The following is a 58,167-nucleotide window of genomic DNA, read 5'->3' as shown; positions in this document are numbered from 1 at the left end:
ATGTATTATATTATTATTATTATTATTGATCGTTAGAGCGTTGGAGCGTTTATAGCTTGTAAGTATTTTTAAAACTTTTTCATGAAGTCAGTTAATGTCTAGACATATATTGGCAATATTATATTGGTAGAACAGGTGTAGAATTCATTTACAGTAAAACCCCGTTAATTCCGATACAGTTAATTCGAAATTCGCTGTAAATTGAATTATTCATAAAAATTATTAAAAACTAAAATATACATAATTTGAAAGGACCTCAGTGGGTCTATTCTATACATAAGGCGGCTATCGACGGCAGTTTATCATATTTATGTATTGAGTATTATAATTGTTACAATAAGTTAGCCGTCAAAACTGTCTAAAACTTAACACAGCCAAGAGACGAGCTGTTAAAACAGCACCTTTAATAGCACTTAATTTATTGTAACTATTAACCGCCTCAATACATAAATATGATAAACTACAGTGGATGGCTGTCTTGTGTATGGAATAGACCCACTGTTGTATACCATCAGAAAAATATAACGTCCGACGGGACATGAGCCTGTAATTACTGGATTCGCGACAAGTCAGACATCGTTTTTCTATTAGATATAATATGTAGATATCTGAGTGTTTTCATATTCATAAAGAGTGTTACATTCTCAAATCATGTGAATTATTCGTTGAATAAAAGAAATAGTTTATCATGAAATCTAATTATATAATGTTGGAGGCTTTCACGGTTTGTTTTTTACCGTAGTAGATTTTTGGGTTTCCATTGTGTGTCCTTCTTCCTTCTTTACTCGACGTTTCGGGTCCTCTGCAACGAGCCCGAAACGTCGAGTAAAGAAGGAAAAAATACACATGGTGGAAACCCAAAAATCTACTACGATAAATCTAATTATAACGATTTCCACCAATGAAAGAACTATAATAGTCACCACTCACATCAATCTGAAAAAAATTATATCAGAAACGGAAACGGATGTTTCAGAATTTCAACAAAAAAACATTTGTTCTCATTTTTTTTTGCCATGTGTTTTGTATTTCGTAATTCGATTTACGGTCCTGTCGATTTCGAATTAACAGGATTTTACTGTACTTTTAAAACCTATTTTATTTAATTACGATATGTTAATAGCACTCAATGTACAATATCTATTTTCTCGTTTTTCACAATTCTTCAGAAGAGATAAAAACACGATATTCTATAATAGTTAAGAAAAATGGTGTCTGGTACAACTGGACGAATAGACAACTGAAATTAATGTAATACAAGTACCAGTGAGTCTAATGTAAAGTATACTGGAAGGATGCTACAGTGGCATCATAGACGTTTGTGGGTGTATTGGTATTGTTACATACAATATCAATACTACTACTATTACCCATACCCTTTGTTGTACCCATGGTGTCACTGTAAAATGATTTTAGTATATCTGTCTATGATAAAGCAAGGTTTATGATCATTTCAAAGACTTGTCGTTATAGCGTGATTTCTCATTCCAATCATGCAATTGATCAAAATTGCCCAATATATTTCAACAAACTTTTGGCTGGTATGTACTATGTTGTACAAACCTTCAATATATTGACTAAAATTCTGCAACATTGGAGCTTGGGCAACATTTTTTTGTCAAATCCAAATATCGCGCAATCTTTTGAAATATATTGCGTAATATTATTTTGTACATCAATATGAGTTTGCGCAACAATGAATTTGTTTAATCTTGTTCAAATCGTAATGTACACGTATAATATCTTACCGCATTTTATAGAATCGTCCCATTCTCAAAAAATGAGCCATAATTTAGAAATGCCCGTAATAATTGTATTTTTGCGAGAAAAACATTGTTTAGTTTCTCCTAAGGCCAGTCGCACATTGAAAATTGTCTCGACTGGACATGCCGGGATAGTGACGTCACAAACCTTGCTGAAATTAATGAAAAAGCAGCTCCCGCACCATGTGTCAGTGCAGTGCGTAATTTTGGTATTATACCTGCACACCATGTCAGGTGAGAATTGTTGTTTGCGAAGGCAGTAATTTTTTCAAATTAAAATGTCGCATTCGAGCTGAGTGCGGATGTTGAGGTACGTTAAATTATATATTGTGTTTTGTGAATACCAATAAAATCACATCGACATATTTAATGTGTTGTAGTCGAGACGAGTGATGTGCGACCCGTCTCAGAAAGAATTTGATTATAAATTCATGTGAGGATGTTAGAAATGATTTGTTCATCTTCCTTTTTAAATTTTGGTTTAAGCACTACATACTTGTCATAATATATTATGAAATCTTCTCAATTGTCGTGACATGCTATTTTAATATAAATTAATGATATTGCATTGTGTTTAAAATATGTAATTGTATTTTCAACCATTATTCTGCTACATTTTTAATTCTTTGATAGATACATTTTTATTGGTATTTTTAAATATTCATGTCTCTATGATAAAGAGACACGGAAGGTGCAGTTTTGCCGACGCGGGCTTTGCTATTGCTTTAATTACACGGGCAGACTCGACGGCTTACGCTTTTCGTTGAGAGCAAAAAAGTCAAAAAGTCACTCCCACAGACACGACCTAATCCATACGGTTGAATTTTCACAAAAATAGAAAGATGATGAAACAGTAGCGAAGGGCAGTAGGCTGTTAAGATCCGCCAAAAATAGTGTACATTAAACTTTGTTAGTCATACATATTTGTTTTCATTGAACTAAGACTACAATTTACAGATGGTGTTGGTGAGTTTTTAAAAATCAATTAAACCCTGCCTAAACCAAACCATAATAGTTTTGGTATATTTTGGACGATCCGACAAAATTTTGCACACCTTTTCATTCATACTTATTTGCTTTCGTTCGATTAATAATACATATTACGCATATTGTTAGTTCATTTTTTAAATTCACTAAACCCTGCCTAACCAAACTATTATAGATGAAAAATATTATTCTATCTATAAAAGATCCAAAGTTATGTATGATTTAGTTGCATAATTTTATATATTTTATAGGTAGATATGTATTTTTTGACTATTATCTATAGCTTGGTTTTGCAAGGTTTAATTGAATTTTAAAAACTAACCAACACCATCTGTGAATTCTAATATTATTTCAATGAAAACAAATATGTTTGATTGACAAAGTTTATGGCGGATCTTAACAGCCTACCTCCACCCTTTGCCACTGGATTATGTATTGGTACTTAAGAGGGGGAGGAAACACAATTAATTATTTTCACAACAGACATATGAATAAATCAATATGTGTATTATTCTTTCAAAAAATAGATATGTTTATGTGACAATAAAGTATTTTTTTTGTAAATATATTTGTTTATTTATCCAATAAAAAGTTTGTGATAAAATATCGAAGAAATAAAAGCGGTAATCGTCTGATTTTCTATACCTATTATGTCATAATAATATTTATCTATTTACTTTGAAATTTGATCGCTGAAACACAAATTATTGCACATGGCAGGACTATTTTGGTTTCAAATATTACTCCACGAGCCATTTGTCCAATTGTTTGTCGCCTCACTAAATAACATGAATTTCGGCAATCGGTTTTTTGTGGTTTGAATGAAGGTACATACTAATAATAGGTATTTAATTTAATTGCTAGCCGAAACGACACTAAATTGATGGCGATTGTCCAGAATCACTAGGTTAACTACGGCATTAAATTGGCATAAGCCGTAGATTACCTCCAATGGGTTAAAACTTCTCATAAATAGCGTGCTTGTAACAATTCATCACGAGTAGGTAAATTTATCTGACACCGGGGGGAGTATCGTGTTAATTTCACAATCCGGCGAGACGTCATAAGTCATAGGTGGGAGTCGTTGAATCTGTTTGTGTAATTTGCGCATTGGCGAATTTTATCTGGGAAAGCCCCATGTATATCTATCTATTCTCTTTGGAAACGTTTCCTTTTTAGCAGTGTTTTATGTATTTCATGTTTTAGAATTATCATGTGCCTTACAATTATTAATTTATGTCACGTAATTTTAAAACAATTTTATCCTAATAATAACTACGAATGATCATTAGAAATGTAATCTTTTATAGGAAATTATTTTTATTGCTGTGAAGTGGATATTGATTGCGTGAAAGGTGTTGTGGATGTATAGTAATATTTTTAATCCAATTGTCATTTTATTTGTAAAACAGTTTTCAAGGACTTTTGTTAAATAAATCTATAATATAATTTTAAAACTGTGTTTCTTTTTTGGTCTTGTAATGATCTAACTTGATCTGAAATGCTGAGTCCAGAAAGTCGGCAGCTTTATTCAGTCTTCTCACTGGGAGTTGAATCTACCGCTCTAAGATTAGCGAGTAGTTCTCACCTTGGTTACTCAATGCAACAATAATCCGCTGCGCAGTCATACTGATCGCGCAGCAGGGTAAATTAGTTTTTATTTATTTATTATATGGAAAAATATAAATATATTTTTTTTTTGACCATATCTGATCCTAATAAGATAGTATGGGGCTCCACCAATGACATATTAAATGGACAACTCATTTCATATCGGCGAGCACGAGAAATAGTGCATGAAACTCATTCAAAGATGTATAGGTAGACGTCACGTGATCATATGACGTTGCATTTCCATTATACGATATCACGCTTTGAGAATTCTGAGTAATATAGCCTTTATTGTAATAGCGTATTAATGTCACCGCGTTAGAAATAGATTCTCGGGTTACTTACGTCTCTCGGAGATTCAGCGAAACGCTTCCAGGCGCAAACTGGGAATTTTGCCCTTAATTAATAACTTTAAATATTTTTGTAACTCGTTATTAATATTATTATTCTTTTTGTTGTGTGTATAATAAATACATGCCTTTTATCAATTAATAACACAGTTTCGAAGTATGAATACAAAAGTAAGTAGGTACCTATGATAATAATAAAGAGAACGGAGGTAGATAAATATAACAAAAAAAAAATAGTCAAACACAATTAAATTTTCATTGAACGCCATTTATTTGAGATAAAAACAAGTTATAAAAATATGTTATTATTATATGTTTGACGTATGTACCTTTATACATTTATTTTCAAACAGGCGATACCAGTTTCATCATTACGACATTTTCAACTGAAAGTTGATTCGTGGAAAATGTTATAACAACGATACCCGTATATTATCAAATCATGGTAATGATAACAATGGTATTGTTAATTTAATTATTATGACAAAAACAATGAAAACAAAAAATATCAAGAAACAAGTTATAAAAAATACACGATAAGCAGACCAAACGTTGCTTAGGAGCGCCACATTATGAGGGGCGGCATATTATGGAAGAAATACGAATATTACGTAGTTTTGAGAAAAGTTGTTTGTCCAAACAAAATATTCTTTGCTACGGCGCTAACAAACCATACAGTGTACAAATAAATATCAACGAATATGTAATTAGATTTTCACGTTTTGATCATATTGCTTTGCTTAAGATGTTTGAGATTAAACAATAACATATGATGGTTATTGAATTGCAATATAATAATTTGGTATAATTTGAAGCAGCGTTTAATAAGAATATTTTGAAACTGAAAATTGATCCGTTGAAAATGTTTTAATGAAAAAACCAGTATCAGTTTATTGGAGAAAATATTATTTCAGCATCTAAATCAGGGGGGGGGCAAACTGCGGGCCGCATGTGGCCCGCCGGGTATTTTTTTGCGGCCCGCCATCATTAATTGTACTTCTGATTACGAATAACTTTTTTATAATTTTTAAAAAAATATAATAATACTAATAAATATTATAAATATATAGATTAAAATTTGAAGAATTTGTTGTTTCGTAAATGTATTATCTCAGTATGTCTTCCTTGCGTCTCATCTCACACTATGTAACCACGTGACACATTTAAATACTTTTAACTCCGCGTTGTATGAAAAAAAAATATATGCCCATGATATGGTAAAAAGTTTGAATGGATTTCAATTAAAACTCAAGTTATTCCTTCGACAAATATCGAATAACAACGTGGACCACTTTCCAACTTTGAAGTTGCTGAATATACCAGAATATAAATTTGAAGAATATGGTAAAATTATTGAAGCTCTGAATGACGATTTTTCACAACGATTTGGTGACTTCCGAAAAATTGAGACAAGTTTAGAAATAGTACGCGATCCATGTTCAATAGATGTTGATAGTGTACCGACAGAGCTACAACTTGAGATTACTGATCTGCAGTATGACACTGATTTAAGAGAATTGCAAAGAAATCTCAAAATTTTACAATGCCCTTAATTGTGACAAATTCGCTCAACTTAAAGATTATGAAAGAAAAATGTTCGTTATTTTTGGATCTACTTATATATGTGAACAAACATTTTCGAACCTCAATAAAAATTCTTTACGATCAAATATCTCCGATGCCCATTTACAAGCAGTTTTGAGAATATCAACTACAAAATTAACTCCTGAATTTTGAAAAAAAAAGGTAAAAAATGTACAGCAGTTTCATTCTTCTCATTAATTTTTTTGTAATGTTTATTTTTCGTGATAACAAATAGTGTATATTATCTAAAAATGGTATTTTACTTGCGGCCCGCCGCTCATTTTTAATTCTTGAATTTGGCCCTCCATCCAAAAAGTTTGCCCCCCTCTGATCTAAATGATAACAATTCTATTACTATTTTTTTAAATATTATAGAATCACAACAAGAAATGACAATACAATCAAGAATCAAGTTATAAAAAATACACGATTAACGTTATATTATAGGTGCATGTTTTAATAATTCAGAGAGCAAGCAAACAGAGAAAACAACAGAAAGTAAATAGAAATATTCATAAAAAGTAAATGGAGCACATGCTATGAGATTAATAACGAAACCAGTATCGGTTTATTGGCAAACATAAAAAGTGGAAAATACTATTAAAGTATGACAATGATAACAATTCTATTACGATTCATTATGGCGCTCTAAGAAGAAATAACCGTAATAAACAACAATAATTAAGTTAACAGATAAAACAGAAGAAAGTAAATGGAAATATTCGGAGAGTAAAAAAAACAGGTGATATCTTTAATTTAAAATATAGTTCTGCATGCAATTAACTAAGTAGATATATTAAAAAAAAAAAAATGAAATGTTTTCTATCAAAATGATCAGAACATATTACACATTCATCCGATGGTGTCCAACATGGATCGCATCTTAATACTCTAAGTATATATGAGTCGTATAGTTCCTATATATGATAAATCCACTTTTGGTCAAAATTACGGAAATGATGACATTTTTTTCTACCGCCAGCGCTCCACAATTTGGTTCAGTTGATCGGTTCCTAAAGGCTATAAATTCATATGAAAAGAGAGTTTCAAAATCACGATGAATTCCTATTGGCGATAAATCCACAGTGCGGTTTGTTCCAAAGGCCGATAAGTCCATGCGACCTTGTAGAAAGCTAATTAGAGAATATTTGTATAAAAACAACACACCACCATAATATAAATTCAATCATATGTTCTCATAATAAAAAATAGTATTACTTCGTCCATATTAATGTCATTGACGGTATGTATGAAAAAATTGCTTGCAGAACTAAATTGGCATGGAGTGAATTTGGGCGTCTGAATAGTATTTTCAAAAGTGACCTCCCACTGCTAACCTTTTAATTACCAGATTTAAATAACATGTTAATTATATCTAATGGTCAAGTACTCCAAATGCACTAGTCGCGTTGTTAGCACTAAATGAGTTAAGTGAAAAGTGTTCAACCATGTGTGCTACCAACACTCATGTATTCATATTATGAAACATAGACTCAATGTAAGAGAAATCCAAAAATTACGAGTAGCGCAGTAGCATGGAAAGTGTATGTTGGGCATAATGCATAAAGATCACAAAAGGATCCATAATTCATTTGCATATTATGCTATGACAATTGTTGAATTATTTTGGTTACTGAAGGGGAGGGGAGGTTATAGCTCCACTAAAAGTGCTGTCATGGAGTCAGAAGAAGATTTCAAATGGAAAAGTATTGAAATTAATATTTGTAGACACTACATTGTTTTATCTAACTTTGTATTTGTCTATTTATAATTCTTGCGCAACTGAAATATTTTCATAAAAGTGAAAGAGGTTGTTTTTACACAGCATCCCTATTTTTGTGTTATGGCAAGATTAGATCATCAAAAATCTGCTCATTTCCGTACAGGTAACACCGCTGTGATTTGATTGCTTGACAGCAGAAAATTAAATAGCGGCCTGTCAGATAAGAAACAGAAAAACCAACATTTAAATTATTATCAGTGGGTGTGTTTTATCTTAGAATGCGAGGGAATACTCTGGATATAAACGAAATAGTAAACACCGTTGACAGTTTTGAAAATAATCTATGTTTCCAGTTAGGAAAGTAAAAAAAGTGAGTATTTTTTTTTAATGTTTTTCGCGAAACATCGATAATACAATCATGTTACATTGACAATGGGTTATTTTTGTTACTGTTTCTACCTATTATAAAATAGTAAATAATTTAAAAATAGAATTCCGGCATATTGGAGGCGTTCTAAAGCAAATAGTAATTATTTATGACATTGAAATCGATGTTATTTTATCAAGATTAATAATTATCTTTTATTGTAAATAATAATGAACGCCTTTTATATTTATTTTAGCGTAGTTACTATAGAATAAATAAGCACTTATTTTTTCAATGTTTTGATTTATGCTTTTATTGGTTGTGGAGATAATCATCTGGATTATAGATATACATTTTTCATGGCATTTCATCAGTGACGTCCCGTGGGGGTAGGCAGATTGAGCGTCGCTTGGGGGCGGCAGTTACTCGAAGGGCGGCAAATCGATAAAAATAGTTTGGTATATAATATAGAAATAGCAACCTAAACTTAGTAATAACAAAAATATCTTTCCATTAAAAAAATTCAGCTCACTGGTTGGAAACAAAATGTATTAATTGACATAAAAGGTTTAACAGGACTGTAATTTTTTGTCGATTTCGCGATGTCTAGTTTACTTCCGTTTCCTTGGTAACCGACATATATTCATATGAAACGACACATAAAAAATACTGTATACAAAAATGTGGCGGCATTTTGTCTAGGGACGTCACTGCATTTCATTATAGAATATTATTAAAAAAAAAATAAAGCTTTGGTACAAGTCGGTTATAGGGAAGCCAGCGGTAAACACATTGAAAATAGCTGTTATACTAGATTATATGTTAGGTTGGGTTAGTTTAGGTTAGGTTAGGTTTTCATTCTTGAATTCATGAATTTTGCCAAAATCGGCTATGACAATAGCGCGGTTCCCACCTGGCTTCCCCATAACCAACTTGTACCAAAGCTTTTAATGAAAAATTTACAGTCATTAAATCGGTAATATCCTAAATTTGTATGTCAATAATTATTATGACAGATACAGAGAAATGGTTTCCATAGATAATTACTTACAATTTTTTTTAAATTAGGGCTATTAGACCTATTAATAATTTTAGACAATGTTTGTCATTAGAGTTGGAAAAATACTGTACTTATGTCCATAGCATAATCGAATGGGCAACAATAATTACCTATATGATAATTGTTATCGGTTGAATGAGTACTGCCTAGAAACAGTAACCAAACAATTTATTATCTATCTACATGTTTTTTGTTAAGGCCGTACATCAGTTGAGGCACGGTCTAAAAAGATTGTTGCTAGGCGATGCGCGGATTGCGGGTCGCGGGTGCAAATGACGCCTGTCAAGCGAAACATTATTTGTCATATAAATTCAACATATGTCCATTTCATGTTCTGTTTATTGTTCTATTAATAACAATAATAATATATTCATTGACATGTTTTCTTTTTAAAGTAAATGGGTAACGTTTTTAGTCATCTTTACACGATTTAAAGATTAATTGGCCCGTTGCCATCACGAAGCAAAGTGACGTGCTTCTAGCTCGACATTCTCTCAGTGAATGCGAGCGAGTCCAAAATTTCGTTGCGACTACAGTTGAAAATTATTTGCCGTTTCACTGATGCGTCACCTTAATATCTGCTAAAGAAAAAAGAATTTTTAACATTATTATTAAATAATATTCCCTATTACTGTCGTCAGTTATCGCAGATTGTCAGTACCAGGAATTGAAAGGAAAACATAGTACTTAATTACTAATATTATAATAAGTATTATTTTTAGTGTGCATCATGATAATGTTACACCCACGGTGGCCACGCAGCTTATGCATTGGACTATCATGCCGTGGGTCTCAGGTTCGAATCCTGGGTCTGGCAAGTACACATATTGTTTTTCAATTTGTGTGTGAGTCAGGGTATATACCTAATAGGTTGAGCAAGTGGCTGACATCCATTTCTCGTAAAAAAAACAAAAATCTGTTAATACAAACCTCTACCCTGTGGAGGCCCATATGATCTTATTTGGATCGGACATGGTCGGAAAAAAAAATGATAATGTTATGGAATTGTCTACTATCTACATTGATAAATTATAATACCACTGGCGACAGCCTTGCAAAATATGGAAATGAAAAGACAATGATTGGGTCTAGAAGCACACCCCTTGAACCCCTCACCTAACCACTCCACCACTGCTATCTGGCGACATATTTACTTACTCATGATGAATCGCTAGTGTGATATTTTAGAGAAGTTATAACTTTCGTAATCTTGGAATCTCAAATATTTATCTTCATTACAATAAAGTCCAGATTGCTATCATCCACTTTTTGATGAAGAAATATGATCACTGTGACAATAGTCTAATGAGGGTTTTAAAGAGTTTTGATCTAAACAGGAAATTTTAGGTCTCCTTGTGAAACATTCTATATAAATTATATTTGAGAAAACTGCTTTGACGACATCTATTACATTGTGCCGCATATTCGATGCTTGCATTCTGACGGTGCTGCTTTACGGTAGCGATCATGACACCTTATGAAGGCTCAGAGCAACCGTATACTGACCTTCGAAAACAGATGTTTGCGATGGATACTGGGTATGACTTAAGGAGTAACGAGGATATAAGAGAACGCACCAAGCAGCCTCTAATCACGCCGAGAGTGAAGAGGCGACGTTGGACCTGGCTCGGCCACGTGCTGCGGATGCCAGAAGAGAACTTCAACCTGGCTTGCCTGTTCTTCAAGACAACTGGATTCCGGCGTCCTGAAAGGCTGCTAAAGGCCGATGCTAGTTTGATCTGGAACGATGCAAGAAGACTGGCGAGCGACAGGGATTCTTGGAGGCGCCTCGTGGTGTCCATATGCTCCAACTAAGAGGTGGATATGGCCGAAGAAGAAGATTACATTGTGAAATTTCAGGATGTGGTGGTCATGCCTTTGGGTACCGGTGACAGTATTTGTCCAGCGCTTATCCACTCGCCGAGCAACATGTCCGATGCCAGATGCTAGACCATAAATTTAGTAGCATTTCTTTTAAGAGCATTCTTTTGTAAAACACGAAAGGGGGTATAATATTTCACTGTGTAAAATATTTGATGTATGTTAAAATGAACAACGAATGTGTGATGGCTTATACATTTATGTTTCCAGTTTTTTAATTTCTATTTTTGTAAACTGGGCGGCGATTATTATACAGATTTCATGTTCTTCATGATCTACAATCAATAAATTTGTTGGTTAATTGGACATACATATGCAGAAAAGATCCAATCCACAACCTACTAGTTTTGAGATATTTGAGGAAATAAAAGATTGGATAAATAAAAAATCACACTAAACTACCAGCTTTCAAAAGTTATCGTAAATCATGGAATGAATATCTATCTTGCTAATGATGTACAGTTTATTCGAAATTTACATTTTTTCATTAATGAGTTATATAGTAATTTATGGGGTTGGATCATTATTGCTGAAACGTGTTTTTAGAATTTAAAATGTAAAAAGAATCCAATGAGGATCTTTTATGAATTTCTATTATGATTGGAAACATGCGTGAAAGATCCAATCCATAACCTACGTTTTGTTTTATGTAGTACCTAACAATGGAAATTCTCGATCATTTTTTTTTTATTATTATGTAAAAATTTTGTTTTGTTGTTATCTAACAATTTTTTTAAAAGGATATTTTTAAATAAAACAATTATTAAAATACAAAAAATCAGTGTGTGTACTTATGTACGCGCGTTAGAAGTTATATTTCTTTGGCGTAACCGAAAAAAACTCTTGATAACCTAGATTCTTCGACTAGCTCTTAATTATCTTGTTAAATTACACACTCAAGAAAAAGGGCCGCTTATTGGAACGCCGTTGGTTTATTTCTATACACTTTAACTTATATTACTAAATTTTATAATTATTTCTCTTTGTTTTTATTTTTCAAGTAACAACCGTAGCTCTGGCGTTTAATCGTTTGCTTACGTAAGGAATTGCAACTGGCCGACAATAATAAATTCGTTGCCTAGGAGCTATAAACGGAACAATTCTACTTGCTAACTTGCGTTTGTATACAGCTGACTGATTCGCAGCTAACTTCATGCTGTCGCGCACTTTCGTAACGGTGTGCGCGCGCAGCTCTCAATATCACTCTCTACCAAACGCCCCAAAAGAAGTATAAGGTTTATTTATATGAAACTTATTTGGTAAACAAACTATGAAAATGTTTTATTTACAATATATCAGAATGCTTCATCTTCTAGGACACAGTCTAATGGACCACCATAACCTACGATGTCATCATTATAGTTTCTTCGCAATTTAAATTATCATGAAATGATTTAGCATCTGCAGGTATCAGATACATTATTGACTTAATATCGTTAAGTTTGGCAGACAATATAAGTTTTCCCTGTGCCACAGTGGAATCAAATGCTCAAAATGGATTTTTACCGGCCTGCCCTTCACCATTTGCTTTAAGCAAACTTCTGCTTCGGAACCGTCCATTTTTATGAAAATATAAAAGGGTTGGTCCGTTTTATACAAATTTTCCTGGTTATTAGTGATCCAATGCCATATAGACAAAATGTTGCCATTGCGAAAGTTAGTTTCAAGAAAGATCCAAAGGCAATTGGATCTTTATACAAAAATGTATGTTATTGGAATCAAGACTAATTATCACTGGACTCTTTTCGCAAAATGTAAAATTGAAGATTTGCATTTTGGCATTATTTTAGAAATGGATTGACGCGAAAGGAATAACTTTATGGGCTGGATCTTTTTTTACATATATGAGATATCCTCAATCGGATTATTGAATAAATTTAAAAAAGATCCAATGAGCTTTGGATCTTTTCTGCATATATACGTCCAATTTATTGCCGTTACCTGTTATAAAAGATCTTTTATGAAAAACATACAGTCAAACTTGGTTATTACGAGGAAGACGGGACCGACTGAATTTGCTCGTTATAAGCATTACTCGTTATATCAGAGAATAGGTATTTTTAAATGAGCGGTCACATAACACAAAAAGTCGCAATTCAAACAAAAATACACGATTAGAATTTTCCCCGAAACAAGAATGGCATTCATTAAGTAGAACAGAAGTTCTTTATTGAACGCTGGTAGGTACCTACTGACTTCACAAACCTTGGATTTTTTACATGCATTTCAACCATATGCGTGGATACTTTTTCAATATTGTCGGCGAAAACACCAATTAGGTAGGTACTTAGACACTTAATTAGTGTCTTAAATGTAATCTGATCCCAGCGGCATCCTGTCTGGTCGGATTTTATTGCTTAGCGTCGAAATGTTTTTAAACAATCGACACATTAACCTATATTAAGCCTATATTAAGTATGTGATTTCACGCTCCACAGACAGTATTTTTATTTTGTTTAACTTCTGTGTTTCATAATAAAAATGGCAATAAAAAATGAGTTTTATGACTCTTTAGGCACCTATTTTACAACACCAGATTATTTTACAACACTAAAAAAACCGTAATAAATCAGTCATAATGTCAAAAATATCTGAACAAATAAATTCTATATAATCACTTACCATTTAGAACAGATCTGCCATTTTGCTTTTATGTATATGGAGCACTGCAAGGCGCACGCATTTCGATTTTAGTCACGGTCGTGTTTGATTTAAGTATAGAACACTTCACAAGTGGTAATAATTTAATCACACATAATGTTTTTTCCCTGAGTAGGGTAAATATAGCACAATTTTAAACTAAACAAACTTTTAATGGAGCATTTGGAGCAATAACTCATATCTGTCCCTAGACATCGTCTGACCGAAAATGGGTGCACTTACAAAACAATCCGTACTCCACTGTTCTTCTAGTGACAAATGTTTGTTTTGTGTCATGAGCATTGACACCGCAAAAAATGCATATAGTTCTGATACAGTTGTATCGATCCAATTATGAGAACGTGATTTTGGTCCAAGTTCTTGAGTGTCATACTGGTAGTGGAAGTTTGTTTGTGGAACTACCTACAGCATTATATCACGGTTTAAAAAATGTTCAAAAAAAGACACTCAGGCGATGTCTCGGTCAAATCGCTGTTTGCTATGCCGGATTGAAAATCATCAAACTCATACACGATCGGAACATGGGGTCCGGATGTCCATGTTCTCAAGTGTTCAATTGGCTCTTCTGATATACCTACATCACTGAGGTCAGATGGTTCCAATTCTTCTTCGGACATTTCGTAATCGGAGTCCAATTCCTCACTTAAACCAGCCATATTGAAGTTTGAAAAAAGTTCGAAACCAAACACTCACACGATAACAAAGGTAAAATAGTCCAAAAAAATATAGTTAAGACACTTTACAACAGTTTAATACACATGAACGGTATAGTTAAAAACACAAACAATAATACAAAATATTTGTAAATATTATAATAAAATTCACACAATGCAATAGATCGCGTAAAATACGTAATATTTTGTACGGAAAACAACAAGAGTGATTCTTTGCACAGTCCTCTCACAACAGTGATATTACGCATACTGCGCGAACGCAGTAAAGTGGCGCCATGTTTCAAACCAAAATTAAATGAGCGATTTTACTATTGTAACAAATTTTATTTAACAATATTATATATATGTCACTGTTGATAATAAAACAAGGCAAATTATGGTAGAGACTTCAAAATCATGCGTCTTGAATTTTCGACATTATCGACTGGCTAATTTTTGCGTACAACATTGGCGACAGAAGCGCTGTAGCCCCGTAGTTTTGCGAAATTTCGCGTACTACATTCGTGACAGAAGCGGGCGCCGGGTTAAGAAAATTTTTGACGGTATTTTAGCTCAGCATACCCGATAAGTAGCTTGTTATAAAAGTGAATAAATGTAAGGAGAAAATCATGAACAATGTCAACGAATGTTTCCTCGTTACATCCGAGATCTCGCTGGCTATATCCATGATCGTAATAACCGAGTTCGACTGTATTTTATAAAATACACTGTAAAAGATTTTATGAAATATGTCTTTCATAAAAGATCTTTGATAGTCTAATATCGGTCCATCTAATATTATCTATTTATAATATTTATGAAATTTTTTATCAATAATATTTTTATCACAGATCAATATATTATGTATGTGCGCGTTTGAGTTTTCACCTACAAAATTGTTTACCCATGGCATCATACCGTCACCGTTCAGGCAAAAGTCACCAACCCTGAAAATGGCAGTTTTGAGTTGAGTATGTCACCCAGAATTGCCCACGGTGGCCGCGCGGCATAAGCGTTGGACTATCACGCCGTGGGTCTCAGGTTCAAATCCTGGGTCTGGCAAGTACACATATTGTTTTTCAATTTGTGTGTGAGTCAGGGTATGGACCTAATAGGTTGAGCAAGTGGCTGACATCCATTTCTCGTAAAAACAAAATCTGTTAATACAAACCTCTACTCTGTGGAGGCCCATATGATCCTATTAGGATCGGACATGGTCGGGGGATGTCACCCGAAGCGTAAAATTATGTTCTTTAAGATGCAAAAGTCACCACAGTACATTAGTTAGTAAAATGTTGCTTAAATCCGAATTATTTGTTTTCCACTAAATGACTTTCGATAAAATCTTAACAAGCAAAAGTCATTATAGATGAATAGACATTATTGACTCCTTCGTTATAAATATACAAGCAAAAGTCACTACACTATGGATGGTGAGTTTTACTGATTTGTCATTTGAAAACTTCGAACACTTGTCTTAAATACACAAAAATAACCAAACAGGAATAGTTTACCTTAGCTTGTTATAATAAGATCGCTTTGGTCTAAATTAAATCAAACAAAACTCACCATAGCGTAATGGTGACTTTTGTCTGCTCGTAAATGCAGTACAGTGATGACGAAATAAACAAGCAAAAGTCACCAAACCATAATTGAGCTACCTTGCCTCCTTAAAAATCTTCCAGATGTTTTAATTAGCATCAAAAAGTAAAAGTACCTTAAATAAATTATTAAGAAGACATGAGAAAATAATGTGATGTAGATAAAACCTTAAAAACATTAAAATCTGATTTTTCCTGCATTTTCAAACTTACAAATTGCGATATCTCAAAACAATGTTTTAGGGTTGGTGACTTTTGCCTGAACGGTGACGATACAGTAGTCATAATCGTAAAATCGACAGCTGTTCTGAAACAGGCTTTAAACTCGCAAAATAGATTATTAATACTTTTCCTGTCCTACTGCAAAGTGCGATTACCTCGGGCCAAATATATAATGAAATAGAAGCTGAAAAAAAGGACTAAAAGACTACTGTCTAAATTATCTGCAAATTATTTCGTATTGTGGACTTATTTGTTGCAAACTTCGCAATATTCGCACGCATCTAATGAAAATTGTAAGTTTTTAATTAATTACTTTTTGAATAATTCACAAGATTTAAGAATGCAACATTCTAATTATTGAAGATACATAACTTTAGTATGGTACCTTTAGCGTAGTGGTCTATGTGCGTGGGCGCAAAACCCGAGAGATGCAGGTTCGATTCCTGCACCTACTTTTTTCAAAAAAAATTTTCTATTGTGTTAAAAATTATGTATGTTCAAAAATGTAAGTATTTAATCTGTGCCGATTATAAACTTGCATAATATTTAGTATGGTGGAATAATGATTCTTAAGCCGTGGGTCGCTGGTTTGGATCCCGCGTCGTCGCAAATTCAGATGTTATTTTGTCGATGTGTTTCGACAGACAATAAGTCATAGTCAGAGCGTCGCCGAGTAAGATAAAGCGATGCAATAGGCTTGATGTAATTGAAGTCAGGAATAGTAATCAAATTTGCCTTGTATATTTCGTCCACACTAGAAGATTTGAGTACTTACTTGAAACTAAGTCATATTGTGTTAAGTAGGCAGCCAAATACATGAAACTATTATTATTTGGAATATTTCAATGAACAATCACAAAAAATCGCATATATGTCATTGCATAACCCAGGGAACACAAAAATAATGAAAAATGGGTTGCCTTCTGGGTGAGACTGTAACAAGGTTTAATTCTTGAGTGTGGAGGAATATGGGATACTTGTTTAAGAATATGTTATTTTTGTTAATTACGTGTGTGTCATAATAATACTTCATATGTATTATAGTTTGTCACGTAACCGAAATGCAAATTTCAATATTGGTAATTTTTTTTGAAAATATTCAGGCGGGCTTTGTATTACTTTGCTTTTTATGGCCTGAAGTATGCAGCTTTTCTGTGTCTGTTGTCTTTTATTGATTTGTCTTAGAACCTCCTCATTGGTAATGTGATCACTCATTGCCGACTCAAGTAGAAAGCCGATACATTCACAACCTACCGTTTTTGTCGACGGATGACCTGTCATTGTTCTATAGAGTGATCATACTGATGCGTCTGTCGTGTTCACACAGGGAATGGTTTGATTTGGATAGATGAGTTACATGATAAATAATACACTAGCATTGACAAATTTAATGTAATGCATAGCTCAATGCTACATATTTTTTTGGAAATCGATATTACCACCGGTTTTTGTGTGAAGGACTAGTCTGACTTTCACAGCTGATGAATAACAGGAATGTATATTATTTATATAACACTGATAGTTAATATATTTGATGTGAGAATTTTTTATAATTCAATTTGAAATGAGAAAGGGCGAATCAATATGTTAAGCAATCTGGGATCTGATTTTGACAGCTGAAAAGTGGACCACTCGTTGTTTGTGCAAAAAGTTATGCTCAGGCTTTATTATTCTAAAGATGGCGGTGGATCAGTATATCTTCATGGTACGCCAATACAGTCCCATTTGTTTGTCTCCGCTGTGTGCATGTGTGTAGAAAATAACACCGACGCCAATTATAGCTAAGCAGCGATTGGGTCATCTTATAGCAGTGGCGAAGGGTGGAGGTAGGCTGTTAAGATCCGATATAAATAGTGCATACTAAGCATTGTCATTTATACGTATTTGTTTTCATTTTACTAAGACTACAATTTACAGATGGCGTTGGTTAGTTTACAAAATTCAATTAAACCCTGCGAAAACCATGCCATAATAGATAATAGTCAAAAAGTACTTGTCTATCTATAAAACATCTGTAATCATGACGATAAATCATACATAGCTTTGGATATTTTATAGATAGAATAATATTTTTTATCTATTTTAGTTTGGTTTAGGTAGCGCTTAATGAATTTAAAAAAGTGAACCCGCACCATAATATGGATATGTAATATGTATTCTTAATCCAACGAAAACAAATAAGTATGAATGAAAAACTGTGCACAATTTTGTCGGATTGCACATAGCATACCAAGACTATTATGGTTTGGCTAGGGTGGGTGTTTAATTGATTTTTTTTAAATTAACCAACTCCATTTGTAAATTGTAGTCTTAGTTCAATAAAAACAAATACATATGACTGACAAAATTTAATGTGCACTATGTATGTCAGATCTTAACAGCCTACCTCCACCCTTCGCCACTGTCCTATAGGCGGTATAAGGAAGGTACGGGACAGCGGAAAATAGAGATGCAGTCATATTTTTTCCTGTCTGATGTCCTATGACCTGAGTTCATCTGTCATTTACAAAGTATGTAGATCCAAATTATAGTATGGTTAATATTAGATTGTCTCGTCTCAAGACATGGACAGTCTTACTTCAATGCACAATCATTATTTTCTTTTACACTGAGATAGATAAATGTTACGTAACAAATTGTGTTGATTACATAAATCGTCCAGTCCAGTGTTAATGAATTGTTCAAACATATTTCTCGAATATTTAATGAAATACGTATTCTTACTTACACTGGGTGACTACTTAGACACATAATTTAACAGATATTAGGTGTGAAGTGTCAATTAGGCGAATGGCATGACCACTCACACAAACTCATTATTCTTTAGACCATGTCCGATCCTAATAAGATTATATGGGCCTCCCACAGAGTGGAGGTTTGTCTCAACAGACTTTTGTTTTTACGAGAAACGGATGTTAAGTCAATGAATTAGGTCCATACTCTGACTCCGAACACAAATTGAAAAACAATATGTGTATTTTCCAGACCCAGGATTTGAACCCACGATTTTATAACTTGTACAAAATATAATGTGAATTCACAGCACAGCCCACGTGACTCGGCGGGACCGGGGCGCGGACGGCCCATTTTATAGCCATGCGTGGCTCGGTGCTATCAATCTGTCAATGCTAAAACTACCCTATTGCATTATCGTGTCTAGTGGTTTCCACAGCAGGATACCTGCATTTCACCATATCCATTCAACTTATCCGGACACTCAATGCAATGAACACTGTGACCAGTCTCACTCACGGGTTGTTAAGTAAATTGGTAAATTAGTGCAACTATCAGAGCCATCCAATGTTAGCTTTAATATTACAATGCGGCATGATAGCGTCGAACTGACACTAACGATTCCAATAATTGAGTCCATATACGGAAAACAAACCTTATCGCGATAAAGCTGTTTTTTGGTAATGCACTCTCGAAATATTACTTTGGTATTCTGACAATAGGTGACAGTATACAGTTCAAAATGACCATGCGGGATACGCTGTTTATCCGTACACTACGTATACACAATTGGTGCTTGCGGACGGTTGCATCATTTTCATTTTTACGATATATTTGATTATACTTTTTAGTGTAAAATATCTAAATCTGGTTGTTCTAACAAAAGCGAGTTATCGAGGAAACCTATCATTATGTAAAAAAGGAATAGTGGTCAAAGTTATAAAACTCTAAAAGGTCAGATTACAAGAAATATACTTTTGTGTATGCGAGCAAGTGCTGTCAGAAGTTGTGACATTTTGTCACTTTTGCCTATTGAGAAACCAACAAGCGCTAATTAGTTGAAAAGTTTATTGGATTTTATCTCAATAAATGTTGAAAATGGATCTCCCGATGAAGACATCGCTTCGAGTGACTCTGATTAAAAACTTATGGTAGAGGATGTTACCGTTAAAATAAGTTGTACTATTATTTCACATTTTACGGAAAAACTGTTAATTTTTTTTGTATATATTTTATAAACATGGAGCGGAATGCAGAAACATCTGTCATAACTAAAATTTCCTTAGCACAAAACACTATGCAGAAACACCGTCCTTAGTTATGATCATGTTGTCTATGGTTCACCTTGTCTTAAAAGCTTCGTTCACTTTTTCTATTGAAAATAATACCATATTTAAAAATTTTCTTTCCTATAGTTTAGGTAAATTATTTTGTAATTGTTTAACGATGACAAAAATATGACAACTTCACTTTATAAATGCAATAACTATAAATATACAATTAATATTTAATTATAATACTCATAAGTTTTCGTTATCAGTCATTATACGTGATTTCACAGGCCATATCCACACAGGCCAGGCAAAATATTTTTTTAACATGGTAACACTATCATGAAGCCGTTGACCGAAATCATTTCTATCTATGGCATCTTCGTATTTCTGCATATTATGTGCAAACTGTGTTTGCATATTCTGCATGTGCATGCCAAACGAATTAACACTATCAATATCCATATTGAGATAAATTTTTTAACGAATTTGCGTGTATGGACTGTTTTTTAGACACGCAAATTTATTTTGACATCTGTCAGTGGTAATACAGAAGGGGGCGTGTTCATAACAAAAGTAGTCTATGGTTAAGGATTCCTTAACTCTATAGTCAGTATAGTTTATAGTTAAGTCATCCTTTTCGGCAACTTATCCTTAAGATCGAAAAATTGGATTGTGCATTAGGCTCATGATTGTTTATCCAATTAAGTTTTTCGGTTAATAGAACCCGTTGTCAATAAATCACTCAAGAAGGGTGGAGGTGGGTAGAATGGAAGAACTGGGTAGAACTGTGAAGTTCTTTAACAGAATTGGTGTGATGGCCTGATCGGCGGCTCCTCTTCCAGATGAGAAGAGGCAATATGACATCAAGTCACAGTCAAAGCCTCGGTAAAAAAAAAAAAATCATCGTGATTACGTAGGGCGCATTTGGTTTTATTGGTAAAGCACATTCACTGAAATCTGATGGATGCGGGTTCGTATTCGGACCGGTGTCTTATTTTTTTTCTAATATCTGTATTTATGAATAATTTATTATTGCCGGGTCAGCGAGACTACATTGGGAGAGATAAATAAATCATATCCGCGTTAGATAAGGTGAGACCAGAGGCAAATAACAACTTTATTCTCTCAGTTTTTAATTTAGAAATAAATTTTCTTTTATGAAATATCCATTTAGTATAGTTACACATATCTTCATGTAAAAACTGTTATGTTTCTTCAATTTATCGCAGTATACTTTCGACCAATCAGTCATATTGTCGAAGATACGAGAATGCGTTGCAACTTTACTGTGAATATTACTGCAGTAAACACGTATCATGACTTAGGAGAAAGAGCTTCAATATAATCATCTCTCTGAGTTCAGTATTCTGTATACTTACAAACACGTAACTCAAAATACGAGTTTTTGTAATTGCTTAAATCTATTATGTTATAAAGTATGTTTTGAGATACGTGTTAGTGGAATATGTGCGTATTTAAGTTCTGAATTCATTACATCAAACAACTCAAAACTGACAAAAATTGAGATACGTGTTTGTAGAAAATTACCGACGATATTCTATACTAGAAGTGGTTATTGAATGCAAGGCAAGTAAGGCAAGTAACTGATAAATATATTTGCATGAACTCTGACAAAAATTGCATAATTTAATATGTCATTTGTACAAAATGTCAAATACATTGTCAGCCTGGATTTACCTACTGCTGAATGAAAACGTCTCCTCTCAGTTCCGTGCGTTGCGTTGTGCAGAACTTGACTGTTTTATACATTATTCAGAAACAATTAGAAAAAATCTTCAAAAAATATACGTGTCGATTGGCACTCCAATCTGCATCATTGGATAGCAGCCAATTTAGCCACCTGCACCATATTTAATTATGACGAAATTAACTATGCGTCACACGTCGTATAAATATCACTAGGCCGAGAGAGTGTTGATACGTATTTTTCTCTTTTCGACTTTTGTGGCGAGTCAGTTCACTTTCGATCAAAAAGCAAGCTAGTTTTGTGTAGGTACTTGACTAGCTTAAACGATCAAAAAAATTTTTACTTGATAGAAATAATACTGAAATGTCATCTTGACATGTCATATTGATTTCCATAGTAACGCATGTATATATTAATAATGTAGTTGCTAGGACCCCTAGCAACCAATAATGGTGTCAAAATACCTTTTCATACAAAACAGAATTAACTGAAAATGAATTCAATTCTACTTAAAGATGGCTAAACGTATTAAAAAAATGCATTGGCATCGTGTTCTGATATATTCTAAAAGTTTCAAATGTCTAGCTAGTCGGGAAGTTAGTTAAAAATCGATTGCAAGATTTGTACCGGACAAAGAACCACCGGACAAATAAGAATACGAGCTAAGAAAAATGTTGTAATAAAATATACTAAGCATCTCATACCACTCCTGATAGAAGAATTGAATGAATTATTGCGCGAAGAAGATAAACGTCTTTAGACAAGACAAAGTGATTTTAAGGAGCCCAGATTGTGGTGCAACATACACTCTTTTTAGAAAATTGGGGTTAGAAGACCCTGATGAATTTAGAGCGCTTCTGAGAATGGATGTAAAACGTTTTAATGAATTGTTAAAAAATATTACTCCAAAGATACGAGTGGCGAGAACTCACCGTGTGTTTAAACATGCCGAGCGGGCTAGCGAGTCAGTGCCGGTAGGGTGGGGGGTTGGGCACTCGGTCTAGTTAATAGAAAAGGGTCCAAGTGACTGTCTCGCCATCCTACTAGGCTGAACGCTCGGTAATATGTTTATACCAACCGAGCACTCGGCCGAGAACACTGTCTCGCCACTGTACTCGTTACGTGTAATCTAGGCATTAGATCTAGAAACCACTGGATCGATGAAATAGATATAAAGCGCTTAAAATGTTGGGCTTCGTCATGCGTACTTCCTGGGTCTTTTCCGATGTTACGGTATTAAAACTTTTATTTAATTCTTTAGTTCGAAGCAGACTTGAGAGTGGGTCTATTGTTTGGGCACCGCATCAGTTGAAGTATGGCCTTATGGTGGAGAGGGTACAGAAGAAATTCTTGAGACTCCTTTATTTGAGGTTGTATGGATACTATCCGTGGCTTTATCCAACTGACTTTCTCTTAGGCATGCTTACATACTGCAGTCTGCAATTTAGAAGAAATCTTTATTTAGTTACGTATTTTTTTCGACTTATACGAGGTATAAATGAGAACTCTGCCATTCTGGGCAGTGTTGACCTATGTGTCCCTGATAACTATCTTAGAAATAGAGACCATCAGTTGTTTATTCTCCCAAGGTGCAGAACCAACCTGCCACTGGTAATGCCAATTGGGAGGGCGAAAACTATGTTCAACGAAATTGCTTCGGGTGTTGATATATTCCATCTACGTGAGAATGAGTTTAGGTGGACGCTGTTTTATAAATTCTTAAAATAGGGTCTGCTTAACTCATCAGGTGTACTTCCTTGTACCTATCTAATTTATCTACTGATCTATCTCTTTTTTTATGTAATACTGTTATATTTATATATCTTTGTTTCTAAATGTCACGTTGTGAACGTCTTAAACTTATAATTTGTAATGTCCACAATATGTTAAAAAAATAAATAAATTGGAATTTTTTTTTTTTTTTTAAATAAAAATGTCAAGATATCTGCCAAAGAAGGCGGTATATTTGAAACTGCCAATTCAATCACACTAAAAACCGTTTCAGTATCCTAATACTATAATTTCAGCCCTCTTTATAGTAAAATTCTTTGAAATAATCGGATAATGCGAGTAATGAGTTGTTGTTTTTCTTCTCAACAGATGGTGTCACGGTGGTGGTACGGGCGGAAGCGGACTGCGTTTGTTTTAGGAGCTCTTCTCCTCTTGGGCGGAGCTGTTCTACTCTACTCCACCAATCAGCTACTGGTCGACGATGTGTCCAGATCGGCTAGGCTGTAAGTACATTTTTAATAGTCTTTAACTATGCGTCGCCTTTGAGGGTTCAGAAGAATGGGTAAAGCCAGCAGAGCATCTCCTGTCTGGAACCAGTCTCGAGTAATGTACATGGAAAACCCTCAATAGACTGTGAACCATGGTAGAGCGCATTCAAGACAATATAATGAAATGTATTTTGTATAAAATTAGTTGAGGAAAATGGTTTTGCCTTCGGTTACTTCTGGAGTTACACCTTGTAGTCAAGACTAAGGCGATGAGGAATAGTCTTTAAGCCTTTTACAGATCTGCATTCGTCTACCTGCAAACAAATTATACAATTATTTGTTAACTTGGCCCCACAAAAATACACGTATACAAACATTTGTTTGAAACGCATGTCTACACCTGCAAACATTGCTATTAAATTAAATGTATTAATTCAATTGGCGTATATGGCCTTTTAGGATGTTGATAATGGCACCGTGGCCTTGTTGCACTATCACTCACGCGGTATGGTTTGTTGGGTTACCCGGTGCGCGGCACTTGACGGTACACTGTTGATGGATGAGTTATGAGGTTGATGAATGATGATGATAGGTTGTATGAATCATGAGAGCCGGTACCACGGCTTGCCAGGTATTCAGAAGTATCGCTTGGACGACGGTCACACTATATCAAGCTGACCCGGCTGTGGCCCATGAACAACTTCTGAATCAGTCTGTATAATAATTGAATTAATCAATAAACTGTGGTTTAGCGGTAACAGGCCAACACGTACACCAGTTGTCTTGAACTAACTGAAAGTTATTCAATCATGGTCGATTGATGACCCGTAATTGCTCGTCGTCTGGTCTTGTGACAATAATAAATAAGGATGTGAGGTAGTGGGGAAATAAGGGATGATGGCCACCAGTTATAAAACGTATACTCTACAATCGATGCAAAATAATAAATATAACGGTAATTCGGTGCAATGTGTCTTTAACGGAAACTTGTAATCAGGTGAGATGGAAATAATATTAATTCACAATTTTATGAAATTGTAGATCCATTATCCCATAACATTATGTATAGGTCATATTATAATATATAGGTACTGACTGATTGTAATATGTGAAAAATGAATATTTAATAAATAATATAATTATTGAGGTCTGGGTTGTAGGAATCAGATGACAGCCACGTACGTCTTATTAATGCATGCGTAAATATGCCAATTCAATTAACAAGACGTACGTCTTATTTCTTGTCAAAACTATAAAACCTCACGCTAATGTGGTATATTTTTAATAGAAAACGTGTCAAAATGTTTCATCTCGTTGGCGAGCATTATCAAGTGTGAGTACTGGATATGTATATTTAATTTTATATAACATCGTTACAGCTATGGAAGGGGATCTAGTGCCGGCAACAAGCGGAGTATAGGAATGCAAGCTGATGACAGAAAAAGAGCATACTCGTGAGGTTTCCAAAAAAATTGACGGAGATGGTATTGTTTCAAGTGGAAATATGTATAGCATGGAGGAAGCAACGCTAATAATGCACTGCTCGGAGACGTTTATATATTCAGTGGAGCATTATGTTAATTTCTTTTTAAATTTATTTTTGTTCAGTGGTGTACGGTGACTTTTGCTTATGGGGATGCAGTTATAAAAATAGATTATACTTATAAATACTGTTATTCTCTACCTATGGCGTTTTAACTAATTTTTAACCTTTTCTATGGCTCACGATATTACTATAGCAGTATCTGACAGGCCGCAGATTTTTAACGATACACGTTGAATGTAGAGCGAAGAATGTTATACCGATAATTTGTGGCTTTGTATTTCATAATTATTCAAACAGATGTCAAGGTGTGTTTAATTTTTTAGATTATGCAAATCAACCGACTGTGGCTAGTAATTTGAGTTTAGAGTCAGACGAGACAACTCGTGACATTTGTATAAAGATATACCATATAATTGCGCAATCTTCGCTTTCAACCATGTCCGCCATTTATTTGGACCATATGGAAACCATAAGGCGTCCGTAAGAATTCTGGTCACTCAACCAGTTTTCTTGCATCTTTCCAGGTCATACTTCACTGTATACTCTTTGTGGATGGTATTTAGCAATCTTCCAAAACGCTGAAATCTGGCTTGAAGAACAGACAAGCCAAGTTGAAGTTCTCTTGAGACACCCGTAGTGCGTGGCTGAGCTATGTTCAACGTCTCTTCTTCACTCTCAGTGTGATGAGAGGCTGCATGATTCATTCTCTTATCTCCTCGTTACGCCTAAAGTTATACCACCGCCATCTGTTGTCGAAGCTCAGTATACGTTTGCTCTGAACCTTTGTAAGGTGCCATGACTCACTACCATAAAGTACTGTCAAAATGCAGGCATCGAGTAGGTGCATAAAAAAACACAGTCATGAGTCCCAGACATTTCGTATTGAGTTGAATGTTGATACCGCCATTCCTATTCGGATAGCGAGCTTTATTTGCAAAGTGCCGTCCCCTGTGAGGTACACCCCCAGGTAATTAAAGTTGTCGACACTCTCGATATTTTTCCTGTTAATCAGGGGAAATTCTGGATCAGAACACGTGCTATTACACAACATAGTTTTCTTCGCGTTGATTTTAAAGCCAAAACAAGACGAATTGTTATCCAGCCTGTCTTGAAACCCTCAATTGAGTTGTCGAATAGAACAGTGTCATCGGCGTATTTCAGATCGTACAGCTTCACTGTGGCGGTGACAGCTATGCCTCTGTCAGCGGCTATTGACTTTTGTAATATTTTGTAGCCATCGGTGGCGAAGGGTGGAGGTAAGCTGTTAAGATCCGCCATAAATAGTGCACACTAAACTTTGTCAGTCATACATATTTGTTTTCATTGAATTAAGACCACAATTTACAGCTGATGGTGTTGGTTAGTTTTTAAAATTCAATTAAACCCTGAGAAAACCAAGTCATAATAGATAATAGTCAAAAAATACTCGTCTATCTATAAAATATCTAAAATTATGCCATTAAATCATATATAATCATATATAAAATTACAGTTTTATTCATAATCAAAATCATGTATTTACAAAATTATACATATAAACTAAGTTTATTTACTAAATATTAAACAGTAAATGACACAACCATTCCTGGCTTTCCCCATGACCAAAAGTTTCATTTTGTGTGTCCCGGTTGCATTGGAGCACGGCATAATTGTGATGTGGTCCTTGGGCACTTTCCTCCCTGGTAAATTACTTTCTTCGCGATGAACGTACGTTTTACGAAGGAGAAGTTTCCAAAATAAACCCGTCTGCGTTGTATACTTGTACGCCAGTGGCGAAGGGTGGAGGTAGGCTGTTAAGATCCGCCATAAATAGTGCACATTAAACTTTTTCAGACATACATATTTGTTTTCATTGAAATAAGACTACAATTTACAGAAAATGTTGGTTAGTTTTGAAAATTCAATTAAACCCTGAGAAACCAAGTCACAATATCTAAAATTATGAAATTAAATCATACATAACTTTGAATATTTAATAGATAAAATAATATTTTTTATTTATTTTAGTTTGGTTTAGGCAGGGCTTAATGAAATAAAAAAATAAACCAACAATATGTGTAATATGTATTTTTAATCCAACGAAAACAAATAACTATGAATGAAAAAGTGTGCACAATTTTGTCGTATCGCCCAAATTAGACCAAAACTATTATGGTTTCGTTTAGGCAGGGTTTAATTGATTTTTAAAAACTAACTAACACGATCTGTAAATTGTAGTCTTAGTTCAATAAAAACAAATACATATGACTAACAAAGTTTAGTGTGAACTATTTATAGCGAATCTTAACAGCCTACCTCCACCCTTCGCCACTGTTGTACGCAGCCTACTGAATTTGACAATCGTATACTGGCGAATTATAGAGCTTGATTTGTGCTTTCAACTAGTAAAAATAACGGCGGATTATAGTAATTGTCGGATAATCGAGCGGCGGATTACTGAGAGTGTACTGTATTGTGAAATGTATGTCGTCATAAATGTACGCTGTGATGTCATGTTTTTTTTGTGTGTGTAAATATATTAATTAATTGATAAATAATGTGGCTGATATTCTTGTTTCGATGCTAATCAGAACTTTTCAGTCGAGCGAGCGAAATGCACGATCCCCACACGTATTTTTGATTTTTACCAGCTATTGGAAACAATCGGTTACATCAAAATATTATTTTAATTGCATTTGATTGCGTCAGCTAACAATACGTGTTCCCCATAACATATTATTGTGAAAATAATTCCTCATTTGTATTATAATTTATTTTTCTTATTTCTGTAAAATTATTACGGACAGCGAATGTGATGGTGAAATAACGGCTCCTCGTTGAGGAGCTCGAAGAATTAGCAGCTCTACCGATGCTGATAGTAAATTTGTGAATAATAATCAACTCATAGGTGATGGTGATATTGACAACTCTTTATATGACTCTGATAAGAAGAAGAAGCTGAAATCGAAAAAGTTTTTTCTGAAGTGTTTTTGGATCAAGATTTTGCCGATAAAACTCATAACCCATTGGAAGAAATAATTCCGGCCCCAAAACATCCACCACCGACTGACACGTTGCCAATATCATACTTTGAGTTATTTTTTATGAAATAGTTTGTTTTACACAACAATAAAACTAAATAGATAAAAAAATGTTTCGCTCCACTGATGCAGTAGTATGTTCCCAAATTAACTTCATGCAAACAACCATCGTTATTAGCATTCCTGGCCATTATCAAAAACATCAATCCAGCATAGCATCCAAAGGGTAACGCTTTTCTCAGTGCGTATTGTGAATGACAGCAACGCTATTTTCATTTGTTTTGTTCATCTGTTATTGATTTTCAAATAATATTTTAAAAAATGGTGATGATCTAGAAGTGTCTATATTTGTCCTACTTTCTTACAGTGTCTCGTATTTTGATGGGCCAAGGTTTGAACCCTGAGGAACACCATAATCGTCCCTAATAAAATTGAATCTTTATTTCGTTTCAGTATGAGCATAGCGGCTCTACGGCAGAGCCTACTCCTGGATCCGGGCAGTCGGTGTAATTTCCCCGACATGCCTGTCAACTCCAGCACCATGATGAAGTTTGTCAAGCATGTTCCACCGATTGAATGCACTAAGGAGGTTCCAGATTGGGCGCAGTGTATCGTGAGTACCACCTTATGGGCGCCACACCAAAATTGTTAAATTAAGAAGTTTTGCCAGAAATAAAAACACATTTGATAAACTGGCTCACTAGACACACTAGTTAGTTTAAACTTTAGAGAGTTAGATTGTCAGTGGAAACATTGAGGATTGATGTAGAAGAGGGTCCCATACTCGATCATCCAGTTAAAGAAGGACACTATAGGATTCTCAATATCTTACGCTGGTGGTCGGAAAACTTAATCACGAAACCTTTCGTAGTCAATAACGTAAGTTAAAATTTTTCGCTGAATGAATCGCCAAATGTTATTTTGCCTTGTGTCGGCTGTTTAACCTATTGGAGACAATCGGCGGCACCAATTTGGTGCCACTCTTACAGGGTGCGGGACATGGTGAAAATCAAATATTTTTAAAAATATTTTTTTTTTGAAAGTTGTAGTTACTTTATAATAGTAGTATCTATCATTTTGTGGTGTTAGTTATAATATAAAGTCCTATATGTTTTTTAAGATTTATTTGGTTTATAAAATCTATTTTACCACGTTTTTCTTAGCTCGTATTCTTGTTTGTCGTATGGTTGTTTATCCAGTACAAATCTTGCAATCGATTTTTAACTAACTTCCCGACTAGATAGACATTTGAAACTTTTAGAATACATCAGAACACAATGCCAATGCATTCTTTTAATACTTTTAGCCATATTTAAGCAGAATTGAATTCATTTTCAGTTAATTCTGTCTTGTATGAAAAGCAATGACATTAACATGGACGAAGCATCTAGAAAATAAAATGACACTCACTTTGTGTCGGGTCTGCCGGATGGCGAAATTCATATTTTAATATCGGTATCCTACGCTCAAATGAACATTCTGCTTGCAAGCGGTCTGGCGACACCGCTGGGTCTGCCCATACAAAATTTCTGATTGTCAGGTTTCGACTCCACCGTTATTATTGTGTTACAAAATGCCAATGTGCCTAGTAAAAAATTGTAAAAAAATCTACTAAACACTCCAAGAAAGATGGGATATCACTTTTCATGTATTAGTATTATTTATTATTTATAAAATGCCATTTTAAGATATTGATGAATGTTTATTCAATGCAATTGAATGACAGAAACCATTGGACAGTCGCCTATGATTCGCTGGGCTCACTTGCGTCTAATCTCCGAGAAGTCGTAAGTAACCGAGAATCTGTTTCTAACGCAATAAGTCATGACACTAATACGCCATTACAATAAAGGTTATATTACTATAAATTCTCGAAGCTTGTATCGCATAATGGAAATGGATACGTCATATGGTCACGTGACATCTACCTATACATCTGTGAATGACTTTCATGCACAATTTCTCGTGCGCGCCGGTATGAAGTGAGTCGTCCATTTAATATGTCATTGATGAAAAGTTATTTCTGAAGAAATCCGTAATCCAATCCACTATCATTGGTTGCTAAGGGGGTGGTCCTAGCAACTAAATTATTAATATATACGTGCGTTACTATGGAAATCAAAATGACATTTCAGTATTCTATATTTGTTTGTTTGTTTGTTTGTTGGAAAATAGCAAAAAAATGATTTGTTGACAATTGCCTTATTTGTCCTAAATTATTAATACATAGAATTGTCAAGTTGATATGATTCAACAGAAAATTTAAAAATGTGGTATATACAAAGTTTATCTTGTAATTATTTATTTAAGTTTGTCAAAATAATGATCAGTTTGGTAGGTATGAGGTGTTTGATTGAGTAAAAAACATATAATGGCCCTACACCTTCTAAATATCTTGAAGAGTATTATATTTTGCTCCAGTTTAGTATATCTTTATTTTATCATTTACTTCCATCATACACTTTTTACCTTTGTCATTTTGTATAAGAAAAGGTTAAAAAAACACATAAACCTGTATTTGAGAAACTTCTTGATTCCACTGATACACAAAATTAACTTAACACATTCGCGGACATGCCGTCTATAATCGTCATATTTTGTGAGATGTGATATGACGGTAACCGGACCAAAACAGAACATGACAAAACAGAACAGCCAGGGGAAAAATAAAACATTATTTTTTGTGGATTCTATTTAGGTTAGCTTAGGTTAGGTTAGGTTAGGTTAGGTGATTATTTCGTTGTACCTAGTCACCCAATCATTTTGAACATATTATATTGATTAAGATGAGATATCCTAAGCTTGCCGGCAACACCGAGTTAAGTCCCGTTTATTTGAGGCTTTCTAGCGATTAGGAATGCAGAAATTGATTTATTATGGCGTATTGAAAATCTGTGCTATTAAAAATCTATCAACATAATAGAGATAGGACAATTTCAATATTAAATTTATATTTTTCCTGAAAGGTCATAGTTATATTTATCGTTGTTCTGTTTTGTCACTGTTTCTGTTTTGTCATGTTTTGTTTTGTCATGTTCTGTTTTGTCATGTTCTGTCTTGTCACTGTTCTGTTTTGTCATGGAACCGATATGACAGGGACGTCCATTGATGTCCTGTACTGCGGTACGGAATACGACACGACGTTTGTAGTAGTTGTATTTTGGATTAAAACAATATGATCCCTGCTACAATAACGAAACTAAAATTGAGAGCATAAAACATTTGGAAGTGTGACTAACATGAGTAATCTAAGAATATAAACCGAACAGAATAAAATGAGTTTTATTTAATCCTACCATGAAAAAGATTTCAATTTATTTATTTTTGTGAATCCTGGGTTCTACCAACATCTCGAGCTAGCCACAGAACCTAGGATATCTCAACTGTGTCACGGTCAATGTTCCCTGTAAGGTGTGTGCGTGTGTGTGCGCACACCTACCAAAATGTGTCCGCACACATGTTTTCATCCCCCGCACAGTCCTCACACAAAAATATTGTAAAAGAAAGTTTTCTTTGCCAGATTTTAGTTATGCTTGAATACACGAAACCATCACATGCACAATTTTTCGACTCATTTCTTCTTTCTTCGGAAGGCGAAGGTCAAGTGCGATTAATGCGAGCACGCAAGTGAAATTTTACGTCGAGCGGGATCACCATATCCGTCCCATCCTATCGCGTGCCAAAGTATACGAAATGAAGATACCTACGTATTTTAGTGTTTATCAATGACCACCTGCCGGGACCTCTACATTTCTCAGTCTTTGACATGGAGTTTCAACTTGCAAGAAATATTGTCAGTACAGTCTCATAGTAGTCCTTATACAATATTTTTTAAACGGTAAAAGTTTTAATGAAAAATTGTATATGTGTATTTGTGGGGGGTGTCAATTCACCGCACCGGGTGACGGCCCGTTACTGACGGGTGACACCAACCCTAGTTACGCCACTGCTCAGATGCGTTGATGATCCGCACACACAATGGAAAAATTAGAGGGAACGTTGGTCACGGTATGAACATATTTCCATTAGATAGTGTCGTATCTTAAGACTTGACTCATTTCTATATATCTAAAAATTAAAAAAATAAAAGTTTTAATATGTCTCAGATCACTAACATGTATTAGCTAACATATTGTGTCTGCAAATATGTTAAAATGTAAATAGATAATAGATTTAGAAATTAGATTTAAATAATAGACTTTCAAAGCCTTATGAGGCTTAACACAACTGCGCTTTGTGATTTCAAGCATCAATAAATCGTAATAAAAGTCAGTCAAACATACACAAATAGAGTCATAAAAAATCAATGTCAGGTTCAAAAATGATTATGACTGAACCTAATATTTTATGGGACTTTAAAAATAAACATTCATCACCTAAATCTGATAAGAAATCACAAACAAGATAGTGCCGCCATGACACATGCTTATCGTCGCTGGATAAGTGCGCTGATGACAGAGGATAAACACATCAGTATTCAGTCTACCCAAACCATTTAATAAATTTCGACAAATATTTTATTTACACCCCACTTTTAAATATTAATTTGTTTTGATAATTAATCATGACACTATACCTACACTAAACAGAACACATTAAATCAACACAGAAAAACAATATGTGTATTTGCCAGACCCAGGATTCGAACTTGGGACCCTCGACATTATGAGCGTAGTATATAGTTGAATATAATTTCAGGGTCACACGTGTCGGTTGAAACCCGAACTCTTATCACGTATGCGGTCTGTAACGTGTCACTACACTGATGTCCTGTGGGAGACAGATTTCTCAAATACCTTGGGAGACCCTGTGATCGTCAAAAATGGCGCCGGCTACACTTTGAAAGATAGCGATTTCGTAGAAGTCAGCTGTCAGGGCGAAGACAAAGCTACCACTGTCATAGAATCGTAAGTTAATTTCATTTCTAAATTTTTGTTTATCTTTCTGGGCGCTACTTCACGAGTGTCCTCCAGCTGCTCCTTTGCCAATCTTATGGTGTTTCCATCATAAATTTCCATATAAGTTAATGTTTATGACTGAATTGTAAATAATTTCATGTAAAAAAATACTTAGGACCGTCTCTTGAATGACTCCGATAGTGTTGTTGAATAAGACAGCATTCTCCAGATCGCACAGTTTCGTTTTGCTGGTGACAATTCGACTGCTTAATCCGCAAATTGCATTTTTGACCAAAAATGAGATTTTGATGGCATTTTGCTATAAAGCATGTTTTCTAGGAAATGGGATAACTGGGCGCCAGGATAATTGGGCGCCGCTCTGTCTAATGAAATAAATAGACGTACGTTACGATTTTATACAGAAAGTAGACGAAGAATTTTAATCAGTTTCTATTATATATTATCTATAATAGTTACTACTTGGTAGTTTTAATTCATTTTGCTCTTAAGGTGACGCATCAGTGAAACGGCAAATAATTTTCAACTGTAGGCGCGACGAAATTTTGGACTCGCTCGCATTCAGTGAGGGAACGTCGAGCTAGAAACACGTCACTTTGCTTCGTGATGGCGACGGGCCAATTAATTCTTAAATCGTGTAAAGATGACTAAAAACGTTACCCATTTACTTTAAAAAGAAAACATGTCAATGAATATATTATTATTGTTACTAATAGAACAATAAACAGAACATAAAATGGACGTATGTTAGATTTATATGACAAATAATATTTCGTTTGACAGGCGTCATTTGCACCCGCGACCCGCAATCCGCGCATCGCCTAGCAACGATCTTTTTAGACCGTGCCTCAACTGATGTACGGCCTTAACGTAATGTTTTTTATTGCTGATTGAGAATTATCATTCTTGAGGCTTTATATAAAAATAAAAGAACCCTCTTCTCATTGGAACTTAAACATATGCACAATTTAATCATTATCTACGTGTCCATATTTAAATTCTCACCAAGTATTAAATAATAATAAAATAAATTAAATATAAATAATATGTATTTTAAAAGTACCTATAATTCACGAACGTCTATTCGAATTTTATTCACCCAGTTGTTCTGGCGCAAAATCGTCCTAGACCCTGTTTTCTATGCTCACACAAAATTTCAAACTCCTAAACCTACAAATAAATGCATTATCGTTCTTCACACAGAACAGCTAACTGCAGGTGCCAAATTTCCAATATATAAAAGGGAACCTAAAATAATGTATTAATTCATAGTGGAGCTTATTTATAAAAAATTAAATTCTCCAAGTGTATTTTTGGAATTGTTAAATTCCGCTCGATAGTTAAATTATTAAGTTTTTTCTACTTCCTGAACAATTTGCCCAAGTGGAGTTAGCCAGTTTGCAGATTAAGCCGTCAAATTATGTCTCGGTCACACAGTTATTTATGTGAACTTTTAAAATAAATGTTCGTTTCCCTTTTCAGTTGGTCAGGTTCGTTGTTGGGCATCAGGGACAGCAAGGAGATAAAGTCTCGGCTGTCTTGGGACAAGCCCAACGGCCAGGCCATGCGCTACAATGTCCTCATGTTCGGCTTCGACTCGCTCTCCAGGAACACTTTCATCAGGAAGCTGCCCAAGAGCTACGCAGTTATGAAGGATGAGCTGAAGGCGCACGTCTTGGAAGGGTGAATAATATTGACTGATTAAATTTGTATCATAATGTGCACGTAAACTTATTTAATATTGGTAACATGTGGGGACAGCAAGCGGGCTTTGTATTTCTTGCATTTTATGTCATTAAGTAAACCAAAACTGGCTTCAGTCTTCGGCTTTTGCATTTCTATCTCATCAATATATTCTGTGGTGACCATATTTTTAGTCTTCATGATATTTTATAGATATTTTTAGTCTTCGCTGAAAAATATCTAGATTAGGGGGGGGGGGGGGGGGATTATGATAATGTCGTGCGGCTGATGTTGTCACGCAACCCACCATTTTGCCACCTTCAATGGTATTATATAACTTAATTCGCTCATAACATTAAACATTAGTGCAGTGATCCCAGATCTCAAATGACAACATTATTATTATCAATATCAAATTCGGCAATATTCACAGAAGTTATATTGTGGCATAGTTTTCTCACAAATTTGTTCTATTCAAAGAAAAAAGGTGCTTATTAATTGAGTTAGCATTTACTTGGTAGAATTCCATTTTACAAGAAATGAAAATATAATTAATATTAAATTCTACAGGTTTTTTTTTTTTATATTTTTTTTTATTAAAAAGGTTTGTCGATAGCTATTTCGGTTGTAACACCATTATCAAGACTATTCAGATAGGCCGTTTGCCTTTGCTTGAATACTATACGTGTATAGATAGAGACAGAATACATTTTCTTATTCGTTCCAGCAATATTATGAATTTTTTACATTATTATTAATTGTAATATTATTAATACTTTGAAAACCCTAAGTGGGTTTTTTAAAATGGATATCGAAATTTTCAAAATTTATCAAAATTACAGTGTTCCATGGTTATTTATTGACATTATTAATCAATTAAAATATTATTAGTATAATTGTCTTAATCGTGTGTTTAGATTATATTTAATAGTGGCGACGAATACATTACCAAATTTTCATTAATTATGTGATTACTTTTGGATAATTCGCGATTAATTTCCAACTGTTCAAGTAAATTTAATTTTAGACCTTTATTACATATATGCAAACATTGTGGCGTTTCATTGTTACTGATGCTATGCGAGTTTGATATTCATTTTAAAAAACCCACTTAGGGTTTTCAAAGTATTAATAATATTACAATTAATAATAATGTAAAAAATTCATAATATTGCTGGAACGAATAAGAAAATGTATTCTGTCTCTATCTATACACGTATAGTATTTAAGCAAAGGCAAACGGCCTATCTGAATAGTCTTGATAATGGTGTTACAACCGAAATAGCTATCGACAAACCTTTTTAAAAAAAACCTGTAGAATTTAATATTAATTATATTTTCATTTCTTGAAAAAAGGTGCTATTCTGTGGTTACATAATAGTTGTTTATTTGTTTCAGGTACAATATTGTAGGAGATGGTACTCCGCAAGCCTTGATCCCCATTCTGACCGGCAGCACCGAGCTGGAGTTGCCGGAGACCAGGAAGAGGATGGGTAGTAAAGCAAACTACGTCAATGTCTATCCTCTCGTCTGGAAACACTTTAGTGAAAATGGGTATACTTCTATGTCACGTATATAGCTCTAAGAAATAATATCTGTATCTGTACCGTATCCGTGGCTTGCGGTCGATCCATAGATGCTGTGTATGCGGACCATCCCTTTGAGTAATCAATCAAGTACTAAATTGGATGTTGTATATTGTATAGTCACATATACGGCATATTAGGTTACTTTTGAATTTAATTTATACATAAACATACACACAGAGGACACATCGTCTTAGGGAAAATTCATAGTAATACTTTTGTATATAAGTATTTCTACAACATATACTGATATGTCAAATAAAGTATAATCGGTTTGCGAAAGAAAACAAATGACAATCAGACTTCTATTAGTTTGACAGATAAGTGGCAGTGTCGTGTTTCAGATTATATTTCTTGGTTATTAGTGAGGAAAATGCATTTATTTCTTTTTAAAACTCATAGTACACCAATGTGGTGATTTTAGATTTAAATAGTTTTGTAGAATAACAGCGCCTGTACACATGCACGGAATTATTGTCCGCAATAGTGCTTATTTTAAACTACCATGACAATAACTGTTTACACGTAAATGTGCTAACTGTCTCTCCAATCTCATTCTTAAAGAGTCAACGAGACGCGAGGTTGTCATTTTATACTACTATCTGACATGTCGTATTGAAAATCGGAAGCTCAAAATGAGTACATAGTTCGTTTTTTTACGGTGAATGCATTTATTCAATTAAAACACTGATAACGTAACCAATTAATTATTAATTGATTTTGTTACCTATAATTGTTCACTTTATATTGTGCATGTTTCATTCTTTTTTTACCTAATATTTTTTAATTGATAATATTATCATCATCATTAGCCTGAATCTATCCACTGCTGGATGAAGGCCTCTTCAAGCTGCTTCCACTTCTCTCGGTCCTGTGCATTGCATTGCCACGTACTTCTGCAGAACTTTATCATTTCATCGATCCAGCGGCCTCGTTGTGGACGTTTTGTACTTCTTGGATACCACTGGATGACTAGATTTGTCCAACGATTGATATATTAAAAAATATTGTCAATTAAAAAATGACTGCAATTTCGATGTTCAAAACCGATGTTGTCTTGTTAATAATTGTACCGTCATCTACGCAACATGGTTATTATTTAGTTTTACATAACATTATAAACAAAATTAACTTTTGAAATGCGCTTTTCCGAACAATTATTGTCAATTTACTAGTCAGGCCCATTTTCTTTGATGTATTATTAGATTATAATGCATATTTATTTGTTCAGTTATGTGACTGCGTTCCACGAGGACACGCCGAATGTGGGAATCTTCACGTACCGGCTGAAGGGTTTCGGAACGCGGCCCACCGATCACTACATGCGCTCGTACCTCATCCACACTGAACCCAAACAGGACCGCTGGACAAAGTACTGCAACGGACATATCCCCAGGCATAAACTTATGCTCGATTATACTAAGCAGGTACGCCCATCAGAATAATAATTCAATTGCTTTATTGAGATTTCAACTCACTAACACACAAATGAAATACCTATATCATTACTCGGAGTTAAGTATTTCGTTGAATGTAGCGATTGGTTTCTGTCGGTTCTTGTATAAATTTACTCTCCGCATCCGTGCTAGTACACTCCTACCTCTGGGATCTGGGCGACACAGTATGGATGCTGAGGAAAACGATTTCACAGATACCGGCTATACAAGCACTTTGGGATGGCATAAATATACGCTCCCTAGACTGGTTACATGTAAATTGTACGTAAAACATTTCACCGTGCCACAGTTCGCCGTGAGCTTTCTTATCGAAAAGAGATGACCGTTTCGATACACCATACCGTTTCCAATTTTATTAGATTCAATATGAACATTAATTCAATTTTCATCGCTGATTTTGGCGAAATTCATGAATTCAAGATTAAAAACCTAACCTAACCTAACAAATAATCCAGTATATCGGCTATTTTCAAAATTTGTTTGTCCTGGCTTCCTATAAAGTGTAAACCGACAAGAACCGTGTTTTATTTAGACATGAATTTTATGTCAGCACTATATGACCCAAAGAGGTTGGACGATCTTTAACTTCTTCACCGCGGAGCATTTAATTACCACATTTAAATAACATGCTAATTATATCTAACTAATGTATATGTAATAGTCCAATGAGGACACAACAGGTGTGCCGTCGGCGTTGAAAGGATTAATATACGGCCATATATTTCCTATACAACATTTCACGGTGAAGTGTGATACGGCGAACTGCATACGTACAAGTTTCCGGACACATCCTAGACTGCTTGTGATTTTAAAAACTAACCAACACCATCTGCAATATGTATTCTTAGTACAATGAAAACAAATAAGTATGACTATTTATGTCGGATCCTCACAGCCTAACACCACCCTTCATCACTGTTTTACTTTGCATGTAAAAAAAAATAATTTGCCGTTAACAGTGTTGCATGTTTTCTTTCAGTTCATGAACACGTATCAGGATTCGCCAAGGTTCGCATTTGGTTTCCACGGCGAGCTGTCGCATGACAACTACAATCTGATCCAAGCGGCCGACGATGACCTTGCCGAGTGGCTCCGGGAGCTCAAGTCTTCAGGGATACTCGATAACACAATCCTTATTCTCATGTCAGATCACGGTCACAGGTATGGTTTGACACTTTCAAAGAGTTTGATTGTAACAATAGAAAGATTTCTTTGTATTTTGATTTTTACAGTGACTCCAGATTGTGGGCACTCCTACGCGAAATATATAACGTCGAGAGCCTATACTAGATGTGCAGCTCTATTGGCATAGAGGCGTTTGTATGCTTGGCCGTGCATGCGTTTTTCTATCTTGTCTTCAGTATCCATGTTTTCACATCGTGAAGGCATATGGAGAAGCTTAGCAATCGAGTATTAACATATCCCATAGAATAAACAATATTTTGTAATTTGGCGCCTTGAAACATGCCAGTTTGTTGACAGATGATTTTTTTTTAATTGGCTACAATCTGGCGTGGATCTTGGCCGCCTCACGAAGAGGTTTCGTAACAGATTTGTTTTACAAGAAATTAATGTTGGCGAATGTTGGCCATTTGCTCAACCTACATGATTTTGCCAGAACCGGGATTTGACCCTGAGACCCATGACTTTACCGCTCGGCCATCTCAGGCGACATACGTGCACGTATTATTTGTAAATATCTGCCCTTGTCAATAAGCGATTTGACAATTTATTTCATACCTGATAATTTCAGGATAGCCTGTTTTTCATTTACATCAATTATACGACTTCCTAATGCTACCCAATGATAGGGGTAGTGTAGGACTTCTGGTAAGAATTAATGAAACACATCACTGAAACGCCAGAGGCATGAGATAATCAGATAGATGTGTTGTGTCATCATTGGACTGCGGGGTTGCCATGTGATGTGGATTAATAAAATGCTCTACTGTTTATATTAATTTTAACTTCAGATTCGCCAGTATCCGAAATACGCTACAAGGCAAACAGGAGGAACGTCTTCCGTGGTTCTCGTTTGTGCTGCCGCCCGACCTGGATTCCGTCCGTCCCGGCGCTCTTGATCACTTCAAGGACAACACGAAGCGGCTGACCACGCCCTTTGACATCCACGCAACACTCATGGACATCCTCGGGATGAACCCTAATGAGAATTACGACGTCAAAAGTAAATTTCCTCCGAGGTCGCTGTCGCTCTTTGGACCTGTAAGTTAATTTGTTAGTTTCGAGACCGACTGCTCTGATGATTGATTTGTGGTAGATTGTTTGTGATCACAAAAAGTTATGTATTGATATGTGGTTCAATTTCACCCTAGCATACCCACATTTATTTTTTTTTCCGACCATGTCCGATCTAATAAGATCATATGGGGCCCACAGTGTGGAGGTTTGTATTAACGGATTTTGTTTTTACGAGAAATGGATGTCAGCCACTTGCTCAACCTATTAGATCCATACTCTGACTCATACACAAATTGAAAAACAATATGTGTACTTGCCAGACCCAGGATTCGAACCTGGGACCCACGACTCTATAGTCTGACGCTTAAGCCGTGCGGCCATCATGGTTAGGTTAGGAGGTATTAGGTGTTAAAGTATGAAAAGATAGCCTTCTCTACTAAACAGAGCTTAAATATATAAAAGTGAAGCTGATAAAAAAGGTCTCATAGCAGTTAAATTAGCTACAAGTATTGCCATAGGTCAGGGGTCGGCATAACCGGTTCGCGAGCCGCATGCGGCTCTTTGCATATATTTTTCGGCTCTTTAGTTATAAACTCCGATTTCACCCCATCTCAAGCAGCCTTATAACTTATGAGTTTTGATTTATCAGCACAAGTGGACAGCTATAAAACAACTGCCTAAAATAGAAACAATAATATTTGTTACAAGGAATAGTTTGCCTGAAACATATGAAGCGTTAAATAAACTAGCTTTTGGTATTCTGACAATCTTTGGCTCTACAAAAAACAAACGTTCTTATTTATGAACAAAATAAAAAATAAACTTAGAAGCAGAATAATGGATGATAATTTACATTCAATTAAAAATAAATAGCTATTTGCCAGATATAGTAAAGCTGTCAAAAGAGATGCATAGACGCCTTTTTTTTTTCCCCATAAAATCCATATCCATAATTATGCATATGTATATTACATATATGCGGCTCTCTGGTACCTTTGTAATCTTGTTTTCTTGACAATTTGGCTCTTCTCACTTGACAAACTGCTGACCCCTGCCATAGGTAAAAGATGCTATTTTATACAATATCTGAACACAAAATTTGTCAAAAATGTTTAAGAATCACCCTTATTGCAATTATGTATCTACATTGATCAGTTTTAAGTACAGTATCATTGGGGAGAGAAAACAAACCAATAATGATGTATACAAATTGACCCTTATACCAATGTACTTTGAGTTAATTTTACCATCACTTCCATGTGTATTTATTTGTTTATTACGAAAGAATAAAATTTGTACGACAGGATTCTGACAGACTTAAATGTATGCGGCCTGGTATCTTTTTATTCTTCACATTCTTCGTCCATTTAATACGTGAATGGCTGCAAGTTAATTCATTGCACGGATTTATTTGTTGTTAACTTCACACGACCGTCGTATCGCCCACATCTGTCAAAAACTGCCAGCATTTCAACACAATTTTTGATAACCGTCATCAGAACAATTAGTCCTAAAAATAAAATACGTATTTAGCGAAAGAAATTACCAGGGTTCTTAAAGTTTTAGATCCTGTATTATAAAATGTTGTTTCATTTCAGATATCGGTGAACAGAACCTGTGGACAGGCGGGCATAGAGCCGCATTGGTGCGCTTGCCTTACGTGGCGGCCCGTCTCTCTCACGGATCCCATTGCCAAGCGGCTGGCGAGCACCCTTGTGGACAACATCAACAAATACGTCTCCCCGTTCAGGTAATATTCTTCAAATCCTAAAGGCAATAGGGATTTTTGCCTTCGAGACCGTGAATCGTGACCACTTTGAAATGCGGCCATCTTCTGCGTCCACCCCTCACGTTCCTCTACTTTTCTCAGGGCGGAATGAAGACTACCCCCACTAAGTTCACTTGGTCACTCTAGCTCGCCGGTGCTCTTCTTATGCCTGGAGGCTAGACAACATCACCATTCTCTCTGACTGATTCATCCTGTGTATTGTCCAAGAAATAATAAACATATGGTGTCAACACTACATTTCGAAGGTATCAATTGCCTTCCGCTTCCTCAAATCAAAACATCTTGGAGTGATCCGTGACGTCGGTTAGTAATTAAAGTAATACAAATCTTGTTAATACGAATTCCACGGTACCGAAAATCGAAAAAAAATCGAATTACAAAATATGAAATGTATGAGGGAAAAATATAAAAATTTTGAATTTTTTTGTTTTTGATTTTTATTAATTTTGTTTATGTTCATAGATGTGCCTACGAAATTTCCGATTACGTGTGTGTTAATGGGTCATAAAATGTCAGGATTATTTATATTACCTTCTTAAAATAAGTAATTTATGATGTTTTAAGAAAAATCTGTCACAATTTTCAATGACTGGCTCATGAAATAGTGTACTTTATTACGATTTATTGAATATTTTTGTATGCCAGGACTGTGAAATCATTTCGAATTACGAATTTTGAATTAAAGGTATGGTTTTATATGAAAATAATGTTCAAGGGACTTTTTTTTGCAAAAATTTCAAATTATGGCGAATTTCGAATTATCCGTGTTTTTATTAAGGAGGTTTTACTGTACCTACTATGATTTAAAATACAAAAGCGGATCGCCAATAGTAGCTCAATTTGGAAAGCGCTTCAGTGAGTATTAAATGCCATTTTCCAAAGATTTTTTCTATTGGTTATAATATATTTTCTCAGAATTATGTATGAAAAATATTATTTGTTGTGTGTTTCAGTGACCGTTGCTCTGAGTTGAGCCTAGACAAGATGGAGTGGGTGACGAGTCTGGCGGCCACAGACGCCATCATCGGCTTCAAGCAGACAATCGACAAGGATGGCTTCATGCCTGACCTCTCCGCTAAGACTGTCGGCATTACCAAACTTTATCAAATAAAGGTAACAATCAATTTAATGTTCCCCTCGTTTTTATAATCAGGTGAGTGAAAAGCTACCTGTCCACATTGATACCTAATGCTAGAAACACTGAGATTACAACAAAACAGAAAAAACACAACGCACACATTATTTAACTTAATTACAGTGTATTTAATCATTAATTTTAGTAACCATTTTCCGGTTTTCTGTCTAAATAGAAGATGATTTTCTTTAAAATCTGCTTTCATTAACACTAATTGTATTGTTATATCACAGGTCCGTTTACTCCCAGGAGGTTCTCTCTTCGAAGCCAGTCTCTCGCACAACCTGGACTTGAACCACATCTCCGTGAAGTTATCCGACATATCGAGGATCAACAAGTACGGAGACCAGGCCCGCTGTATCTATGACAGTCAGCCGCAACTCAGAAAATACTGCTACTGCACTAGAGACTGACATGGTTTAGTTAACGCAATGACAATTCGTATTTAGTGACGTGGTGGACAGTGCTAAAATTAATATTACCAGTTTCTGGAGCGAATGCTTTCCGCTTTCGGTGCCAGAGATATTTGTTTTTAAAAGCCGAGTATTCTTTCATGTTTGGAAGAATGGATTTTTTTTTTTATTCGTGATGGTTGAAGCGATAACAACCGTGCACAAAAATCGGATAGTGATCCTTTAATTATCTATACATCGGTGGCGAAGATTGCCTTTTGGATGATTATAAGAAGTTGAAAGAATAATAATACAGACTTAGATGAGATATTGTAATGAGTGCTGTAGTGTTAAATAAGGAAGCCACAGAGCGCTGATTAATTTTAATCACCTCAATCCACATTAAAAAAAATTAATAGCAAATTCAAATAATTTTAGTCAGAGCTAGTCATGTCGTCAGTGAATCGACGTTTCAACAATTAATATCCCCCATTAAATATGTACAGCTCTTTATTATACCATGACTTCCATTTTCCATTTTAAACAGCCCCAAGGATTCAAACATTCCTCTCCTCTCAAAGATATTAATATTTCTCTCATCCTGTTTGTCGAGTTGCCAGCATTATCCATGTATTAATACTGGCCGCAGGAGAGTTTTATAAAGAGTTGTTATGGTTTTCCTTGAGAGTGGCTTCGGAGACCGAAATAGTGTCTGTCGGCGAGGTTTATCCGGCGATTTATTTCGTTGATTTGTTAATTGTATTTGTGATAAGGAACGAAAGCATCACCGCCAAGGATAAGACTGCTATTATCATTTTGTTGATGCACTGTGGAGAACTGGCATATATTTTGGTTTACTGTCATGGTAATCGTGTTCAGAAATTGTCAAGGTAAACGTTAAACGCCGTCGTCACTGCGGTATTCTTTCATACAAGATTTCATTTTTTAACAAATCGTCTTTTAAGAAACAACCGCGTAAGTCCCCATTTGGCGGTTTTGAGTTTTGAATAACATTCGGTAGGTAAAAAAATCCTACACCGTGTTCCTTCTATGGAAAAATTCAAAAAAACACAAAAAAAATAAGTTAAAAGGTATCAATTTTCAATTTTTTGAGATGTTTTTTGTTTCCCCTGAAAATTTTAATTAAGTGACTTCCGCGGTGTTGTTTCTTAAGCGACGAAATATACAAATACATTTGAAACTCAAAAGGATTGCTCCCGTTTGTTTACTTAATAAACGTCACAACGCACAGAGTATTACACATTTTTAGTATACCAGTTGATTAAACGTTACACCGATCTCATGAAACGAGGACATATACTTATCTAAGTGTCTATTGTTCTTAATACACAGGCAGACTCGATCACGCCGATTGTCTTGAGCAATCATCAACCGTAAATAGCAATTACAACAATTCAGGTACCAAAACACATCTACATATAAGTAACTGTGACCATACTAAACTTATTTTTTTACTTTAAATATTTTCGCAAACTATCAGAGATTCAATTTGGAGTACATAACAAGTTACTACATACAGGGGGTCATTATCCGAGTCCACGCAGTTACGAATTTGCATGGATATGCAAAAAAAAAACTATAAAAACACAAGCGCAATAGCTTACAGTAATCATTCAATTCAATCTTTCAATCTCACACTCCTACGCTATTTCTGTCTGGCTCATATGTCTTTTTCTTTTAATCCTAATCCTAATCCCAATTAAACCCGTTTACTAAGTAATTTTGATCCCCGTTTTACGCAGATTCGCTTTAAGAGGTATTTTTTCGATCCCAATTACCCTCGGATGACGAGGACCATAATTGTACATGTTAGCTTATTATTATTATTATCTCCTGAAATATTGAATAAAGTAAGGTGACTATCGTTATAAAAGCAATTCTCCAACTGACAGCATTCGTATTGCATGTCGTATGTGGAAGCTCATGCCTTCAAGCCAAAGCTTCTAGGATTCGTCATGAGACAAGCCAAGTCATTCAAGAATCCAACTGTTTTACGTGCACTCTATGTGTCGTTAGTACGGAGTATTTTTGAGTATGGCTCCATCATCTGGAGTCTTTATGAGGTTTCCTATAAGCTTGTTTTAGAGCGTGTTCAGAAAAAATTTCTTCGTCTTCTCTATTTTAAAGTTTATAATTATTTTCCTTTTCACACCTTCTCAAACGAATCTTTTCCGACTAACTTTCTTCAAGGCATGCTCGCCTTTCATTCTCTTGAAGCTCGTAGGTCACTTCAGCTCTTAAAGCATTTTTCCCTGCTCTCACATGGTATCATTTTCAATCCCGATATTCTAGAAAATTTAAATTTTTACGCAGCCGTCAATTACATGCGTGGTCGCAGCAGCGATGACCTATTTTGGGTGAAAGCTGTTTCCTCATGTCAGGCTTACCAGGCACCAATAGCGAGGGCTGTGCGGCTGGTTAATGCACTCCCTACAGATGTAGATATTTTTGGCGATCCATTATATTATATTCTGTTTTTTAAATTCTATTTTATTGTTTAATTTGTATTTTTTGAATTATTGTTGTTTTTTTTTTAATTTTATTTCTTTTGTATAAAACTATTTTTGCTTTCTTTTTTTTCCTCCACCTTTTTTTTCTGATTTTCTGAACTGATTCTAAATGTCATGTTGTGAACGTCCTGAATTAATAATTTGTTATGTACTCAACGTGTCTTTTTCAAATAAATAAATAAAAATATATAAATATACCTCAATCTTCGAGTCAGATTGGACAGAAATATAATGTTACCAAATGACATTTATGACAGTCGGTGTGAGTTGTCAAGTCTGCGAGTCTGTTTGTGTAATTTGTGCTTACGGCAACCATGTATAGTTATCATTTTTTTTCATTGCCTCATTACTTAAGAGCGTACATAAGTGAAACGGCAAATAATTTTCAACAGTATGTGGGACGTAATTTCGGCCGCGTTGCCAGTCGGAGAGCGATAGTCGACCTGTTCGCACGTCAATTTGTTTTGTGATGGCGTCGGAGGAATACATTCTTAAATCGTGTAAAGATGACTAAAAAACGTTCCGCATGTACTTGAAAAAGAAAACATGTCAATGAATATACTATTATTATTACGAATATAATAATAAACATAACATTAAAAGGACGCATGTTGAATTTTTATGACAAATTATATTTCGTTTGGCTTGCGTCATTTGCACAATCCGCGCATCGCCTAGTCACAGACCATGCCTCAACTGAAGTATAGCCTTAACTGAACGCAATTATTACGCGTATTTCCATATCACAGAAGAATTTTGGTTTTATGATTTATTTAGTAAGTAATTAGATAATTTATTTTATAATACATTTTATAATACATTTTCATTTTAAATTCATCTTGTTTTTCTAGTGAAACTCTTTTTACGCCTGGTACAGCAATTAGTGAATCCGGCTGATGTGTATCGAAAACCATCATAGCTGGTTCGAAAATTGAAAAATAAAAAAATGCAGCGGTTAGCAACGAAACGCCCAGATCTTTGGCTGACGGGCGAGCGTGCTACCAATCGAGGGAGACCATGGCAAATGTGATTCTTTTACAAAAATGTGGATGGAAGTAGAGGTGGACGGAGGTGGACTGAACCTCTAATTCCATGCTAGCACAATTTCACGACACAAATTTCTACAAAAAATGCAAACAGAATGCACTTCTAATAACAAAAACCGTTTACACATATTTTGGTCAAAATTAAACAAATTATATATACTACTTATTCTACGTGCAATTTCACACACCATGTAAATGATCTATAACTTCTAAAACGAGCCAAAATTATATGAAAAAAAAGACCTAATGAGGAATAATTCTTGGATGCACTACGTGGTGTCCATATGCAACATCTTCAGCGGTGGACTTAGTCAGAGAATTGTTCTAATTAAAAAGAATCAAACAGTAGTTACCTACGCTTCACGCACAAAAACCTAATTTTCCACTAATAATAATTCCACGGTTTTTGTAAATAGACACGTCATTGTTCAGCGGTTATGTTTTTTTTGTACTCACGTAAAGAAGACAGGCTTAATCCCATTTATGAATATTATACGCACATCGGTTACGTTACGGTTATCGGTAATGTTAAATTGAGGCTCTCCGCACAATATGACGGTTAGATGTTACGACAAATTGCAGTCGTGAGCCTCATAGAAAACAATAGGACATCGACGACAGTTTCTGTATCAATTTTATTTTTATCTTAAATCACTCAGTACCTACATGAATTGGTGTGACGAAGGTGAAGCATTTATTTTCTTGAATTAGTAAATTTAAGTGAATTTCGAAAAAGATTATAATATATTCATTATCGATTTGATTTCGGTCTATTCTGTATCTATGAACAACGATGTATTTTTCTAACTTTAATTGTTAATATCACGTGTACTAAAACAAATCATATCCATATAGGCAGCTATTGTTTATGAAAATTATACCTATATGTATTAAAACACTTACTTAACACCTAGATTTAAAAAAAACTTTACAACAAATGTCCCTTCTTCAATATAACATGGTCGTATGTTACGTTTTCGTAATAGGAAAGTTTACTTATATTTATTTATACACTCCCGATGTCTTTACCGCTGCATTTGACAGTGGGGAAGGGTGGAGGTGGGCTGAAGATCCGACATAAATAGTGCACATTAAACATTGTCAGTCAAACGTATTTGTTTTCATTGAATTAAGATTACAATGTGTATATAATGTTTTGTTAGTTCTGAAAATTCAATTAAAACCCTAACCTATAATAATAATAAAAAAATATTCGTTTATCTATGAAATATTTAAAATTATACCATTAACCTAATCCGTGCCACGGACGAATTAACTCGCCAAAGCATGTATGTCGCGTCAGGCCATGCACGAATATATTCGCGGCATCTTGTGAACGTGATAACTTCTGAATAAACATTCTGTGTATATTTTCTAAACGTTTTATTTCATTTTAGTGTGAAAATATTCACGATAGACTTGATAAACATGTTGTGTTAGTAAGTTTTCGCAAATATTTATCATTCCGTTCCTATTTCATATTTTTTAAAGGATTTATTTTATTCCCAAAATAGCTGGCCTACAAGTGTCCACCTAGTAAACATTGGCTGGCAGTGATAAGGTTAAACTATACATAATTTTAGATATTTTATAGATAGAAGAATACTTTTTATCGATTATGGTTTGGTTTAGGCAGGGCTTGATGAATTTTAAAAAGCTAACAAACCCTATCTGTAATTATGTATTCTTAATTCAACGAAAACAAATAAGTATGACTGAAAAAGTATGCATTATTTTGTCGGATCGCCCATAGCATACGTAAACTATTATGGTTTGAGTCAGGGCTTAATTGAATTTCAAAAACTAACCAGCACCATCTGCAAACTGTATTCTTAGTTCAATGAAAACAAATAAGTGTGACTGACAAAGTTTAGTATGCACTATTTATGTCGAATCGTAACAGCATACCCTGACGATCTAAAAAAATTGAATGTCACATACAACCATTTGGTATTGAAGAAGTCAAATACGCATATTGTCATCTAAACGTTACGACTAAATAACTTTAAACAACGCTGGACGTCATTAAGTGATTGTTGTCTGGCAGCTCTGAAACTGGCCGCTTTCACGTTTTGAGTATAAACAGGAGTGTTTTGTTACCATGCTGTGTCCTGGTCTACCGGTGTGAGTAACATTTTTTTTATAGGTAGCGTCGGATCTAGTTATTGTGTTGATGCCATTTGAGTATGTCAAGTGTACGTAATGATTAGGGAGCGGATTTATATGCAACAAAAAACATGATTATATGCATACACGTATGCACTAAAACCGAAGAAATATGCAGCTAAAAATTGACATTTTTTGTGGGAAAAAATTGTAAATACCCACCCACTTTACCCAATATTACTGACAAAAAATCGAATACTTGTTAATATTTTTTCAACATAATACGATAGCAGAACAAAAAAACAAAAACAATGAATATAAAGTTAATCAATTACAATTTGCAAAATAGTTTTTTCACAAGTACAAATAATTGAATAATAAATGCAATGTAAACCAAACATAACTTTAAAAAAATACAATATTTTTTCAATATTAATATGCTCTGGCATAAAATTTTTCTGCATAGGTATCTGTCAGTATTTTGTTTATATGCGGAAAATGACCTCTCAACGTCCACAGAGGTGATTGGGCAAACTTTAAATAAAAGTGCCAGAGTTGACTTCACCTTTTCTGATAAATCCACAGCTCGGAGATGGTATTAAAAATGCAAGTGCATCTAAACTATCTACCTTCCTAACTTAGTTATATTTCGATAAAATAATTAAAAAAAAAACTAAAATTATAAATTCAAAAGCTCTAAAATATGCATTTATTTATGAAATATGCACTAATGTCTCAAATATACTCTAACGTCTTAAATATGCATTTATATGCACAATAAAATTCTATTTTTGGATTCTATGTCTTTCAAAACAGATTTCTGTGCAACTCTCATAGCTGTGCATACACCCTAACAAAACATGCACTAGCATATAAATCCGGGCCCTAGTAATGATTCTTATCTGGTGATTAAAGAGGGAATTACTGTGTCAAGTTGCATGGTCGTAGTATTTCGGTGACAATATGTATTAAATTAATTCGCGAAAATGCTGCTTGTTCTAAAATAAATTTCGGTCCAATCAGGCTTGCCAACTGTCGTAAGATTGTCTCGGAATCGAATGTCATGTCCGGAAATCAAAATAAAAGCGATCGACCAATTATTCACTTATTTTAACCTATTTACATTATGTTACCGAATATTGTTTTAAAAATTGCACTTGTCTATGGACATTTCATGACAAATTTCATATGTACAAATTTATTGATAGCTGGTACCATTAAAAAAAATCACCTCTCATTCTCATTCTTCATACTGTATTTTTCGGGTTACATGTAAATTGTACGTATTACATTTCACCATAGCTGGGTTTGCCGTGAGCTTTCGGAAAGAGACGACCATATACTATACGGCCATCTCTATAGCACCAAAATGAAAAAAAATATGCGTTTTTCGCGGAGCATTGCAGACAATAATGTCCCAATTTTATTAAATCCTAACCTAACCTAACACATAATCCAGTATATCGGCTATTTTTAAAATTTGTTTGCCGCCGACTTCCTGTATACCGACAAGAACCGTGTTTTATCTAGACATGAATTTTATCTCAGTACTGTATGACCCAAAGAGGTTGGACGGTCTTTAATATATGACCATATATTTCCGATACAACATTTCACGGCGAACTGCATACGTACAAATTTTCGGACACGATTTTTTCGAAGGCTTCAATTAAATAAACTAGAACGTGGAATAATTATTAACCTCGTTAAATATCAAATAATTTCCTAGTTTTCATTCCCCAGACAGTTGGCAACACTAATTATTACAATCCATATTTTTTATAATAATATCTAGAAATATTAATGAATTTAAATACTTTTATATAAATATATAATAAAAATTCTTTCGATCAAATTCACCAAATGTAAATGATAACGTTTTGAAATATGTCATTTAATTGTTAATTAAATTTGAATTTATCCTAATGTTAATGTACCGACTGCATTTGGTGAGTTTGCACCGGGAGGGGATTTTATCCATGCACGGAATTGATATGCTGATAATTTTTTTTTAACCTTTCTCATTCTGTGGTGTCAAAACACGTTACACATTCTTAAAAATATATTATATTTCACTTTGTATGTACTTTGTCCGCTTCATATTTTTTTACTTATTACGATTATTGACAAAATAGCAAAAAATGACTAACATAATATGTTATTTGTTAGTCTATATTATATGTTGGCAAAATCGGTATATCTATTTTTGTCTTCGTGGCACTGGTACGGTAACGCAATATGACGTCACAGTAAACGAAAGGTCAAGAAAGCTTGTGTCAAGGCTAATTAATGCCAATTCTAGGGAAATAATAAATTAGACATTTTAATATATAAATGTACTCTATAAACAAAAAAGTCTGAACAATCTGTAGACTTTGTAGAAATATTTATACTTATGTCATTATGATGTTCTGTCTTTTCGCATCTTATGAGTGTATTAAATTTCATTGTTATCTAAAGCTATACAGTGAAATGTATTTGGTAAATTTTCCATTGGAGTTTTCAATTGATTCGAAATTTTGGAGAAATTGTATTTTGAGATCTTTATGATATTGGAATAAAAGAATTATTATTTACGAAAGTTTTATATCCACGGGTATCTGTGTACCGGTTTTAAAACTACGATTCTTATAGTCTTAATACCATCATCATTATCAGCCAGGGTGGATCTACTGCTGGATGAAGGCTTCTATAATTTTCACTCTTCTTAGTTCCTAGTTCTTCGCTGCCACGTACATACACTGATTGTGATATATTGTATCTGATAATGAAACGAATACATGTATCAATTAAGGCGCCAAGTACCAAAAAAATAAAAACTGACATTTTTATAGAAAAATGTTCTACATACCAACGCCAATAACGTCAACTGTGGTCTAAGTGCCTCAAGCAAGTCACAAAATATTTAAATCTGGCGACGTTGTAAGTCTTTTGGCGTGTTTTATTTATAATGGTGTAAGTACCACTGCAGTGATCAACGGCATTCAAAATAAAATGGCTGACGACGGTGTGTTGACACTCGCGAGTCCTTAATTCCTAAAATTATGTAAGCTGTCGAGATTGCTTCACAGTGTGAAACCATATCTTTCAAAATGTCTGCTTCATGCAATTACTGCAATGACTCAGTATTTTGTAACCACAGGCAATTACTACCTTTTGGTACTTAGAGCCTTAATACACGTATTCAAATGTTGACTTGGAGAAAAGATAAGGCATCATAATGACATAATTATGCATCTTACATATTATACAATTATGTTCAGACTAAACTTGATTCCCAAAGTTAACCCATATTTCTTAATTTTCTTAAAATATTATTAAAAAATAAGAAAATGCTTATCTTTTAAAATATACACGTAAATCTCATCTCATCTCTCCTGAACATTTTTGTTTTTGCATATAGACCCTTTTTATAGGGACGCCTCTGATTGTAGAGCGCGTCAACGCACTTGTGGCGTACATCCTGTTAATTAGCTTAAAAATGCTCTTCTAAAAATTGAGAATTTTCGATTTCAATGTATTGATAACGTGCATTGATATAATCTTATTATTTGTGTATCTTTTTGAATGTTTACTTCTAGACTAGGTATTTCTACACGTAATAATTTAAGTAACTAACTAATTAACTGAAGAAATATTCTAATTATTAATTAATTAGAATGATTCTTAATGATTAACTGTTGATTAATTCAATCTCATTCTCATTTATATTTGTCGTGTATGTATATTTGTTATTTAATACTGTTAACGTATCAAGAGATAGAATTAATGTAAAAGTAAACACTTGCTTTCACTTTGGCAGCAATGTCGTTAAATGTTAAGTCATTTGATTTCTTTCCTTAATGGCTGTGTTATTCTATGTACTATCTACTATTTGGTGTTAATGTCTATTTAAAATAGTTAATTAAAATTAGCCGTAAGCTTCCATTTGTAAATTTTTGGTAAGTTTAAAGAGTAAAATATTATTATAATATGGCAGTGACAGAGGGTGAATGTAAGCTATGGAGATTCAACATGAATAGTGCATTTTAAACTTTGTCAGTCATACTTATTTGTTTTCATTAAACTAAGAATACAGATTACAGAGGTGTTGATTATTTTTTTTAATTCAATTAATCCTGCCTTAAGCAAACAAGATAATATTATCTATTTTGATTCAGTGTGGCCATTTGCAATATTTATTCTAGTTCAATGAAAACAAATAAGTACCTATGATTGAGAAAGTTTAATGTGCACTATTTATGTCGGATCTCCACAGCCTACCTCCTCCCTTCGCCATTGTAATATGATTACTGATGCTTTACGAAATTGCATTTAAAATATTAATCTCGTACAAGAAAAATAATATATAAGTATATTATCGAGTGTGGAAAGGAAAAGTGGCGTAATCCACACAGATCAAATTTTACGGGAAGCACAAAATCGTTTTTATTATGGTTTTCGATAAAATATACATATGTGCATGATAATTAATAATTTGGATTTTATATTCTTAATCTGATATTAATTATTGAGTTAATTAAAAAAAAACAACAAAAATTATGGTTAAGCCATTTTTCACTTCCTTCTTTTTTTTTAAATTGCTAGCTTACCCAACATCCATTGGGCACAACGTGTATTTATTCGTGTACAATGTTATTATGCAATAAACCTATTTTGAAAAAACTGAGGGTTACGCCCTTTTTCCTTTCTACAGTTGATATATTCTGAAGATATTGTAACATTATAGCGAAGACAGATTTATGCTTGTAGTTCTTTTTTTTTTAATAAATGCTTATTTTCTATAGTAATTTGTCAGTATTTAATTGTGGATTACAAGCAAATATTAGTTTTTATTGACTTCAGATTAATTTTTCTTAGATTTTCTCACTGCTATAAATGAGTCGCCACGTTTCAATTCCAACATGCCAACCGACAAAATATTAATTTTGTTTCGGCTATAAAAATTAATCTATCTCACTGAAAACGTTTTGAAGAATGTCAACATTTTATGACACTGCCTGCATCTTGGTACAGATTCAAATTCTTAAGTAAACTCAGTCAAAGCACACTTGAGTGCATGTCAACCTCTTGTGTATCTGGTCCTGGGACATTTCCAAGCATACGCAATTAATTGGTGATGCTTCACATCCACCAAACATGGTTCTTTATGACATTATTACACTACGACGGGTGTAGTGCGGGACGGTTGATTTGGAGGGGTCTATGTTTGTGCTGTCATTTTTTAACGAAGCATATTTTTGACCAGTCATAAATTCATAATACAGTCCAATCTTTTCATAGAAGTCTGAAACTTAGTAATGATCGTATGAAATCTTTGGTCTATAATATTTGTTTTTATATTTATAATAAATGTACATCAATTCCACTGTAAAACGCTTTTGTCATTTTAATTTTTTTTATTGTTTAAAAAACAAACATAATCTTAAGGGTAGGTGTTGTAAACTTTACTATAATATTGTCATAACTCCAATTTTATTATTCAGTGTTGCCAAATATTAAAATTTAATAAAAAAACATTGTCTCATTAAATATTCCCACAAATGAATTTATATTAACTTAAAAAATGTTATTTTAAATTATTTTTATACTTTTATGTGAATTATAATATTATCATACCGAGATTGCTAAATCATAAGGGCTTAATGGACATTTTGGTGAAAATGAATTACCTACAAATAAAATTATTATTTAATATTGGTCTTTAAAGTAAGCCCAGTTGCACATTGAAAATCGTCTCGACTGGGATAACAAAGCATAACAGCAAAACTAAGCGGAACGTGCAACTTTTTTATACACGTATAGGCAATGCCGTGCGAGGATAGTGATGTCACATGGCAAGCCAAAATGAATGACTGAGTGCGACATTTCGGGATTATACCCTGCTGCATGTCGAGTAAAAATAGTTGGATGTGACTCCAGCAGTTTTTTCAAACTAAAATGACACATTACACCAACGTGTTGCAGACGAGACGAGTTTAGATGTGCGAGCCGGCTAAAGTTGCAAATCGTCTCTTTTGACTTTTCAATCTCTATTATTGGAAATTTCTTATTTTAATTTAAAAGCATGAGGCTTTCGGTTTCGTACATTGAATATGTATTTTCAGCTATGAAACTGCTCATATAATATTATTAATATGCGAAATATTTTGTAACACAGAAATCGAGGGTTCAGAGGTCACTCGGAGTACACCACTTCTTCTTTTTTTTCCATGATATGGTATCCAAGAATCATTGTCACTCGTCGATCTTCTTATGTCTTCCCAGGTCATGCCAAATAGATTCGACAGAGCCAGGTCCATCGTCATATCTTCACTTAGATGTGACGAGAGACTATAATCTAGATTCTGACAAATTCTTACTGGATTATCCGCCGCAAGTATTTATTTTCGAAGCTGGTTTGTTTGAATTGTCTCAAGGTGCATTGACTGTAACGACTGTAAAGCAGCATGGTCAGAATGTAAACCGTTGAATAGGCAGCATTTGGTTCTCGCTGAGTAAAACATTAATTTAGATTATTCTAGAAATAGCCAGCTTACAGATATCGATCTAATAAAAGTTGCTTGACTGTGAAAAGGTTAATAAACTGTTCTGGATGACCTTTGAATTCTCTATGGTTTTATTTGCCAAATACTTTGGAATATTCATATATATATATGAATACGTGTATTAATTAAGGCGCTAAGTACCGAAAACAAAAAAACTGACATTTTTATAGAAAAGTGTTCTACATACTAACGCCAATAACTTCAACTATGGTCTAAGTGCCTCAAGCAAGTCAAAAAAATACAGCAAAATATTTAACCTTGTCGACGTTGTAAGCCCGTTGGCCTGTTTTATTTATAATGGTGTAAATAGCACTACAGTGGTCAACCTTGTTCAATATAAAAAGGCTGACGATGGTGTGTTGACACCTGCGAGTTCTTAATAGCTAAAATTAAAGAAGCTGCCGTGATTGCTTCACACTGTAAAACCACATTTTTCAAAAGGTCTGCTTCATGAAATTTTACTGCAATGACTCGGTATTTTGTAACTACAGGCAATACTACTTTTTGGTACTTGGAGCCTTAATTAATACACATATTCATATTACGCACATAACACAAAACTGTGAATAAAAATTATATATACATACAGATCTTAATGCAATTATTGGAATGCTTATGCAATGTGATTGATATATTCTCAATCGGTCAATTCAGCAAAACGTGTATCGAAGCGAATTTATGATTTTTAAATATTACAACCTAATCTATCTATAGGTGCAGAAAACTTGGCTTTCTCCAAATACTCCCCCACTACCTGTGGCAATCATTGATAGCTCCACAGCTCGGCCTTCCTCTTTTGGATGACTCGGCATTACTCTCTTTGCTGTTTCATTGTCATTTATACTGTACAGTTGAGCTAAACAGCACAGTCTTCCAATCTAGGATTAACCGAACTGCATTACAATCTTTATACATACCATAGAGCTCAACTATGTATTTGCAGCCAGGTTTCGTAGGAGGTGTAGGCGAAAACAGGCTTTATATGTCTCGTTTATACGGCTTTATATGCTTTTTGTTCATTTAGATAGTAGACAGGACTTGTGATGTCTTAATACTGAGGCTTCCAGTGGTGTGAATGCATTTTTCAGAGCTTATTTTTATATGGTGATGCTATCGATGTATTGACGGTATGTCAACAGCTTCATTGGCTTACTAAATATTGTGGCGCTACTGCAATTTAACCGGTTCTATGCCTTCAGCGATCAGCATACAAATTTCGCCCGACTTTAAACTCAAATTACTAGCCACTGTCGATTAATTTGCACAAACTAAAAATTTAGAGACATAGTGACATCTGTTTGAATAGTTATGAAATACTAAGCCACAAATTATCGGTATTACAGCAATTGTAGTAAGAGCTTCGCTCTACATTCAGCGTGGGTCGTTAATCTGCAGCCTGTCAGATACTTGCCATAGTACATATCGTGAGGCATAGAAAAGGTTAAGAGAAAGCATGCCAGGCATCACCTTGCCTAAGGCCTTTCAGTGTTATAAGAGTCAAATACTTTCGCTTAAAATTGTCGACACATGCTCCATCTGCAAAAGTATGTTGATTTAAAAATGGTGAACAGGTACTTAAAATGACCTGAGATAATATAAAATGACTTCTACATCTGAAGTATTTAATCTAACATAAAACGTAGTGTTAATCTGTCATAATGAATTAAACATTTTATATAAAAATTGAAAGTGGTTGATATATCGACTATACGGTGGTCATAGTTCATACAGGACTCACACTAATAACAATCTATACAACCTCAAAAGTTGTGTCGCAAAAAATCTTTATATTTGGTGGTTTATGTATTGACCACCG

At 34.3% G+C, this 58,167-nt stretch overlaps 1 protein-coding gene across 1 annotated transcript; it reads left to right on the top strand.

Moving 5' to 3' along the window:
• The first annotated feature begins 8,177 nt into the window (after nucleotides 1-8,177).
• Nucleotides 8,178-45,707, top strand: LOC147069033 (uncharacterized). Its single transcript, XM_085950965.1, has 12 exons — nucleotides 8,178-8,388; nucleotides 24,279-24,412; nucleotides 29,417-29,576; nucleotides 33,662-33,870; nucleotides 35,362-35,562; nucleotides 36,961-37,116; nucleotides 38,380-38,575; nucleotides 39,585-39,766; nucleotides 40,579-40,828; nucleotides 42,403-42,554; nucleotides 43,547-43,706; nucleotides 43,962-45,707. Exons 1-12 carry the CDS (start codon nucleotides 8,362-8,364, stop codon nucleotides 44,139-44,141), a joined length of 2,007 nt encoding a protein of 668 aa, XP_085807091.1. The 5' UTR covers nucleotides 8,178-8,361; the 3' UTR covers nucleotides 44,142-45,707.
• The last annotated feature ends 12,460 nt before the right edge of the window (nucleotides 45,708-58,167 follow it).

Source organism: Rhyacophila brunnea, unplaced genomic scaffold (assembly GCF_057557595.1).
Source record: "Rhyacophila brunnea isolate RB1 unplaced genomic scaffold, BYU_Rbru_1.0 scaffold_24, whole genome shotgun sequence".
Taxonomy (NCBI): Eukaryota; Metazoa; Arthropoda; class Insecta; order Trichoptera; family Rhyacophilidae; genus Rhyacophila; species Rhyacophila brunnea.
Note: the sequence above shows the minus strand (reverse complement) of the source record. Positions and strands in the feature narration are given on the sequence as shown.

Bases quoted from the DNA above. Each gene is read 5' to 3' on its own strand.
- LOC147069033 (XM_085950965.1), top strand. From the start codon at position 8,362: ATGTTTCCAGTTAGGAAAGTAAAAAAA. The intron at 39,767-40,578 runs GTATGGTTTGAC...TTTTAACTTCAG, and splicing joins ATGTCAGATCACGGTCACAG to ATTCGCCAGTATCCGAAATA. The intron at 42,555-43,546 runs GTAATATTCTTC...TGTGTGTTTCAG, and splicing joins AAATACGTCTCCCCGTTCAG to TGACCGTTGCTCTGAGTTGA.